The following is a 72089-nucleotide window of genomic DNA, read 5'->3' on the forward strand; positions in this document are numbered from 1 at the left end:
TCAAGCTAGAAGGCAACTCTTATTCATATGCAATATTACCAACCCTTATAAAAATCACATAAGGACCAACATACTGGGGAATGAGCTTTTCTTTATTTCTAAATTGCAAAACTCTCTTTATGGGAGATACCTTTAGGAATACCCTATCTTTAACCTCAAACTCCAAGTACCTATGACATACATCCATATAGGACTTTTGGTGACTTAGGGCAGCCTTAAGCCTATCACTAATCACCTTCACTTTCTCCATAGACTGATAAACCAAATTCAGAGCAAACATATCTATTTTACCAAGCTTGAACCACCTAATAGAAGATCTAAATCTCCTACCATACAATGTCTCAAAAGGGGTCATCCCAATACTAGAATGTTAACTATTATTGTAAGCAAACACTACAATAGGTAGATGCTCAACCCAACTATTACTATAGTCAATCACACATGCACGAAGCATATCTTTCGGTGTCTAAATATTCCTCTCTGCTTACCCATCTGTCTGCAGGTGAAAAGCAGTACTCAGACTAACCTTAGTCCCCAACCCCTTCTGAAACGACTGCCAAAAATGGGATGAGAACTGCGTACCACGACCAGAGATGACAGAAATAAGTACCTCATGCAGATTCACAATCTCTTGAAGGTACAACCTCACATAATCCTCAGCCAAAAATTTAGTCCCCACTGGCAAGAAGTAAGCTAACTTTGTAATCTTATCCATGAGAACCCAAACTGAATCAAATTGGTTCTGAGACTGAGGAAGATCGGTAATGAGATCTATATTAATTGCTTCCCATTTCTATTCGGGAAATTCAATTTCTTGATATAAGCCTCCAGGCTTCATGTGCTCAACTTTCACTTATTGGCACACCATATATTTGGCCACAAAATTAGCCATATCTCTCTTCATACCATTCCAATAATACATCTATTTGAGGTCAAGATACATTTTCGTCGAACCAAGATGAACAACATAGCATGATTTATGTGCCTCATCCATGATCCTTTCTCACAAACCATCGATGTCAGAAACACATAACCTTTTTTGGTACCGTAAAATACCATTACTACTAACCTCAAATACCATTACCATTTGCCCACCTATCTCATTCTTGATTTTTCATAAAGATAGGATCTAGCATGTGCTTCTTTTTAATCTCTGCACCAAGAGATGACCGTACCACTTTCTGAACTAACACACCACCATCCTCGAAGTCTAAGAGATGAACTCTAAGGTTAGGCAAATGTTGAATATCCTTCACCAACTTTCTCTACTTCTTTTCCACGTGAGCTAAACTCCCCATTGATAACTTGATAAGTGCATCAACAACCACGTTAGCTTTACCTGGGTGGTAGTGAAGACTTATATCATAATCCTTGAGAAGCTCAAGCCATCTCTTCTACCTTAGATTAAGCTCTTTTTGAGTAAACATATACTGCAGACTCTTATAATTCGAGAAAATATCCATGTGCACTCCATACAAATAGTGTTTCCAAATTTTCAACGCAAACACTATAGCTAATAGCTCTAAACGTAAGTAGGATAGTTCTTCTCATGTACTTTTAAATGCCTGGAAGCATAGGTTATCACCTTATTATGCTGCATCAAAACATAACTAAGTCCCACCCAGGATGCATCACAGTAAACCACAAACCCTTCAGTGCCTTCTGGCAAAGTTAAAATTGAAGTCGAAGTTAGCTTATCTTTTAGCTTCTCAAAACTCCCCTCACAAGCATCATATCACAAGCATCATACCATAAGAACGTTACCCTCTCCGAAGTCAACTTAGTCAACAGGGAAGCTATAGTAGAAAAGCTTTGCACAAACTTCCTATAGTAGCCAGCCAACCCAATAAGCTTTGAATATCAGTTGGAATCGTAGGTCTAGGCCACTTCTTCACCACTGCAACCTTTTACGGATCCACCATGATCCCCTCACTAGAAATATATGACCCAAAAATGATAATGTTCAACCAGAATTCATATTTCGAGAATTTGGCATACATTTGTTGTTTCTTCAAGGTCTAAAACACAATATGGAAGTGATTGGCATGATCTACCTCACTCTTAGAATACACCAGAATGTCATCTATGAACGCAAAGACAAAAAGATCCAGAAACTGATGAAAGACCCTATTCATCAAATCCATAAATGCTGCCAGAGCATTGGTCAACCCAAATGACATCACCAAGAACTCAAAGTGCCCATAAAAAGTACGTAAGGTAGTCTTAGAGATATCCACCTCCCTAATCTTAAGCAAATGATACCCAGACCAAAGGTCAATCTTACAAAAGAATTTGGCACCCTGCAACTAATCAAACAAATCAACTATCCTTGCAAGAGAATACTTGTTCTTAACCATCACCTTATTCAATTACTGATAGTCTATACACATCTAAAGGGAATCATTCTTCTTACGCATGAATAACACTGGGGCACCCCACGAGGACACACTAAAATGGATGAAACCCTTATACAATAGATCCATAAGTTACTTCTTGAGTTCCTTCAACTCAGCCAGAGCAATTCTATAAGGGGGAGTAAAAATTGGATAAGAGTCTGTAACAAGATCAATCCCAAACCCAATCTCCTTATCAGGAGGAACACCAGGAAGGTCATTAGGAAAGACCTCAGGGAATTCATTCACCATCAAAACTGAATGCAAGAAGGACCTTTCGAGTTAGAATCTTTAACTCGGACTTAATGATAGAGATATCCTTTGTAGATTAATCACCGAGCCTTAAGATATGATATAAATTTCCCCTTAGGATCTTGGGAACCACCCTCCTATTCGATATTGGCTCACCAAGAAACCTAAAAAGAACCTTACGGGTCTGATAATCTAAGGATGCGTAGCACGAGTGTAACCAGTCCATACCCAGAATAATATCAAAATCCACCATATCTAATTCATACAAATCCACCAAAGTCTCCTTACTACCAATAGATACCACATACCCCCTATAGACTTTTTTAGCAACCACAAAGTCATTTACCGGGGTAGAAACAGAAAAAGGACCTGAAATAACCTCGGGACCAAAACTAAAATACACGTCCATAAATAGGGTCACATAAGAGAGAAAAGACCCCAGATCAAGTAAATAATAAATATCTTGCGAAAAGAGTTTCAACATACCAGTCATGACATCAGGCGATACCTAAGACACCTGTCGAGTAGTGAGTGCATATAACCAATTTTGGCATGTACCGGTACCAAAAATAGAAACAAATACAGAAGAAGCACCCTTAGTGCAGGAGAAGATGAAGGTGCAATCGGAACCCTATTTGCTTCTGAAGAAACCTTGCCAATCGCACAGTTTCTAAGTTTATGGCCTGGCTGACCATATTTGAAGCACCTGTCCATATCCGCATAATAAAAACCTCCATGCAAGCGACCACAGAACCTACAAGGACGACATAATGGAGTTGACTAGGCCCCACTAGCCTAAGATTGGGCACCTTGTGCACTGAACTTGTTGCCACCCTACTGATGCCTGTTTCTCAACTGCTTAGAGTAGGGAGCACTATATGTAAAGAAAGAACCCTAACTCTCTCATTTCTTCTTTGGCTATTTACTACTATCCCTACCACTTTGCTATTGGCCACCACCCTGCTCAGAGAACCTAAACTTCTTACCTTGCCTTTTCCCTACCTCAACTAGCTTTTTCTTTTCCTTCTCCACCTATTACATATAGACAACCAGCCTAGAGATGTCCATGTCCTTGATTAGCAAGGCAGTTTTATATTCAAGGATTAAGTCATGAGATAATCCTGAGAAGAACTTTCTCATCCTGGCCCTCATATCCGACACAATCCCTATAGCATACCGAGACAACAAGTAATACTTTAAGGCATACTCCTTTCTCTACTTCAGATTAACAAATTCCTCTGCTTTTGCTTTCCTCAACTACTGAGGATAAAAGCAGTCTAGAAATGCAATGGAGAAAGTCTCCCACAAGGACAACTCCTCAACATCACTTCTTGCCCTATCACATTCCTCATACTATTGGTACGCCACATCCTTCAATTGGTAGGCAGCGAACTATACCCTTTCCACATTCGTGGCATGCATAATCCTGAAAATCTTTTCCATCTCATCTAGAAAACCTTGAGGATCCTCCTCTACCTTAACACCTTGAAAGTTAGATGACTCAATCTCATAAACTGGCCAATTATTATGGCCTCAGAATATAGAGTATTAGATGCACTACGCTCAGCCTGAGAAACTACAAACAGAGAAATTATATGAATCTACTGACAAAACTCAACATTCGTCAGTGAACCGGTAGAAATACAGAGAAATAAAGGTCTAGACCCCTAGACTGAGTATGGATACCATGAGAAGAGCGTGTCCAATCAATATCATCCCCAGTTCAGACAGAAGAGCTTTTGTGAACTTCAGATCATCAAGGTTGTAATGTCCCAAATTTGGTACTCGAAATGCTACATGGTGCTCATGACCCCGAAGGATCATAAGCAAACCCATGACTGATATCTGTACCTGTATACTGCATAAAATACTTTATAATGTGGAAACATAGACTAAAAGGCCATAAGGTTCAATACTGAACATGGTCTGAATGATATAACATCTGTGTGGGATAATAGAATACCTAAAACAAAACTGAACATACTGAAGTCTAAAACATGATAGTCTAGAAAGCCTTTAACTTATTGAATTTTCTGAGTAAGGAGCTCATGGGATATGTCCCCAACTAAATCAAACTAATAAACTAATTAATGAGATAATAGGGAATAATCATGCCCTTAAATGATGAGGACTCACTTTTAACTCTGGCTACTGAAACTAGAATCTACTGCTGATCTGGAGATCGTATCTCTGAACCTATGGTATAAGACATCATAGAGCAAATGCGTCAGTACGTTGAATGTACTGGTAAGCATGTGAGATAGGCTGAATACATGGGGTTCATATGCATGAACAATAATAATAACTGACTAACTATTATGAGTTTGAGAAAACATGCATGGGACATAATAACTAACACTAATACTGTGATAACATGAACACTGAATCTGAATGTAACTGATAACATTAGTGATTGTATCTGACAGTCTTGAATTTTGAAGAACTATCTGAGTTCTTTTACTGAGACTGGTACTGAGACTGTGGGAGGTATTCATCTAACCGACATGCCTCAAATGATGCATTATAGCTGAATTAGGGTCTAATCTATGACTTGATTAGAAGGGTGTCAACACAACGCCACTGGTAAGGACAATATATTAATAACCCTCATATAACAGGTAACTCTAGTGAGAATGGCGGGAACTCTCCTATAACAGGTTAAGACACCTTATCTACCCACATATATCAGGCTATGATGTCTTAGCCTATGCTGGCTACATAGTTCTAGAACGCAAGGATTTTTTCTAAGAATCACACCCTCATATAACAGGTAAGTTCCCATCCTTGGGTTCACTTGGTGCTAATTTCTACTCATATCTAAATAGACACTGAACATAATTTACTGAATTGAACATAGACTGGGTTACTGAATTCCGTTGACTGACAAAATATTAATGATATCTGACAACTGACTGAGTTCATGAAATCATGGAGATTTCCTGAGTTATAAGACTGTCTAAAGTCTAAGGATTCACAGCTTGACTGAGAGTATCGTGGAAATATGACATGGCTCTAGGCACACAGCTAATATTTCGGGTACAAGTACCCCTAGGACTCGATGGAAGGAAAACCAACAAAGCATAACTAACTTGAACACATAACTAACATCATAATCCATAATACATTTATAGAAGCATTTCACCAAAACATGTGATAGGCATAAATTGTACATACATGGGGATTTCATGAAATCATACTAGTTAGACATTGTTCCTTCATCTAGGCATTTAATCAAACACATGGCAGGCATAGCACATGTAGACAACATTATACAACAATTAATCATCATGATTCATCTTTAATTTCATCTTCTAGGGTTTATTCATAGGTTCACATGAATATACATCTATACAAATTAATTCCACATAAAATTGATCACCCAACATGGATTTGAATTCAATTGATCATTCTCAACATAAACAAAACAAACTCAACATGAAATTCATAAAGAAATTCATAAACTTAAACTTCGAAAAGAGATTCTTGGGCTTTATGGACGAAAAGAGTCCATGAATGAACACTACGCATACGTCAGTTTGTGATTTTGCGAAGATTAACGGAGAAACTTTCTTCGAATTAGATCTTCTATGGAAACCCTATCTTGTTCTTGAGAGGTTTTTGAGAGAAAAGAGTGTATTTTAGGTGAAAAGTGGCTAAATCACGTGTAAAGGGCTTAAATAGGGGCGGGAAGCTCACCCTTTTAACCTTGGATACATCATTTAATGTTAGTAAATTTTTCTCAAACTGAACCCCGGGCGCGATGCGGTGCTATCACGCCATGTCGCTGGAATTTGATAATTAGGAAACTGAGGGATGGAGCGATGCGGAGCCATCGCATTGCCCCTTCTTTTGCGACCAAAAACTTTAGTGCGACGCGGAGGAAATCGTGCTAACACACTGGAAAAGGACAATTCTGAATTTGGGCCCTGGCATAACGCGCCATAATCGTGGACCCCTACTGGAATTTTCCAAATGCCATTTCCTCTTGTGGAGCAGCACGCCACTGACTAATATGGCGTTGTTTTATGATGGGAACCTGAAATAGTCATAACTTTTGACTCGGTTATCGGATTTGGGCGAATCTTGTATCGATGGAAAGCTTATTGAATTTCCCATACGACAAAAAGGGAAAATATTGAGAATTCCTCATGAAATAACCATCATTTAATTTAGAATCTAATACTAGACATTCTTGAGATGAAATTAGCTAGGAAAAAGTATGGAAATTAGAGAAGATTCTAAGGCTTAGACTCCAAAGCTTGAAAACAGAACACAAGAAAGATAAATAGTTCCTAAATGCCTTGTAGTCTCTCCCTTATGAGTGTGGTGCACTACACACCCTTAAAATAGACTTTACTCGATACAGCTTTATTAAATCCCAATTAACCATGAACCTAAAGCTCTAATACTAACTTGACACGACCCGAAAGAGGTCTTGTCATGATGGGCATCCCAAGTCTAACCCAGACTAGAGACCACCCCCAATACCCAACCTAACCTCCAAATACATACCTTGAGTCAGATGAATTTCGAACATATAAAAAGATAGTGTTTTTGCAGATATACTAACTTTAGGATAAGTCTACTTCCTAAATCAACCCAACCAAGTCAATCCATCTAATAACCAATCAAACCAAGACAATAACCCAATATATTGGTGTATATATATATATATAGTCCAAAATAAAATGAAACAATCATAAGTAAAATATAGTCAACCGATGAAAGCCCCAATACCAATACCAATGCCAAGGTTGACACTAATATCGACACCGCTTATACCAACCCATAGCAGTCCCACAAAGCCTCTATCCAAAAGTAAAATAATATTCAGTTGGGAGATTCCCCCGACCATAGCCAAAACAAAAACCTATGAAATGTCTAGAGCATGTAAAGAGATCTATGACATGAAATAGAGCCTTCCAGAATATGGAAGATCACCACTTCAATCCAATATAAGACGACCAAAAATTCGATCACTGAGTAGGGGGAGTAGAATAGTTGGTTCCTGCATCGCGTGGGGATACAGCCGCCCAAAGATGGGTTAGCAGGTGAACTCTAGCAAGTACTCAAGATAATTATAAAATAATGGAAATCTTTAAAACCACATAAACAAATATGTACATTCACAACCATACATACACACACACATATATATAGTTTATGCTGAGAAAGGGAACCAGGTTTAGCATGCCTCTAAAACCATTAGCCAGGGTATGTGTAGCTTAAACATCCTAGAACCACCCATGGGCTATATGGGTCCAGTGTTACCCCCTGAATAGGCCCTGATGCGTATAACCGCACGAATCGTAGATACTATAGGAATAGGGGATTCTTGTGTACCCTTCACTCTCTATGATACATATATATTAGTGTAACTTAGGTATTCTCGTGTACCCTATAAGTATAGTATGTGGTTGCTTTGACCAATCTTTATATTGGCAAACATGAGTTTCCAGTGTCCATCTATTAGACTCGCACCTTCAAGGTTAGCTATCACACCCCGTCGTTATTGCTTAATTAAAACCATTATCATGCAACCAAACCACCAATTCCATTTTTTATTAACCAAGGCTATAAGAAGTTGTATTGTCATACCGACTATAGCTTGCAAACAATGTCCTTAGCCAACCTTTTTAAAGAATTAAGATTCCCCTGTAGCAAGAGATTTCATTATTATTAAGTTCACTTGGGGAATTCCCATGTACACCACAAGTAGTTCATTATTATGTTTTCTTGGGGGATTACCTTGTACCCTGCAAGGCTTTCAATTAAACCATAAAAATGACTACCAAGACCTTACCATTTAACCATTCAGAACCATCCAAACAAAGTTAGGGTTTCATTACCACTTTATACCATGCAAAGTTTTTAATAGAAGTTCAATAATGTAACAAAAGCATTATCATAGGCATTTTATTAAACACGTTGCTGGCATATAGTTACCAAGACAAACCAAGTACCAATTAACCATTTCTATACAACCATATGTTCAAACTACCATTAAAACATAAAATCCATAATTAAAGCATGGGAAAATTATAACCAACCATTTATAACCAAAACCCCAACATATAATTCAATATTCAAAACCATACCATAATTATGCTTTTAGTTGAATTAACAATGAGAGAAGAGTAACTTGCCTTAGATTATGAAGAAGACAGAGAGAAACCACCCTTGTAAGCCACAAATTGATCCTATTCATGAAACCCTAACATTTCTTGACCCAAGAGGGTTGAGAGAATTTTAGAGTGTTTAGCAGAGTTTGATTGATTGAAAATAGGTTAATGAAGCCCAAAAAGGGTGCTTTATGTCGTGGGGACTTAAGAGGTAAAGAGGAGAAATGTCCAGATTACCCCTAACTTAAACTGTATAAAATCCTCGTAGGAGGGTACGACCATACCCCCTCCAACTATACCCTACCATACGAGTGGTACCCATCATTAGTACCCTAGGCATCCTTTGAACCCCACTACTGTCCAACATACGACCACTAAGGCCACCGTACCCAAGCATACGACCAGTACCCCTAACCCGTACCCATAATAGAATCAAGAGAGGTTGGGCATTGCCCAACATACGAGTTAGATATACCACTCATACCCTATCCTCATGAATTATAGTAATCCACTCGTACTTAGATCCAAATTAAGTTACTAAGTTTTAGATTAAAATAAGCATAATCCACCCCAATGACCCATCACTAACCATACGACTCGTACCCACCTAGTTGTACCCATACCAAAAACTCAACCACCCCATACCACCCAATACTGGACAATATACGACTGGGTCACCTGACTCGTACCCCAATCGTAAAACTAGTATAGTGGGTCATATGATCTCTAAAAAGTCCAAAACCTAGGAAATTTCTAAGGACAGATGCTTGGCATTTTAGTATTCTAAGTATATAGCATTAGCATTAACTCAATCCTCCTATGTAGAAAGAAAGAGATAATCAAGTGGTTGGATGCTAGTGTAGTGTATCCTATTGCTATAGTAAGTGGGTCAGTCTGGTATAATATGTTTTAAAGAAAGGCGGTATTACTATTATGCATAATGAGAAGAATGAGTTAGTGCCAATGAGGCCAATCATAGGATGGAGAGTGTGCATGGACTACAAAAAATTAAACATATGGACTCACAAGGACCAATTTCCCATGCCCTTTATGGACCGAATATTGGATAAACTTACGGGCAGAGATGATACTATTTTCTAGATAGGTACTCGGGTTACAACCAAATCACTATTACTCCTGAAAACCCAGAGAAGACAACCTTCACTTGTCCTTATGGTACCTTTGCTTTAAGACGTATGCCATTCACATTTTGTAATGCTCCAGCTATATTTCAGAGATGTATGATGTCAATCTTATCAGACATGGTAGAAGACACCATCAAAGTATTTATAGATAATTTTTCAGTCGATGGCGATTCTTTTGATGACTCCTTAGTGCACTTGGCTAATGCTCTTAGAAGATGTAAGGAATGCAACTTGGTACTTAATTGGGAAAAGTGTTATTTTATGGTCAAAGAAATATAGTGCTTGGGCATAAAATTTCAAAAAAAGGTATTGAAGTAGATAGAGCAAAGATTAAAGTGATTGAGAAATTAACTTCACCAATTTTTGTGAAGGGTGTTCGTTCTTTTTTGGGTCATGTTGTGTTTTATAGGCGATTCATTAAGGATTTCTCCAAGATCTCCAACCCTCTTTGTAGGTTTCTTGAGAAAAAGGTAAAATTTAAGTTTACTGAAGCTTGCTTGAAGGCTTTAGAGAGTCTAAAAGAGAAGTTGATGACTGCTCCTACCATTGTGTCCCCAAATTGGTCCTTGGTATTTAAGGTTATGTGTGATGCAAGTGGTTTGGCCTTAGGGGTTGTACTAGGTCAACAAAAATAAAAGATCTTTCATCCTGTCTACTATGCTAGCAAGTCATTAAATCCTGCTTAAAAGAACTACACCGCGATGGAACAAGAGTTGTTGGCAGTGATTTTTGCCTTTAAAAAGTTTAGGTCTTATTTGATTAAGACAAAGGTGATTGTGCATACTAATCATGCAGCATTACAGTACTTAATGGCAAAAAAAGATGCAAAGCCTATATAGATTAGATGGGTGCTATTGCTGTAAGAATTTGATTTAGAGGTCAAGAACAGAAAAGGCACTGTGAATCAAGTTGCAAATCATTTATCTAGACTTGAGAAAGAAGCTATGCAGAATGTTGAAGATGGACTTAAGATTAATGAAAGTTTTCTAGATGAGCAGATATTAGCATCTTCCTAAGATTTAATTCCATGGTTTGAAGACTATCAAAATTATCTAGCAAGTGATTTGTCACTACCAGAGGTGTAACGACCCGAAATTACCTCCCGGGACATCACACGGTGCTTAAGGCTACAAGTAGCCCCAAGCTAACCCTTTGAGCCAGTTTCTACTAATAACACTTATTATAAAATGAACTAATTCAAACACTAGCATAGCCATATCATATAAAAGGAACTACGAAGAAAATGCTCGATCCAACGACCATAATACTGGAAACCTCAACACAACCACAATCTGATAACTAGTCTGACAAAGCCTCTACTAATCCATGAACCATAGAGCCGTTGGGACAGGTCCTCAACTGACTTAAAATGAACTGCAAATAATAACATAGTCTCTCAAAATATAGAGAAGTCCGAGTATAGGTCCTCAAACCATGAGGACTCACCACTGTAGGAATGTAGATAGAGGTACTCAGGAATTACTGATAAGGTTGGGACTGAGCACCTGAACCTACATTATAAGACAATGTAGCACATAGATGTATACGTGGATCAGCACTTGGGAATGTACTGAGTATGCGGGGGTGAATGCATTTATATAAAACAACATCAATACTCTTTATAAAATTATGCATGTAATAGGTAATGACTCAAATAGCTTGAATAAGTACAAAATGCGAAGCTCATAAATCATGTAAAATGGAACATGTAACACAATCTCGTGAGTCATTATACTTTCAGCTTTAAAATTTGTACTCTTCTCTTATTCTCATTACTCAAGGCTAAAGGAAACTTTAAGGAATACTTTCAACTCATGCGTATGTCTCATGGAGAGTAAAACTCCTTCAATGCTCAAGAACTCATAACTCTTTTGAACTCAAATACTTGGAATTCGAAATCATATAACTTTGGAACATACTTGAAAGCATTTCATTCATGTTAGGAAAATATCTTATTTCAAGCTTTAGTTTTAAGGGAAACTATTCTATCTCAATGGAAAAATACTTTAGTTTAGGGGGGTAACTGATCTCGAAGTTTAAATGTCAAGGGAGGTTCTCTTAACCGCCATAAACTATGCAAGCTACATGGAATCCAATATTTTGCCCTCCAAAGAAAGAGACCTCACGTTGGGAGAGGCATCATACTATTGCCAGAGAGTATAACTTAGGTCCAGTGATCACTAAAAAAACTCGGCCTCGGGCCCAATATCCACTCGGCCTTAGGCCCAATGATAATCATAAACTCGGCCTCAGGACAAACCTACGGTGGCACGTAATTTTGGGGTAAAAAACCATAGTAACTTACCCGCTCGGTGCTAAATACTACTTCCTTTAGATTATCTATGCTCATCTCGTAAAAATCCACTTTTACAAATAAACTCGTGTTTCACCACGAACCCAATAATCAAATCTGAAATCTTATGTAGTAGAGTGGATTTCAAAACTCAATGACCATTAGGTCAAAACATTTCTCAATAATCTTAGAATACTCAAATCATGGGTGCTTATAGCACAATAGTTCATAAAATCTCAAGTCTCAAGTAGGGCTTAATAACCCATAATTCAATCTCAAGTTAAAACTCATCAAAATCATAATAGATAACATATAGATTCATAACTCATGTAAAAAATTGAAATTTCAACAATTTATCTCAAAATCTCAACATACTCATATACTTCAATGTTTCAAACATTTCAACTATTAACTTCTCAAGGATTAAAATCATGGGGTGTAGACCCAACTGCAATTTCTCAAGAAAACATGTAAAAATCATGTCATTAGACTCTCAATTCAAGAGAAATATCAAAAGCTTGCAACCAATAACAATGGGTGAAAAACCCTAATTTAATTTCATGTAAAATCTCATAAATTGCAGAGAATTGTAGTTTAAATAAGCTTTTGGGCACAAGGGTGAAAGGATTACCCTTGTTCAAAACCCCACATACCTTGAATTAGAAGCTTTAGATGAACTCTTACTTTTGGAACTCTATTCGTATTATTGTATGAGGATTCTTGAAGCCCTTAACTTGGGAACCTTGAATCTTTACTCAATTTAGAAAATCTATGGTGGATTCTTGAGATTCCTGAAAGAGGTTTTGGATACTTAGGGTTTTTATTGAGAGAGAACTTGATAAAAACTTCATAGAATGCTTGTAAATGACCTTGATTTGGTGTTTCACGGTCTAAGAGGCTTGGAAAAAGTCCAAAATGCCCTTTCTAACTTCTGTACAAAGCTGGAAAAAAAAACTGGGAACCCGATTTTATGTGCCACCGCGACGTGTCATTATCGCAGTGGCTCATTGGAAATTGACAAATAGGAATCTGGTAGTCACGCGATGCGGAGCCATCATGTTGTCCCATTAATTGGGACCTGGCACGTCAGCGCGACGCGTCACAATTGCGCCAGGCCATTGGAAATTGACTATTGGGAAATTGGGGTCCTCCGCAATGTGCCACTATTATGGAGTTCCACTGAAATTTTACAATTGTCAAATAGACCCTCTCCACAACGCGCCAAGCACTAAAATGATGTTTTTTTATGACTAGGACTTAAATTATCCATAACTTCTTACTCGGGTATCGGATTTGGGTGAATCTTATATCGACGAAAAGCTTATCAAATTTCTCATGTGATAAAAAGTCAAAATTGGGGAAATTTCATATGGTTAACATGACACTCACTTAGTAAGTAACTTCTCAATCTTTTAGGGTCGAAATTATACTTCACTTGACACGCTCTAAGGCTCAAACTACGAGAGAACTTTGTAGGGTCTTACACGAGGCTACCCCCTAGTCGCGACAATGGTTTTTACGATCATGAGTGACCATAAGCTAACCCTTGTGCTGGTACCTGATGTGAGAAATGAACAAAATAGTAATAAAATAACATATGTGGAAGATATTATAATAAGAAACTGCAAATCTTGAATACTGAAATACATAATACTGAAATGTCCGAAGCAACTAATAAAATTGAAAGTAACTGACTGACTGTCTAACTGATTGTCTAATTTGTCTGAAAGCCTCTAAACTGTCTGAGGAGTTTATGGGACAAACCCCCAACTGAATCCGACTAACTGAACATGAAAAAGTACAGGAGTAACTAAAATAAATAAATCATGTCCTCGATGGATGAGGAATCACCACTACTGTTGCTGAATGTCGCTGAGTTGTCTAAGAATGAGCATCCAAACCAATGTTATAAGACAACATAGCACAAAGAAAAGTATTACCCAGTACTTTGAATGTACTGGTATATGAGATGAGGGCTAGCTGAAATACATGGGGATAATTGAGCATAAATGCATGATCATATAACATTTATGAATGCAAGACCAAGTATAAATATATTTTTGAAATAATTTGTAAATTGAATAAATAAAATCTGTATAATTGAATAACTGAGGCTTTATACACTTGGCCAAGCAAAAATGAACCTAAATACATTGAATACTATACGGAGACTACGGGGGTATCATCTAACCGACATGCCCTAATTGAGCTAATCAGGGTCCAATTTGTAAACCTAGCTAGAGGGTGTTAGTACCGTGCCACAGGTACTAATGGGTGGATCCACTAATCTAATATCCCGAAGGACTAGGAAGTCAGTCCTCAATCGGTGGGTAACCCCCAAGAGAGTGTCGGTCCTAAATTAGCGGGTGACATCTCATAATCCTACGCTAGCTACATAGTTCTGGAACATAAGGACTACTACTAAGGACCCAGTCCTAACTGGGGGGTGAATCCCCATGCCTAGGTCTGCTCGGTTCTAAATTCTACTCCCAACTAGACTAAATTCAACTAAACTTTATTTCTGATAGTACTCATCATGATCATAACAACTGACTGAATGATAATACTGATAGTTTAACTAAAATCATTTCTGAGATACTAAAATCATGCAAAACAACTAGGTATCGGGTGTTCATAAGCCTCCAATACTAAGTAATTATAAAATACAAAATCAATCTTGAAACACTATAGTATGAAATAACCATTCAAAGAACCAAAACATGGGCATTTCATCAAATATGTAATAATCATAAACTTTGACATGGGAATGCCTTAAACATGAGGAAAAACAACCTGATTACATGGCTAAATTCATAACTTGAGGGTTAATCCTGAAATCAATTGATCATGACTTAGGAATCACAACACTTGAAGCATGATATAACTCATTCTACTTGAAAACAATTGTAACCATAACTTGAAATTAAATAACAAGAGTTTTATGGATTTATTTCCTCAAGAACAGGTATAAACTCATAAACTAAACCAAAAGAGAATTTTGGGCTTCATGGGTGAAAGGGACCTATGGATGAACATCCCACATACCTTAATAAATAAATTCATAAAGGTTTCTTGGATTGAAATCTTGAACACCTTGATTTCTTGAGAATGAAGCTTGAATTGTTCTTGGGGAAGAAGAAGGGGTTTTTTAGAACAATTTGGAAAATAGGTAAATAATGCCCTTTTGAAAGCCCCAATTCGTGTTATGGATGAAATAGGGTGAGAGAAATGACTTATATTCCCCTTGGGCACTAAATCAAAATCACTATGTGGGACAAAGCCACACACTACGAAGCTGTAATACCTTAGGAAATTTTTTGTTGAAATTTTATGCGTAAACGTGTTGGGTTCTATCTTCTAGAATGAATTATAAATTTTTCATATGGAATGTCTTAGATTCTGACCCACCATTACGTAGAGTATCGAATAAGATTTCCAACAATATATGGATCATCCAAAACGAACACCTGAGCAACAATTTATGAATATTCCGATCGAACCGTGAAAAGTAATGAACAGTAAAACGTGCAGAAAAAAGTACTGAGGCCTGACATATTTTTGCTCCAACTTTAAACGATCATAACTCGTTGTACATAATGATATGGATGATCTACTACATATCAGCGGAAAGATCTGCGAGTCCTCTTTCCAATGAAATTAGTTTCATCAAATTTATTTATCAGAGCAAAAAGTTATGATCGATCTACTTCAGCCTATCAAAAGTGAATTTTTGGATCAACTTCAAATGATCATAACTTCTCGAACACAATGATCTGGGTGAGATACTATATATCAACAGAAAGATATAAAAGTTCTCTTTATAATAAAATTGGTTTCATCCAATTTGGATATCGAAGTAAAACGTTATGGTTGATCTACTTCAGACTATCAAAACAGTCCACCAAAGGACACATTCGAGAATTTTTTTTATTTTTAGGGGCATTTTGGTCATTCCTCCTCACCCAAAATTTATCCAAACCCTATATTAAAGCCTATTAAAAGCATTATATGTTATATTTCATCAAATTCCCTCAAAAAGAAAACCCTAAGCTCCTACATCTAACTTCAAAAACCTCTAAAGTTCATCATTAATTCTGCAAATTTATTCAAGATTCCAAGTTCTTAGTTCAAGAACTCCAAGAACCATCATTCAAAGGCACGATTTACATCTCCAAAATGAGTATCGATCTAGAGTTCATCATTCAAGGTAAGTGGAGTTTTTCAACAAGAACTTTCTTTCGTTCTTGTGCCCAAAAGTAATTTTCTTTACAAAGGCATAATTTTTATTTGATTTTTACGAATTTGAAGCATGAACCCATATCTTAGGATGATTATTATGAAATCTTGATGTTTATGATTTTGAAAGATGAATTTATATGTGTGGAGATTAAAGTATGAATCTTGAACGATATTTATCATGATTTTGATATTTGGGTCGTGAATCCCCATTGGAAATTGTGGTTTTTTAGAAAGTGCGTGTTATAAGCACGTTGATGTTGGATATTTAAGATATTTTGAATGATTTGACCTTTTGGTCTTTATGGAGTTATTTTGAACTCGAGTGTGAAAGAAATTCACAACGTGATTGATTTTGATAGATGGGAAGCATGATGGCTCCCGATGTATATTTATATACTACAGAAATTGTTTTATTGTAGATTGTCTTTGAAATAATCTGAGCTAAGTTCGGGAAAAATCTTTAGCACCGAGTGGGAGGTATAAAGCGACCTTACTTCCCTAGAACTACACGCCCCCATAGGAGTGAGCCTGAGGCTGATTTATATAGTGATCACTAGTTTGTGTGGATTTGATATCGATAGTCCTACTCCGATGGCAAGGATAGGATGGCTCTCCCCAACGTGGGTTGTACGTTGGACTCCATGTAGCTCACATGGTTTATGTCGGTTATAGGATCTCTCAGTGTGTGTGTGTTTCCTTGTGTCTATGATGAATGGTGAAGTGATTTGAAAATAGAATTATGCAAGTTATTCTTTTGAAAGATTTAAATGATATTTACACTATGAGAATTGATATTCTTGATGAACTGAAAGTGATTGACAAATCATATGATGACTCACATGTGTTATTGTACTTATTTCATCCTCTCATGATTATGATGATTTTCTTCAGACTATGTAAGTCTTTTATATATCCTACATATTTCTTATAAATATTTATGATGATGATGTTTATACAACTGCATATACCCCTATATACTTGGTTCCTTTCCATGGTACTGACCCACATCTTTGGATGTGGGCTATATTTTCTCAAAATGTAGGTTCAGGTGCTCAGTTCCAGGTTCGACAGTGATTCTTCAAGCACGCTGTTCAATATTCTCTGTTATGGTGAGTCCTCATATTCCGAGGATGTGATGTCTGATGTTGGTTTCACAGAATCATTTACATTTGATAACTGAGTATGAGTCAGTTGGGGCATGTCTCAATAGCTCGCTGGTTTTATTAATTTTCTTAGAGGCTTGTCAAACTAGTATAGATATTGGGAGTTAACTAATAAGTCGTATTTTGTTATCCTTCTGAAATTCTTTTATTCTTAGATGATGATTACTCTGTTAATATTTGAGGGTTATTTATGGAAACTCCATTGATTTGTGTTGAACTGAATGAAAATGGCTCAAAGGGTTAGCTTGAGGCTACTCGTAGCCTCAAGCATCGTGTAATGCTCCGAGACCCATTTTTCGGGATTTTACAAACTTAATATCAGAGCCTAAGGTTTTAAGGTGTCTTAGGGAGTCTGACAAGCCATGTTAAGTAGAGTCATGATCATCAGTGTGTAGCGCGCCACATCTATGAGCAAGAGGCTACAAGACATTTTAGGAAAAAGTGTGATTCTTTCTTTCAGAAGTCTATCATGCTTAAATGTCTCTCTCTGCTATTGATTCGTGCTCTTTTCTTTCAAAAATATGCCTCCACATTGAGCGAGAAGAAATAATGATGGTCAACAACCTCAACCCGCTGACCCATTAAATAAAAATGTGTCTCATGCTGAATTTCGAGCAGTCTTTCAGGCGCTAGCCCAAGCTATTACTCCATGAACTTGAGTTGGCTGCTGTTATGTTTGCTTTGAAAATTTGGAGACATTATTTGTATGGGGTCCATGTTGATGTTTTCACTGATCATAAGAGTCTGCAGTATGTGTTTACCCAGAGAGAATTGAATCTTAGGCAGAGAAGATGGTTAGAATTGTTAAAAGACTATGATATGAGTGTTTTGTACCATCCGGGCAAGGCCAATATTATGGCGGATGCCCTAAGTAGAGTGTCCATGGGTAGAGTTTTGCATGTGGTAGAAGGTAAGAAAAAGTTGGTCTCATGATGTACATCGTTTGGCTAGACTGGGGGTTAAGTTGTTTGACTCTGCTGAAGATAGTATAGGGGTTCAGAGTAGTTTTGAATCCTCCTTGGTTTCGGAAGTGAAGGAAAAACAATACTTAGATGCTAGTTTGGTCAGACTGAGACCAAAAAGTAGAGGTTTTCTCCTATAGGGGAGATGGTGTGTTGAGATTGCAGAGTAGATTGTGTGTCCCGAATATTGATGATCTGAGATAGAGAATTATGGCTGAAGTGCACGGGGCGCGTATTCAATTCATCCTGGTGCCACCAAGATGTACCGAGACTTGCGGGAAATCTATTAGTCAAGTGGCATGAAGAAAAATATAGCAGCGTTTATAGCTAAGTGTACAACATGCCAACAGGTTAAGGTTGAACACCAAAGACCTGGTGGTATGATGCAAGAGTTTAGTATTCCCACCTAGAAGTGGGAAGAGATAAATATGGACTTCGTGATTGGTTTACCTCCTTCCCGATGCCATCATGATTCCATTTGGGTTGTGGTTGATAGATTGAGTAAGTCTGCTTATTTCTTGCCTGTTCATACTTCATATACTGCTGAGGATTATGCAAGATTGTATATCCGAGAGCTAGTCAGACTGCATGGAGTTTCGTTGTCTATCATTTCGGATAGGGGTACTCAGTTCACTTAGCAATTTTGGAAAGCTTTTCAGAAGGGTCTTGGTACCCAAGTGCTTTTAAGTTCTGTTTTTCATCCGCAGACCGATGGTCAGGCTGAGCGGACCATCCAGACCTTAGAGGATATGTTGAGAGCTTATGCACTTGACTTTAAGGGAAGTTGGGATGATCACTTACCGTTGATACAATTTACTTATAATAACAACTTTTACTCTAGTATTAGCATGGCATTTGAAGCCTTGTATGAGAGGAAGTGTAGATCACCCATAGGTTGGTTCGAGGTGGGTGATGCGGCTGTGAGTGGTCCTAATTCGGTATTCGAGGCTATGGAAAAAGTTAAGTTGATTAGGGAAAGATTAAAAACTGTGCAGAGTCGTCAGAAGTCATATGCGGATGTTAGAAGGAGAGACCTTAAGTTTGAAGTTGGTGACCTAGTGTATCTGAAAATTTCACCCATGAGGGGGGTGAAGAGATTCGGAAAGAAGGGGAAGCTTAGCCCCTATTATATTGGTCCTTACAAAATTCTTAGCCGTGTTGGTAAGGTAGCTTATGAGGTCGAGTTGCCTTTTAAGTTGTCCTCTGTTCATCCAATATTCCATGTCTCCATGCTTAGAAAGCATATTGGCGATGTTGTGGTAGTGGATTCCTCTTTGAGTGCTGACATTTAAGAAAATCTTTCTTTTGATGAGATTCCTGTTGAGATTCTTGATTTCAGTGTTCGAAGACTAAGGGACAAAGAAGTTCCCTTGGTCAAGGTGTTGTGGCGAAACCAATCTGTTAAGGGTGCAACTTGAGAAGCTGAGGCAGATATGCGATCCAACTACCTGCACCTATTTTTTGCGAACTCCAATCAAGCCGAAGGTACCGTTCTTTCCTAAATCATGCATTTTTGATAAAAGTGGCAGCAGTTCAGCTATCATTTATTATGTGTTCAGCTGTAGTTTCTTGAATTTATGTATTCTATGTTGCATTCGGAGTGAGAAAGGATGTGGTGATGAGTCTAACGAATGGTTTAAGTTGAATGCTCTATTCCATATCTAATCTTTGCATGTCTAGTGTCATTCAAGAAAGAATATTTCTAAGGGGGGGATGATGTAATACCTAAGGAAATTTTTCGTTGAAATTTTGTGCGTAAACGTGTTGGGTTCTATCTTCTAGAATGAATTACAAATTTTCTGTGTGGAATGTCTTAGATTATGACCCATCATTGCGTAGTTTATTAAATAAGCTTTCCAAAAATATGTGCTTCATCCAAAACGGACACCCAAGCGACGAGTTATGAACATTCCGATAGAACCGTGAATAGTAGTGAACAGTAAAACGTGCAGGAAAAAGTACTGAGGCCTGACATATTTTTGCTCCAACTTTAAATGATCATAACTCCTTGTACATAATGATTTGTATGATCTACTATATATCAACGGAAAGCTCTGCGAGTCCTCTTTCTAATGAAATTGGTTTCATCCAATTTGTCTATCGGAGCAAAAAGTTATGGTCGATCTACTTCAGCCTATCAAAAGTGAATTTTTGGGTCAACTTCAAACGATCATAACTCCTCGTACACAATGATCTGGGTGAGATACTATATATCAACAAAAAGATATGAGAGTCCTATTTCTAATGAAATTGGTTTCATCCAATTTGGATATCAGAGTAAAACGTTATGGTTGATCTACTTCAGACTATCAAAACAGTCCACCAAAGGACAAATTCGAGAATTTTTTTGATTTTTAGGGGCGTTTTGGTCATTCCCCCTCACTCAAAATCCATCCAAACCCTATATTAAAGCTTATTAGAAGCATTATATGTTATATTTCATCAAATTCCCTCAAAAAAAAACCCTAAGCTCCTACATCCAACTTCAAGAACCTCCAAAGTTCACCATTAATTCTGCAAATTTATTCAAGATTCCAAGTTCCTAGTTCAAGAAATCCAAGAACCATCATTCAAAGGCACTATTAACATCTCAAAAATAAGTATCGATCTATAGTTCATCATTCAAGGTATGTGGGGTTTTTCAACAAAAACTCTCTTTCGTTCTTGTGCCCAAAAGTAATTTTCTTTACAAAGGCATAATTTTTATTTGATTTTTACGAATTTGAAGCATGAACCCATATCTTATGATGATTATTATGAAATCTTGATGTTTATGATTTTGAAAGATGAATTTACAAGTGTGGAGATATAAAGTATGAATCTTGAACGATATTTATCATGATTTTGATATTTGGGTCGTGAATCCCCATTGGAAATTATGTTTTTTTGAGAAAATGTGTGTTATAAGCACGTTGATGTTGGATATTTGAGATATTTTGAATGATTTGACCTTTTGGTCTTAATGGAGTTGTTTTGAACTCGAGCGTGAAAGAAATCCACAACATGGTTGATTTTGATAGATGGGAAGCATGATGGCTCTCGATGCATATTTATAGATTACTAACATTGTTTTGTTATGGATTGTCTTTGAAATGATCTGAGCTAAGTCTAGGAGAAATCTTTAGCACCGAGTGGGAGGTATAAAGCGACCTTACTTCCCTAAAACTACGAGCCCCCATAGGAGTGAGCCTGAGGCTGATTTATATAGTGATCACTAGTTTGTGTGGATTTGATATCGATATTCCTACTCCGATGGCAAGGATAGGACGGCTCTCCCCAACGTGGGTTTTATGTTGGACTCCATGTAGCTCACATGGTTTATATCGGTTATAGGATCTCTCAGTGTGTGTGTGCTTCCTTATGTCTCGGGTAAATGGTGAAGTGATTTGAAAGTGGAATTGTGAAAGTTATTCTTTCAGAAGATTTAAATGATATTTACATTATGAGAATTGATATTCTTGATGAACTGAAAGTGATTGACAAATTACATTATGACTCACATGTGTTATTGTACTTATTTCATCCTCTCATGATTATGATGATTTTTTTCGGGCTATGTGATTCGTCCATACATCCTTCATATTTCTTATAAATATTTATGATGATGATGTTTATACAACTGCATACATCCCCATATACTCAGTTTCTTTCCATGGTACTGACCCACATCTTCGGATGTGGGCTGCATTTTCTTAAAATGTAGGTTTAGGTGCTCAGTTCCAGGTTCAACAGTGATTCTTCGGGCACGCTGTTTTACATCCTCTGTTGTGGTGAGTCCTTATGTTCCGAGGACGTATTGTCTGATGTTGGTTTCACGGAATCGTTTACATTTGATAACTGAGTATAAGTCAGTTGGGGCATGCCTTAATGGCTCGCTGATTTTATTAATTTTCTTAGAGACTTGTCAGACTAGTATAGATGTTGGGAGTTGACTAATAAGTCGTACTTTGTTATCTTTCTAAAATTCTTTTATTCTTGGATGATGATTACTTTGTTGATATTTGAGGGTTATTTATGAAAACCCTGTTGATTTGTGTTGAACTGGATGAAAATGACTCAAAGGGTTAGCTTGGGGCAACTCATAGCCTCAAGCACCATGTGACGCTCCGGGACCCATTTTCTAGGGCGTTACAGAAGCTTACTCCACTAGAGAGAGCAATGCACTATGGAGCTTACACCACTGGAGAGCAATGCGTTGTGGAGCTTCTCACTGTGGGAGAGAGTAACGTGTCATGGCCCAAACGCATTGTTGCACTGTTTTGGCTATCCAAACATGCCCCAAAACTCATCTAAAAATCCCAAAACTCACTCGAGACATACTTTTAACCTCCCTAACCATGAATCAACTTAAAAACCAAATTTCGGGGTCGAAAAAATCAAAATAAAGATAATCAAAGTTTAGGGGTTTTGAAAATGACTAAGTCCTTAACACTTCGTGAAATTTTTAAGCCTTGGACCCCTTAAGCATGCAACTAAGAGCTGAATCGAGCTTAGTATCCTACGGGGTATTATAATATCACCCTCTTAGGAATATTCGTCCTCGAATGAGGCTAGTTTAGCTGAGAGTACTGGGGAAAACTAAGATCATATATTGAACATGTACGACTGGAAACATGATTATGTAACTGAGTCTAAAACATGATACATGAACTGAACTATTTTCATGAGACAACTGAGAATCTGATAATGGCATTAGAATCAGGGATAGAACAACTAGGATAACCAAATGCATAACCGGATAAGTAGCACCTAGCAGTGTAACCCTATGCGAGTGTGTGTGAGCTATTACTGAGTTTTTGGTGTATCGAAATCTAGAACTTTCCCGGTTTCTTTTATCTAGGACCAGGACAGTCTAGTAGGAAATAGTCATAGGCCATTTTTATTCTAAATCCACTCGAGCCTAAATGCTCAACTAAATAAAGTATGAATCCCTTTGATCCAAATATTTGAGCCTAATTGACCCATTTTTTGTACACTAATTTCACCTTTCCATTTCTACAATGAACCTCTTTTGGCCCTAGTCCTCCCTGGAAACTGTGCACCTTAATTCAGGCAAATCGCCTAAGTTGAGGGAGACTATTATAGGGGTGCATAGAAAAAAATGAGTGAAGAAAGAGGTGTAAAATAAAAATGATTGTAATAGGACAAATGCGGGTAAAATAAAAGAAAACAAAAAAAGAAAAAAAATATACAGCAAGAAAAGAAAAAAAAGTGATAAAAGAAAACCGCACTTGGACCATGAAATGGGCTTAAAATAAAAAGAGAGACATAAGTGGATCCCTAATAAAACGTAGTGTCAAGGAGGCATAGTCACTAAATAAATCCCAAAAAGATATCATACCATCCCCTAACCTACATTACAAGCCGAATAAAGTCCTATAGTGATCCTACCTCAACTATCCAAAAACTTAGAAAGAGAACATAAGAGCAAGTCTATGGTATTATGTATACACCGATGGTACTTCATTGTGAGTGAGAGCGTCCATTGATATATCCCTAAAAAATTGATTGATCCATGTTGAGTGAATGGGATTTCTTTGATTGTGAGCGCACATGGGTTATGTTGTTAGGTTGCTAGACTATTTGGTTAATGTGGTTTGTGTCTAAGCCTGGTTGTCTATTACTAATGTAATGCCATCATCGGATTCCCTTGTGTTTTTCCATGTACTGAATCGTTATACACAGTTTGAGTCTAGAAAAGTTAAAATTAGGAAGGGAATAACATAGTTAAAACTTGAATTGAAAAGTCACTGCCATTGATATATTAGGATCTTCCTGTTTAAGCATTGTTTCTGCATTTTGTGATAATGTTTGATTTCTATTTGCCTGAGGACACGCAAAAATCTAAGTTAAGGGTGTTGATGCACCGTAGAAACACGATACTTTCAATACTTAAAATCATGAATTTATGCCTGGACTTAGGTTGTTTTAGGAGATATGATGTGCTTTTGTGCCTACTGTAGGTGAAATAAGTTGATAATAGTGTTGGGCTGAAAAATGAAAAAAAAGACTTGTTTAGATGAAGTCTGAAGATGATACGAGTCATCATACGAGTCATCAACACATCATACGACTTGTAAGTTGACTCATAAGCACAATGGTGATAAAAGCCAAGCAGAAAAACTAAGTAATAAAAAGATACGACAGGAGTATACGAATCATAAGATCCCGATACAAGCCTGAAGAAGCTGTCATTAGGAGAACAGAAACTAAAGTCAAGATTCAGAGTTGAATTCTCAAAAGTGAATGAGTCGAAAGTCTGAGTACAATTCGTATGGACAAGCCATAAGCAAATCAGTGTCCAGAGCTGAAATACAGATGCCCAGGTGGATAAAAGTAAAGGATACGAGCCGTATGGTCATGGTACGACTCATGAGCAAGAGTTGTAAGAAGAACAAAAAAAGTTAAAGCCTGGAATATCAGACACTGGAATAGATACAAGAGGCCTGGTACGACCCATAAGGAGAGCATACGAGTGGATGAGCGAGTCGTACCATGTGCCAACATAACTTTTCCTTTTTTATTTTTATTAGGATTTCTGAGTATTTTTTAGATACTATAAATACCCTAGGGTTTATCTTTTATTAGGTTACATCTTTGACATCTTTTTACATTCTAATATACTCTACTACATACTTTTGCATTATAGTGTTCTTGAGATTTTGGGTTATTATTCAATAGAAGATATTGGATTTTATTCATCTCATTACTGTGCAATTAATTTCATGCTTTCTTTATTGATTATCATGGATTGTTGCATAAGCATGAGCGACTAACTTTCCTGACTAGGATTGTGGGAACCCTGGTGGATTAACCATGTAAGGGAAGTGGGAGATCCATCTATTCTTAAGTAGCTGCATGTATCTTAATCTTCTTCATAATATTTAACATCAGAGCTACTGCAGAAGCTTGGGACTGCTTATATTCGTAAACATCCTCACAAGGGAGTTTGTGATTGGGAAAAGAAGGTTAAGACAGTAATTTGAGATTCGCTTCCATATTATGATTTCGTCATCTCATCTAATTAACTCGAGACTTAAAAGGTGAGAGTTGAATTGGAGTTACAAGCTAGGAGCAATAAGGCGATGCCCTGAAACTCACAAGGTAATGGGTGACATTTATCAACACGTTCACCAGACTATTGATAATACATAGCTTGTTGACTTCACATGCAAAGCAGCAAATAGGTGGGTTGAACACGAGAAACTTACAGAGTTAAGAAAACGGGGGACAAGGTCCTAGTGTTCATCTTATATTGTTTACAACTTAAAGCATTCAAGTTCGGTTACTACTTACGATTGATTTCCAAAATTCCCCATTTACTTTTCCACACTGCTCGTGGATTCCATCAAGTTAAGCAACTGTTCAATGTTTTCCCTGTGGGTTCGACCCCAACCTAGTCGAGTTACTATATTTGGTGTCGACTGCAACATACTTCTTTGGAGGTTAGTTTTGTGTGACATCACCTGTTTATTTTGACTTTTCAACGTCTCTTAAGGTACAATGATTACAACAATAAAAACATATCCAGTGTTAGAGTAGAGTGTATGTAGACCTTCCTAATATCTTAGAGGTAGAGAGAATGTTTTTAGTAGACCCCCAACTCAAGAAAAAATAGTCAAAAGCATTATTAGGAAAGAAATAATGAAAATAGAGACAACCATGATAAAATATTATAGAAAACTTGGCAAATCATCCTTAAAAATAGTCATAAAAAGATAAAACGATAATCGAAGTATAAAAAAATTACGGATAATAACCAAACTCAAAAGACAAGAAACTACAAGAGTAATACTATGACTAGTACTATAATAGAATAAATGAAACAATACCCAACTATCTAACTAACCTCTTATCCCAATTCGTGTCCTTCGTAAACTCCTATCTAAGGTCATATTTATGATAAGTTGGAGTTGTGTGATACCCTATCTAATATTTTTCCCCTAGTACTTATTCAGGCTACCTCTATCTCTTTTGAAATCATTCATAACTAACTTCTCATGCCTCTGTACTATGGCATCCATGCATCTCCTTTACATGTGTCCGAACCATCTCAGGCTCATTTCTCACATCTTATACTTTATTGAGGGCATTCTTACCCTATCTTTGATATCTTTATTTCTAATCTTATCTTTCCTGCTATGCTTACACATCCATCTTAACATTCTAATTTTTATATATTTCATATTCTAAATTAAACATGAAGTTCTTAGCTGGCCAACAGTTTGCTCTATATAACATAACGGGTTTAACCACCGCTTTATAGAACTTGTCCTTAAGTTTTAGTGACACCCACTTGTCACATAGGACTCTGGATACGAGTCTCTATTACATCAATCTTGCACCTATACGATGAGTGACACTATCATTAATCTCTCAATTTCATTAGATAATAGACCCAATACTTGAAACTTTTTATTTCTGAATGACATATGTATTAGTCTTCACATCCACACTCGTCTTAGGCATACATCACTGAATTTACACTCTAATTGTTCTATCTTTGTTCTACTCAACCTAGATCGTTTAAACTTCAAGGTCTGCTTCAAGACTTTATCTTAACATTAACTTCGCCTTAAGTCTTGTCAATTAAAATTACATTATCTGCAAATAACATTCACCATGACACCTCTCCTTGGATATACCATGTCAATTCATTCATCACCAAGACAAATAAAAAGGGGCTAAGAGCTGATCCATGATGCAACATCTCCTCCCACTATCCTCACCCGTGATCTTCATAATATATGCCGCGTGTACACCTTTAGCCTCCAAGCATCTCTATAAAATCTTCTTAGGGACTTTGTCGTAAATCTTTTTTAAGTCGATGAACACCATGTCGTAAATCCTTCTTCCTCTCTCTGTACTGTTTCACAATCTTCTTCAAAGGTGAATGCCTTCTGTAATTGCGCGTCCTGGCATGAATTCAAACTGGTTTACGAAAATAGTCACATCTCTCCTCACCCTCGTCCACCACCCTCTCTCAAACATCCATAGTGTGACTTAACACCTTGATCCACTATAACTATTGCAATTCTGGATATCATCTTGTTTTTGTACAACGGAACATCGAAATTCACCTTCAGATTATCAAACAATGATTAATGAGAGTATTCTACCACAATATTCATATTAATTGGTGCATAGTCTTAGATCTTGAGAAATAATTTAAAGAAAAAGTAATTAATTTTGAAAGTATACAGAAAAAATAATTTTATTTTTTTCATATGTTAAAAATGACAAATAAAAAATTATTTTTGAAATAGTGAGACAACTAAAAGTGAAGCATCAAGTACTAACATCACATAGATAATTATAATTAAGTACTTGGTAATCATGAAACTTGTCAACTAAAACATAAAATGGATAAGTTATTTAAAATAAATAAATCATTTAGAAATGGTAGAAAGTAAAAAGTAAAACAAGAAAAAGCTTGCAAAAATTAAAGCACTAAGGTGAAGAGCATGGGAATGTGCATCACAGAGAAGTGACGGAAAGAGAATAGAGAATGTAACACTCTGTTTCGATGATAGAAATCATGTACAGTACTATATGGTATGATATTGTACTGTACAGTATAACACAATATCATATTTGAATATACTGTATCGTTCATTATTGTTTAATAATAGTTTTACTGTTTAGTTTGACAGTATAGTACTGTATCGTAAGTGATAAGTTTTCTAAAATATCCTTAATTGTTATAAATGTTAAATTTATCAATAATTGTTAGTAAAATAATTTTCTTCCTACTAATTTGTCATAAATTATGTCATGTAGATATATTAAGTTGTTAAATTCATGTAAATTCTAACAAAGTCAATAAAAAAGTAGATCAAAATAAATATAATCGGATTAATTTTTTATAATAAAAATTTCATCTATTTTTAGTGTTTTGAGACGTGACACCAAAGACAATTATAAAGTTTGAATGCATCTTTCGTGTATGCTACGGGTATGTTCGGTATTGAATTCAAAATTCTTTTTTCTAGGAAAGTAAATTGTTTCTTATTTATTTTCTTGTGTTCGTTACGCAAGTAGGAACATATTTTTTAAAATCATTTATATATATTTAACACAAAATATTAAAAATGAATATGACAAAGGAGATGGGGCAAGAGAATTTTTTTTCTTTTAATATTTGGGGTGGAGATAGTGGAGTAGGAGCTCGGCATAGGGACCCTGATAAGAATTTTTTTTTTTAATTTTTTGTAAGAAAAATATTTTTTTTGGTTTGAGGTGGGGGGTTATTATTATTTTTTTGTGGGTGGGGGCAAGAGGGAGCTGGTAGAGGTGGGTGGTGTAAGAATTTTTTTTTTTAAAAATTTTAAAAATAAAAAAGAAATTGGTGAGGGAGGGGGGCTAATGGGTAAATTGGGGCTGGGAGTGGGGGTAAGAAAAAGTTTTTAAATTTAAGAAAAAAATCAAATTTTTAAAAGAAATTAGGGTGAGGTCGGGACTGGTGGGGTGAAGGGCGATGTAAAAAGTGGAGTTAAATAATTTAAGATAAAGACTAATATAGAATTATATAATATTAGTAAGCACATAATTAAAAAAAAAAAAAGGCAAACCATGAGATACACCAAATTGGTGATTTCATTTTTATCATTATCAAATCATAAAACTACACCATAAACAATCAAAATAAACATAATTTTGTTAATAACCGTACCATGTCACACCAGGGAACCACCATCCAAACACACTGCAATGACAAGTACAAGGACAACCATGTACGACACCACTACATCATCATTAAGCTTTCTCTTTTTCCTTTTCCTTTTCCTTTTCCAGTAGTAGCCAATTTCTCCTCTAGATAACTATACTATATACTATTCATCTAATTTCCAAGAAAATTCTCAAGATAACTGTACATAATACATATATACAAATAATACAAAGTCCATTTACTAAATTTGAAGAATTGTACTTTGTTTTCTTCCCTTTGGGTTTATCACAACCGACTGAAGAAAAAAGGAAGATAATTCCTTGCTTTTCATCTTCACATCAAGATCCATTCATTCATTACGTAACACATACATCCATCCCCATAACCCATCTCTCGGTATATTTACATAGTACAATATAAACTTGTTTTGTATATGTACAAGGATATAGGGGAGGAAAAAGATTGAACTTTGGGAAGTGGGTGTTTTGTGTTTGTATGTTTTGATAATGGATCTAAGGAGAAAAGGGTGTTTGATATTGTTATTGGTTTCAGTTTTGGAGGTGGCAGTGAAGGGAAATAACAATGTAGTGTTTAATGTGAAGCATAGATATGGTGGGCGTGGAGGGTCAATCTTGAATGAACTCAGAGCCCATGATAGTCACCGCCATGGTAGAATGCTTGCTGCCGTTGACTTCCCATTGGGTGGCAATGGCCAACCCACTGATGCAGCGTTAGTTCCCCCCTTTCTCTCTCTTATTCTACTTGTTTCTAGTCATTCTTGTGTTGTCTTGGAATTATGTATTTCGGGGAATTATGTTTTTTTATGTACAAATGATGAACTTGGTTGACTTATATGCTGCTTAAATGTTTTTTTCAGAATGATTAAGTTTCCTTTTAGGAATGGTATTGTGTTTTAGTGATTAAAACTTGTTTTGGCTTATTTACCCTTTCGTCTTGAAGAGGCAAAACAAATAGAGTTGTTAGCTTTTCACTTGTTAGTGCTTAAGTGAGATGGAGGAATGTTATGTTCTTATAGAGAATTTTGTATTTAGGTGGGTTTCCTTTTTCTTATTTAGTTCTACAAACGAATGAGCTCGGTTGACTTATGCGGTCTGCTCTATATGCAACCTGAATTTTCCTTTTTGGAATGATATTCTGTTTTAGTGATTAAATTTTATGTTGGCTTATTACCCATTTCATTCGTGAGGAGGGAAAACAAAGAGTTATTAGCTTTTCACTTGTTAATATTTCTGCTCTGGGTATAAACTTAAGTGAGATGGAGGAATGTTCTTATGGAGAAACTTATCAGATTATGTTTGGTATGAACGAAAATGTTTTCTTGGAAAACAAGTTAGTTTCTTACTTATTTTCTAGTTTTGGTAAGTAAACGAAGAAACTGTTATCTCAAGAACATTTATATGTAATCTAGCAAAAATCTGTAGAGGTGGGAGGGGATGGGTTGTGTGGCCTTGGGGTGGGATCATCAATGAGTAGGTGTTGGGGGCATTGGGTGGGGAAGTGGATATGATAAAAACATAGAATATCACTTATAGGACTTGTTTTCTCTATTTTCATTAAGGAATTCATTTTCCTCATTTGGAAGAGGAGCCTTGGAGTAACTGGTGAAGTTGCTGCCATGTGACAAGGAGGTCATGGGTTCAAGCCTTGAAAACAGCCTCGGGCAAAAATACATGGTAAGACTGCATACAATACATCCTTGTGGTGGGGCCTTTTCCCGGACTCTGCGCATAGCGGGAGCTTTACTGCACCGGACTGCCATTTTTTTTGTTTTCCTAGAGAAAATGTTCTCCAAAAATTTTGTCCAACCAAACATTGGAAAATAAGAAAACATTTTCTGGAAAATGTCTTCTTCCATACCAAACACATCCTCTATTTTCTCGATTCTAATTTATATTTGGAGAAAGATGCGCTCTATCAAATTGTCTCGTCCAATAATTAAAAAAAAAAAGGTGTGCATATGCAAGAGGCAGTGGTGGCATTGCGTAATTCATGTATGCACATTCTTTCTTGTGAATTTGTGGTCATGTTTTCTTCAAAAATAAATCATGCAGGCTCTATTACACTAAACTTACAATTGGGACTCCTTCAAAGGACTATCATGTCCAGGTAGATACTGGAAGTGACATCTTATGGGTGAATTGTGCTGGTTGTGCGAGATGTCCTTCAAAAAGCAGTCTTGGGGTATGATCATTCTTCTAATTTACACATCTTTTTGCCATCTCTGTGTAAAGAAAATGGATTCCAGTTTGTTGACTTTCTGTTCTGGATCCGTGCTAGTAGTTTCTCATCTATGTTATTATACTACAGATAGACTTGATGCTGTACGACTTAAAAGCCTCTGCCACTGGGAAAACCGTTTCTTGCGACCAAGACTTCTGCACTGCTATGTTTAATGCTCCCTACTCAGAGTGCAGGGTGGGCTCAGCCTGTGAATATCAGGTTACTTACGGAGATGGAAGCTCAACTTCTGGATACTTTGTAAAGGATTACATTCATTTTGATCAAGTCTCTGGGGATCTTCAAACCACATCCATCAATGGGTCCATAGCATTTGGGTAATTTTATCCTCATGATTTAAATCTATTTATGCTAATTGTTGCCAAATGAATTGATGCTGAACTTGGATGACGACTACCATAGGGGAGTATATGTTTTGAAATAGCTTTTCTTTGGTTATCACTTTTTGACTTCAGCAAGTTCTAGTACCCTGTCTGAATGTCTTTGTTTTCCAAACAATGTTTTGAATCTGCTTGTGGTTAAAATAGTCTCTGTTGCAATTCATTAGGGCCCTGTTGTATGGGGCGGAATGTTGGCCAGTTAAGCACGTTCACATCCAAAAATTGGAAGTGGCGGAAATGAGAATGTTGCGTTGGATGTGTGGGCTTACTAAAGGGGACAGAGTTAGGAATGAGATTATTCGGGATAAGGTGGGAGTGACTTCGGTGGAGGACAAGATGCGGGAACGAAGGTTGAGATGGTTTGGGCATATGATGAGGAGGGGAGCGGATGCCCCGGTTCGGAGGTGTGAGAGGCTAGTGTTGGATGGCTTCAGGAGGAGAAGAGGTAGGCCGAAGAAATACTGGAGGGAGGTGATTAGACATGACATGGAGCGGCTTCTGCTTACTGAGGACATGACCCTAGATAGGAAGGAGTGGAGGTCGAGGATTAGGGTAGAAGGCTAGTGTTAGTGTGTGGGTTGTAGCTAGCAGTCAGGAGAGTTCTTGTGTAGCCGGATTTAGTAATCATAGGACAGTGTACATAGGTGTCTTTGGTATGTGAGTGTATGTCACTACTAGGTGGGTGTCCTATTTTCTATTGCTTAGTTCCTATTTTCTTATTCCGTGTTGCTCTTATTTCTCGTATTTCATATTTCTGTGATTTTATTCTATTATTTCCTATTCTTTATTTCGGTTATGTCATCCATCCCCTTGTTTATTATCCTTTATCTTGAGCCGGGGGTCTATCGGAAACAGCCTCTCTACTTCTTCGGAGGTAGCGGTATGGACTGCGTACATCTTACCCTCCCCAGACCCCACGCTGTGGGAATACACTGGGTTTGTTGTTGTTGTTGTTGTTGCAATTCATTGGGAAAAGAAACTAGTTTGTCTTTTTATTTTTAAAAAGAAATTTTCTGTAGTAGCAGCATCTGGTACCATGACTTCAAGTAAAAATGAAATCTGTGCTGTTTGCGTATTTGTTGATGTAGATATTTAAATTGCTAGATGAATTGGGGTTTTTAATTTCAATCTCTCTTGAGCTGGAGAGCAGGGGAAAGAATTGCTTGGAGTAGGAATTATTTAATGTCTCAGTCTTAACTATGTCATATTAAATAAGTTCCCTGCTGAGGAAACATGTGAAAAGTGGTTAAATGCACATTTGAGTAGGCAAGTCATTAAGCTGTCTAGAACAGAGATATTGACTGCAATGGTGTAGCAGTTTCTATAGTGGTGTATCATGAATTCTCTTTATTAGTTTACAGAATGAAAAGGCAAGGTCTAGGAGAACCCCAAAAAAAAAGGAAAACTGTTTTTTCCTCACACCGACTCTCGTGTATTGTTTCGCGATCCTATGTTAGCTCACTAAATGGGTTCATGGAACAATTTCAATTGCACAGTCTGATAATTCAATACATTGAACGTTCTGACGACTTGTTATATGTGTTTCTGCATAAAGTTTTTTATCCGGAATTGGTTGTTATAGTGTTCACTTTTAGCTTCTGTAGTAATTATTAAAAATGTTTAGCTTCTGTAATAGTTTCCTCCCGTCACTTCTTTAATGAGGAATTAGTACTGACAGTGGAACTACCTAATATATCCAATGCATTAACTTCTTCGTAACCGATAATTTTCAATGGTTTTGATCCTTTACTGTCTCCTCCTATAATTGCTAATTCTGGTAGTTTCTAAGATGTAAATTATGCCACTCAAGCCTGTGATGGAGTAATACTGTTTAGCAAGTAATTTATCTCCTGGTGACATGTAACTTACATGTTTTTGATCCAATATAGGTGCTCATCTAGTCAATCAGGAGAGCTAGGGTCATCTACTCAAGCGGTTGACGGAATAATTGGTTTTGGACAAGCAAACTCATCTCTTATTTCACAGCTAGCAGTATCTGGGAAGGTGAAAAAAGTTTTTTCACATTGTCTAGACGGTAGTAATGGTGGTGGCATATTTGCTATTGGACAAGTAGTTCAGCCAAAAGTAAAGTCAACACCACTAGTCCCAAATGAGTAAGTATATGTAGCGCCTGCTCTCTCTTCCCCTCTTCCCCCCTAACTACCCCTTCCTTCCTCAAGACAAAAAGAAAAAGAAAGATGAGACTGAAAAATAGGCCATTCACGCAAACATATGACATGATTCTGAACTAAGATTTGGCATCATATTACTTGGAAGTTGTATGTAATTTTTTCTATTCTGCTCCATATAAATAAGGAAAGCTGCAACCATTGGTGATTGGTCTGTAAATTTGTGTTCCATTTGCATCCTTTACACATTCTATTGGTAGGTTTAATTGACTCATATCCTACACAATCCATATGCATGCATCCAAGGATTTATGATGGAATATCCATAATTTGAGTCATGTGAAATATCTTAGAAATCAATGAAGATATGCTTTCTGTAGGAATATGACTCTAAAGGATAGGAAATTTTCATTTAGTCTTGCATAAGGGAGGTAACAAGGAGGAAACTTACGTGGACGTTGGGAAACAACAATTAGCCGATCTTTTATGTTCCAACGCTTTGGGACATCACCTATTGTTTTGAATTTTCCTCTAAAGTGACTCGACCTCAGATCAAGGGGAAGGAGCAGGCTCATTAATCACTACCTATACCTTTCTCTTAAGAGGAGTAGCTTGCTTCATCCAGATCTAGCTTGGACGGCAGTCTGAGTTCCGACACAATAAGTGGTAGGTGAATTTATAGCCTATAAATTATAGTAGCTGTTGACCAGATCGTGGATGCTGTATTAGCAGTTTAGCGCTCGGTTGAGCAATTTTAGTTTAAGTGAGTCTTTTTTTTTTATATGAAATTTTGATCCTGATCATCCAGCTTTGAAGTAAATAAAACACCGTTTAAAACTCAAAAGAAGATTACTTGAGTAGATAACTGATCTAACCCCTGAGCTAGAACTAGTGTAGATCTTGTGCTGAATAGGGTAGAAACTATTGCTTTAAATGGGTATAAGGGAAAACCACTTGGAGAAAAGTCAAATACAAAGACTGTTCTCAGTGATGGACAGAAGTGACAGTGGTGAGAAAATAAAAGGAGGAAAAAGTTGGAATTGCATAACAGTTCAAAGGAAGCAAATTTCTATTGAAAGCTATCCGTAGTTGAAGGTTCCTGTACAAAATTCCATTAACCGACTTGAGAACAAATTCAAATATGTGTGTACCTACTTCAAAGTTCAAATTATTTAGTTCTATGCAGTCTTCAACAACACATACCCAGTATAATTCAATGAAGTGGGGTCTCAAGAGGGTAGAGTGTATGTAGACCTTACCTCTACTTCAGAGGGAGGGACCGTTTCTGAAAGAAGCTCAGCTCAAGGAAAAAAATAGTCCAGAAAAAAGAAGTAACAGAAGTAGAAGAAATAGTAGATAGTAGCAAAAACATAAGATAGTAACAACAACAACAAACCCAGTGTATTCCCACCTAGTGGGGTCTGGGGGGGTAAGATGTACGCAGTCCATACCTCTACGTCTGATGAAGTAGAAAGGCTGTTTCTGATAGACCCCCGGCTCAAAATAATAAGATAGTAATAGGATAATAACTGCAACAAAATAATATGGTAGTCGAAGTACAAGAAACGACAAATAGTAACAGAAATCGAAGGAAAAGAAACTACATGAGCAATATGGATGAATAACAAGACAACTCACTGCTACATACTAACGTTCTACTCTAAGTTGTGTCCTCCACAACCTCCTATCTAAGGTCATGTCCTCAATGAGCTGAAAATGCACCAATGAGCTGAAAATGCGCCATGTCCTATCTAATTTCATCTCCTCAATACTTCTTAGGTTCACCTTTACCTCTCCTGAAACTATATGTAGCCAACCTCTCACACCTTTGGACTGGGGCATCCAGATAACTCCTCTTCACATGCCCGAGCCATCTCACCCTTGCTTCCCGCATCTTGTCCTCTCCGAAGCCACTCTCGCCTTGTCCCGAATATCCTCATTTTTAATTCTATCTCGCCTAGTATGCCCACACGTCCAGCTTAACATCCTCATTTTTGCAATTCTCAACTTCAGAATGTGAAAGTTTTTGATTGGCCAACACTCTGCCCGATGCATTATCTTAAAAGAAAAAAAATTGAGTGAGACTTTGGTTTTGCAGAATCTGTGAACAGATTGCTGGAATTCGGGAAATATAAGAAATTACCCAATACATGAAAATGTTCTATAAAAGCAGATTTCTGGATAAAATATTATTTTACGTTGAAGATATCAAGCTAGAATATACACAATGAAGTATATAAGACTCTAAAAGGGACTCCCAAAAGGGTATCAAAAGAATCCATTTTTCCTTACCAAAAAAGAAAGCAAGTCTCCAAATGGTACTTTTCTTTAAATTCTCTTTTATTTTCCTAGAGTATATTTAGACTACTTCATAAATGAGTTGAAAATAAAAGATTGTGGAAATATCACCAGTCCTGGCAAGCTCGTATTGCCTCTCTTATGTGATGTATGTATGTTTGGTGTTTAAAGTTCTTCCGTTATGAATACCACCGCAAATTGCTGTGGGTTTAAGATTTTTCATTTTTTATTGTTGTTTACTGGCATATGATCTTCTCGTTTGCACATCTGCTTCACTCTTTGCCCTCACTTGATTATGTGCTTATGCATTTTACAATCTAGTAGGACCAAGTTGTCAAGTTTTTGGTTACTCCAATCTCTCGTCTCCCCTGCCCAAAAATATCTATTTGTGTGTGTGGGGTGGGGTTGGGGTGTTGTGAGGGGGGGGGGGGGGTAAAAGCATGATTTCCCCAAATCACAACCTAAAGCTGGCAGCTACCGCAACCAGTGTCAAGTGATAAGTGCACACATGCAAAGTACAACGTGTGGTAGCACTTGGTTGAGACCTCAAGACGTGGTGATTTCCTTTGGTAAAGGAAGTAGTTCAAATGGGCCAGTCCTTCCTCTGAGATACAATAGTGTTGGACTTATGACATTTCTCAAAAGAGCTTGAAGCAATTTAAAACTCTGTAATTCTGGAGTTGGAATCTTGGTGACTATGTATTTTGTACATTCTTGATACTAAAAATGACATTAGTTACTCATCCAGAAATAGGAAAAAGAAAATTTGAATTTATTTTGACTATTGGTAGCTGGTGCATATTGTATATTGAGTACTTGCATTCATGTTTGATTAACAAGATTTGTCATTTTTGCATTGTTATCCTCGTCATTCGCTTCTCTTGCCTTTTCTTTTCTTTTTATTGTAAAATCATATTTTTGAATGTTAAATATCCGTATTTTGTCTTAACATCAAATTGGCTCCTTCCGTTCTCTATTTCTTGACATTAACTATATGCGTTTTCCACTTTAGGCCACATTATAATGTTGTCATGAAGGGAATTGAGGTTAATGGTGAACCTCTAAACATCCCTACCACTATCTTTGATGCGGGATCCAACAGAGGAACAATAATTGACAGCGGTACAACTTTAGCGTATCTTCCTAACAAGGTCTATAATGCTCTCATGAGCAAGGTGGGTTTAGACATTTGAAAACTGCATGTATGCATGGATACACATTCCCTCCTGCTTGATTTTTCATTCTCTCTGTTACTGTAGTTGATGGTTCGGCAGCCAGATCTGACGACTCATCTTGTTGACGAAAGCTTCCACTGCTTTTTCTTCAGTGGAAAGTAAGGTTCTTTTTACCCTCTCCAAATGTTTATCGTAATTCTCTCTGAGGATTTGGTTTGTGACATCTTTTCTCCCTCTTTGATCATGAACACTATAACATAGGAGGCAGCCAAGACTAGGTAATTTTTGGTGTCCATTTCAGCATCTGCTAATGACCTTCGGAAAATATATAGGACTGCAAAGCAAGTATTGTTTGTGAGAAAACGGAATTGTTCATTTGCAGGAGTCAGGAATGTTTGTCATGCTTTGTTGTAATAAAATCATTAGAGTTGTTGCTTAAAATTTTACACAATATATTTTTTTTATTGGGGGGGGGTGGTGTGTGGAAGATGGTCCACCTCCAGAAAACTCTGTTATAATTTTTTTCTTTTGATAAAATTTTTGTCCTTTTATTAATCAATGAAACAAGCAAAGTACAAGTAGGCGGACATAAACCTTTCCTTCATCCTAATGATGGTCCATGAGTTAGGTGCTCTGCCAAGGAGCACTAAACTCATTGCCATACTATGCTCACATGTTGGATCTAAGCCTAACTAAGACACTAGATAAAAGAGAAAAGAGCGAGACTCTCCCTGTACATACGTGGTAGAATCTAATAAAGCTAAGCCACTCTCAAAGACCTCAAGTAGCTGATAAAGCACTAAAAGAATGACCATGAAATTCTGCCTCTATCAGCATGACCAAACCAAGCCAAACCCCTTAAGGTGGTTGCCTGATCTGCTTCATTTTACTTCTCCTGAAACTTTCCAGACCTGCTTGATCCATTTTGAAATAACCTCTAGCATCCTTAGGCAACTGCTGGATATTATAAAACTGCTGCACATGATCCACAAGATGACTATATTTGGAAAGGACATCTGCTGGGAAATTGGTTTTCCTATAGATATGGTGACTTTGAAAACAGTCAAGGAGCAGTACCAAATCCTGAAGCTCAACCACATACTTGTGCATGCTCCAGGGAGGTTGTATTTCTGATCTGACACACTTCACTCATAATTCAGAATCGACCTCAAGAATTAATCTACTATAGCCATGCTGGATACACCAAGTGATACCAAAAATTGCAGCCTGCAACTCTGCCTGATTGTTTGTTCCAACGCTGAAAAGAGCAGCAAAAACATATAGGAGCTGACCTGTATGATATCTTAAAATACCCCCATCTCCAATATTCCCAGGATTAGTCAAAGCACTCCCATCAGTTTTAACCATAACCTGATGAACCAGGTCCTTCCAAATCACTGACCAAGTGATGCTCGGACAAGCAGTATGTAGCAACCTACTCATGTCTTTCATGATATCAAATTTGACTCTGGAAACACTTGATTTTTTCCCCCCATACTTGCATGCACTTCTATTCTTCCATAGGTTCCAGCACAAGAAAAAAATAGGAAGACTCTGCAACACTAGTTTATGCACTGCATTGTGTGTTCTTACACACCACCATTTCATAAGGAGTTTAGGCAAAGGGATAGACTCGTGTAAGCCCCCAACTGGTAGAGAAAATTTTTCAAATATAGCAGGCAAATTGCCATACACAAGGATGTGATCAATATTGTCCAAACCAGGCTTATAGCAACAAGAACAAGCAACTGCTTCCTTGCCAAAAGTGACAATCTTGTCATTTGTCGGCAATTTCCTTCTTGCTCTTCAAAGAAGAAATGACACCTTAAAAAGGTACATGCTTATGCCAAATCAAAGTGCTGGTCGTAGTGATATTCTTCTTGCTTCTCTCTGACTCACAGGCTGAAGAACAAGAAAACAGACCACTAGCATTTAATTTCCAAATAGGCTGATCTGGAATATTACCTTGGTATTTTAAGGAAGTGTTCAGGATTTTATGAACCAATGCAGCAGGAGCAATTTATCTAACCTTAACTTCATCCCATTGACCATTCAGAAGGAGCTGGTCAGTTGTGATATTGTTAGGTTTAGATGCAAAAGTTCTGTAATTAACAAGAGGTCCTATACCCAACCAATCATCCCACCAAAAACAGCTAGTACCAGAGTTTAATATCCACTGAATATGTTGTTCAGCAGCCAGCCAGTTCTTCAGCATGTATTTCCACATCAGAGAATTTCCATTTTGCCACTTCTTGACAATAGGATTAGCCCTTTGACAATACTTAGCCTTTAAGAAATCCCCCCATAGACTTTTTTGATATGAACAACTACCGCTGCTTGTATTGCATGGAGAGGCAAACATCTTCCAACTTTCTTACACCTATGTCCCCTTCTGCATAATGGAAACTAAGTGTTTCCCATGAAGCCTGTGAGAAATATAGGTGAAGAATATTATTGAATTGTTGTAATTACATTATTACATTTAGGCCTTATTTATAGACACTACATTCAAATCCTTTTCCTAATAGGACACTACATTACAATCCTTTTTCAAGTAGGATTCTATATGCTATTTCTGGTCCTACTCATATTCTAACACTCCCCCTCAAGCTGGTGCATACAAGACATATGTACCAAGCTTTTTATGGATGTACTTACTACGAGGATCGATCAGGGACTTGGTGAAGATATCCGCAAGAAAACTGATAAGGACTGCTTTGGATATTCCTATTCCTACTCATATTCTAACACTCCCCCTCGAGCTGGTGCATACAAGGCATATGTACCAAGCTTTTTATGGATGTAATTAATACGAGGATCGATTAGGGACTTGGTGAAGATATCCGCAAGAAAACTAATAAGGACTGCTCTGGACGTCTGGGAGACCCAATTGAAAAGGAAAATACAGAAAAAGTGATCCAAAAAGTAGTTAACATCGCTAGAAAGTCGATCTGTTGTTGAAAGATTGCCAGAAACTGGTATAAACTATATGGGTCATCTCGAATCAAGAGATGAGTAGATTTTGAACAAGAAAGTCACCGAAGAACTGGACGGAGCATGCTCACCCGCCGAATTATTAGATTTGATGGCTGAAAATTGGTTACATTTTGAGAAAAAAATTATATGGGTAGGGATGGAATGATGGCACGATCCTACTGAGAAAGAGAATTATATCGGTAGGATTAAAATGATGGCACGACCCTACTGCAACCTAGAAATTATTTGGGTAGGGTCGGAATGACAGCACGATCCTACTGGAAAATAAAAATTATATGGGTAGGGTAGGAATGACGACACGAACCTACTGAAAAAGAGAAATTATATACGTAGGGTCAGAATAACGGCACGACCTTACTGAAAAAGAGAAGTTATATAGGTAGGGTCGGATTGACGGCACAACCCTACCCTACTGAAAAAGAGAAATTATATGGGTAGGGTCGGAATGATGGCACGACCCTACGCAAATCAGATCTGAGGAGTCACCGTAAATACACATACACGTGGAACTACGCAAATCAGATATGAGGAATCACCAGAAAGACGCACGGTGCTCTGCAACTCAGATATGAGAAAGTAGTCCAAAAAGATGCACAAGACTACGTAAAATTAGATATGAGAAAGTATTCACCGGAAGATGCATGGTGCTATGCAAATCAGATATGAGAAAATGGTCACCGTGTAGTGCTCTGCAACTCAGGCATGAGAAAGTAGTCCAAAAAGATGCACGGTACCACGCAAATTAGATATGAAAAAGTAGTCACCGAAAGATGCATGGTGCTATGCAAATCAAATATGAGAAAATGGTCACCGAAAGTTTACACGGTGACCCAACTTTTGCTAACATAATCATTGGCTAGACGGGTGACATATATGGATTATAGCTGTCTGTCGGCAGCGAAAACTCTTTGATTCCTTACCAAGATCGTGGAAGCGCTGATACCATGTGAGAAATGTAGGTGAAGAATATTATTGAATTGTTGTAACTACATTATTACATTGACGCTCTATTTATACACACTACATTCCAATCCTTCTCCTAATAGGACACTTCATTACAATGCTTTTCGAAGTAGAATTCTATATGCTATTCCTATTCCTATTCATATTCTAACAAAGGCCAATAGTATTTCTTCCTATCACTGTTCCATTCCCATAAAAAATCAGCTGTGAGACATTTCATCTGCTTAAGAGTCGTCTTTGGAGGAGAAATAGCTGAAAGTTTATGAATAGGCAAAGATTGAAGTACAAACTTAATCAAAGTAACTTTACCACCAAAACTGAGCAACCTAGTCTGCCAGCCTCTGATTTTAGCTAAAACTTTGGATACCGTACCTGAAAAATAAACCACCTTTCTACCACCAATGAATAAAGGGCAATCAAGGTAAGTAATTGGACTTTCCTTTAAGATGAAACCTGTAAGACTTTTAACCCTTGTGACAGCATCAGGAGGTGATTTATCAGGAATCATGAAGTGACTCTTCTCCCTATTTATCAACTGACCGGAAAACACTTCATACATATGTAAAACTTTCATGATAAGTTGCAGGGAGTATTTTGAAGTAAAGGAAAAAATGATAACATCTTCAGTAAAGCTGATATGATTAATCTGAGGCCCTTTCTTTTGCATATAAAAACCTTGATAAAGATAGTATGTAAATTATTCAGCAGTCTGGACAAAACCTCAGCACCTATAATAACAAGGCTGGTGAGAGTGGGTCTCCTTGCTTGAGATCCCTGGTAGGGTGGAAAAAACCATGTGTTGAACCATTCACAATCACTGAATACCAGTTGTTGGGCATAATTCTCCAAACCATATCTAGAATCATCTCACCAAACCCCAATCTTCTCATCACCAAACAAGTATAGGACCATGACACCCTATCATAGGTTTTTTCCATGTCCAAGTTGATAGCTACATTGTCTCCTTCTTGAGGCTTTTTAACACCATGAATGATCTCTTGTGCCAACATGATATTTTCGGATATACTTCTGTCCTTACTAAATTCAGACTGATTATCTTATATCAGAGAAGGAAAAATAGGTGCCAATCTAAGACAAATCAACCTTGATGTGACTTTGTTTATGAAATTACTAAGGCCGATAGGCCTGTACTCAGACAACCTATTAGGATGAACCACCTTAGGCAACAACACGAAACATGCATGGGAGAATGTATAGGCATGACATTCCCACAGAAAAATAATGCACCACCTCCAACAAATCCTTGCTTATAATAAGTCCAATAAATTTGGAAAAACTTGCCATTCATTCCATCAGGACCTGCAGCAGAATTAGAATTCATAGAATGGACCACCAGCTCCAGTTCCTAAAGTGGGTATAGCTAGTGGACTAAGGTTTTGTTCCTCAGTAACAGTCTAGGAATACAGCTTAACACTGCTCTATCAATCAGCTTCTCTTCTCCAGTGAAAATTTTTTCAAAGTGAGAACAAGCTGCTCTAGCAATATTCTCATCCCCTTGAGTGCATTCACCCTGTTCATCATTAACTTTGTGAGAAATATAATAGAAGAACATTATCGAATTGTTGTTTTTGCATTATTACACTGAGACCCTATTTATAGGCACTGCATTATTTCTTTTCCAACTAGGAGACTACTGCACTATAATTCTTTTTCAACCAGGAAATTACAGTGCAATTCTTTTCCAAGTAGGATTCTATTTACTATTCCTACTCCTACTCCAATTCCAACACTCCCCTCAAGCTGGTGCATTCAGGTCAATATGTACCAAGCTTGTTACAAATGTAATTAATACAAGGATCAGTGAGGGCCTTGGTGAAGATATCTGCAAGAAAGCCGGTAAGGACTGTTGGGGACGTTTGGGCGATCACCGTTGCAATGGAACAAGTTGAAAAAGTAGTAAACGTTGCCGAAAAGTCGATCTGGCGCTAGAAAATTGGCAGAAGCTAGTATAAAATATATGGGTCATATCAAAATCAAGAAATGAGTAGATGTTGAACAAGAAAGTCACCGAAAAACTGGACAGCACATGATCACGCGCGGGGTAATTAGATTTGACAGCTAAAAAGTGGTCAAAATATGTGAAAAATTATATCGGTAGGGTCGGAATGATGACACGACCTTACTAGAAAAGAGAAATTATATGGATAGGGTCGGAATGATGGAACGACCCGACTAGAAAAGAGAAATTATGTGAGTAGGATCGGAATGATGGCGCGATCTTATTGAAAAAGAGAAATTATATGGGTAGGGTCGGAATGACGGTATGACCCTACTGGAAAATAGAAATTATATGGGTAGGATTGGAATGATGGCATGACCCTATTGAAAAAGAGATGGATAGGGTCATAATGACGGCACGACCCTACTAAAAAAAAATTATAAGGGTAGGGTTGGAATGATGGTACGATCCTATGCAAATTAGATTCGAGGAGTCATCATAAAGACACACGGAACTTCACAAATAAGACTTGAGGAGTTATCGGAAAGATGCATGATGCGATGCAACGCAGATCAGAGAAAGTAGTCCAGAAAGATGTACGGTATTAAGCAAATTAAATATGAGAAAATAGTCCGAAAAGATGCATGGCGCTACCCAAATTAGATATGAGAAAATAGTCATCGGAAAGATGCATGATGCTACACAAATTAGATATGAGAAAGTAGTCACCAAAAAAATGCAAGGTGCTACGCAATTAGATATGAAAAGCCTTCCGAAAGAAGCATGGTGCCCAACTTTTGCTAACATGATCATTGGCCAGACGGGCGACATATATGGGTAATAGCCGCCCGCTGGCAGTGGAAGCTCTTTGATTCTCTACCAAGATTGTAGAAGCTCTGATACTACGTGAGAAATATAATAGAAGAATATTATTGAATTGTTGTTTTTACATTATTACATTAAGACCCTATTTATAGACACTACATTAATCCTTTTCCAACTAGGAGACTACTACACTATAATCCTTCTTCAACTAGGACATTACGTTGCAATCCTTTTCCAAGTAAGATTCTATTTACTATTCCTAATCCAATTCTAACATGCTTGATGAATAAAGAGCCTCCTCCTCCTCCCTCTGATCAAGGCATGTAACTATTTGGAATTAGCATCTCCTTTCTTTGAAAGAAACCCCTGGAACTGAGTTTTCTGCCTTAGAATAGACTACTCCAACTTCAAAAATTTAATATACTCAGTTGTGACTCTATTCAGTTCAGTTCTATTCTCCTCAGAGTTGTGAATTATGATTTCCTCTTCAGCAAGCCTGACCTTCTCCTCATACTCTTTGACCTCAACATAAATTTCTCCATATTGACTCTTAGACCAGTTGCTTAGAGTACTGGAAAGTCTTCTTTAGTTTCTGATGGAACACTCACATTGGATCACCAGTAACAGGTCTATCCAGCAGGCTTTAACAGTGTCCAAAAAGGTAGTGTTCTCAATCCAACAACTAAGAAATTTAAAGTACTTAACAGGGATTACATTTCTAGAAGTCAATTCCATGAGCAATGGACTATGATCAGATCCCACTGAAGGTAAATGAGTGACAGTAGATAAGGGCATTGTATCAAGCCATGAATCATTGACCATAGCTCTGTTCAGTCTCTTCCATACTCTGGCCTCTGCTGCTCTATGGTTACACCATGTGAATTTCGATCCATGAAAACCAAGATCAGTTAACCCACATGCCTCAATCACCCAATAAAATTAAAACTCTTGTTCATATTGTAGGGTAAACCCCCCATCTTCTCCTCTACATCAGTGATAACATTGAAATCCCCACAGTGCACCAAGATTTAGGCATGGTAGAATGGCAGAAAACTAAAGCTATTTATTCCATAGAGGTCTTCCAAGGTGATCTTGGCATTTAGTATATACAAATGCCATGAGAAAAACTATTGGTCAGGCTTTATGTTGAAACTCACAGGTAACCTATTGCTCATCATTACCCAGGACTTTACACTCAATATCCTGATCCCAAAACAACCAAATCTTCCCATTGCCATTACAAACAGCCTATCCATGTGAGGTTGAGATTTATAAAACTGAATCTGAGAGTCATCAATAAAGGGTTCAAGAATAATAATCATGGATAGATTATGATAATTCTTGAGTTTTTGAAGTCTTTCCAGTGTTGCTCGAGTGTTAATACTTCTAGCATTCCAACAAACAAGCTTAATCATCAAAGTCCTTTAGCTTGAGATCTAGTTTCGGGTCTTTCGCAACAGCAGATGTGCTAGTTACACTAAACTTGGTTCCTTTAGTTCATTTGTTGTTGACCTCTAGGAGATAAACCTTGTTGCTCAGTAATCTGTTGAACCTCCTCTCGCAAAGCAGTCTCAAAGGTAGGACCAATGTCTTAGGGTAGCTGCACATTATACAGTTCTTCCTCCTCTAAGTGTGCACATCTTTATCAAATTCATCTTCAGAGTTGATAACTTTATATCCATCATTCAAATCTACAACACTTGAGGATGTCCTAGTAGGGAGACAAGGGTCTTTAGGATTCTCAATTTGCAACGGAGGAATTGAAATTCCTGCCTGCTCCTGGACCAAGATAACCTCTATTGATCATGCTGCATTTGAGAGACCTGTCTCTCTCTTTCTTGCGGAAGGAAAGTCTTGGAGTAACTGGTAAAGTTGTTGCCATGTGACCAGGTGGTCACGGGTTCATGCCTTGGAAACAACCTCTGACAGAAATGTAAGGTAAGACTGCGTACAAAATCACCCTTGTGGTGGGGCCCTTCCCCGGACCCTGTGCATAGTGAGAGCTTTAGTGCACTGGGTTTCCCTTTTTGTCACTCTTTTCTTTCCTCCTTTTGGCTTTTAATAGCATCCCTCTTTTTCTTACTCAGCCTCAAGGTGGACTTATTGTTAAGTACTTGAGAGGTCTCCCTAGAAAACTTTCTTGCTGCTACTTGAGTGATGAGAATTCTTTGATTGCTGCTGGGACATGCTTTGAGAACCGTGAGAATTAGTATCAACTGATTCTGCATTATGTCCACTACAAGTACCCACCTCGTATGCATACTGGTCAAGTAGAAACCAGAACTAGATGCATTCTGATCAGTCTCTACATCAATATGCTGCTGAATGGGACCATGTACTGGACTAAGGCTATGTGGAACTGAGTCATGCTTCTCATTTGACACTACCCCATCCTGCCAAATAGGTTGTACCTCCTCCATACTAACCTTCCCTCCAGCACTTCCAACAAAATTTCCAGCACATAATACAGGGATACCAGGGGGAGTGGGAGTGGGAGCTGAGTCGATACCGGTGGCCTTCTCCAGGTTCATTTGGTCAGCATTAGGACGAACCTCCTAAGTTATTGGTTGACTCTGGGTCCCAGAGTCCACTGGACTAGTACTGAGAGCTGTTGAACCAGTTTCACCTTCTGTAACCAAACCATGTTGTTCAACGCCCCCTTTAACTGGAGACTTTGGTCTATAGCTCTGCTGCTGGTTATTTGAATTGCCACCTTCCTCTTCTTTTTTTGAGTATGCCATTGTTCCTACCTTCAACAGTCTCTTAAACCTTAGGAAGATGCAGGCCTTTTGTTTCACCCTGATAGCTTTCAGGACCTTCTGAAGGAGGAATGGTGTGCCCCAAAGCTGGGTGCTCATGCTCTTTATTATACTTGCCAGCTTTTTCCATTTCTCTTCTCCTTTTATTTTCATCATCTCTTCTTTTTACTTTTTTACTGTGCATAACCTTATTGTCATGATCCGAACCCGGGCCTGGCTGTGACGGACAATCTCAAGCCCACCATGGGCCGGATACAACCCCCATAACCTTACCTCAAGAGCACATAAGTGTAAGAAATAGAAGCCAACCAAATAGTAATAAGAAGGATAGATAGTAAAATGAAATTTCTAAGATTCAAAACAATCAACCAACCCAATATTGTCCACAAAAGCCTCTAAACAAGAAATACCAACTAAGTCGGGACATGCCCCTATCTATGACCAAAAAAAATTCGAAACGAAATACTAAGACAATAATGAAAAAAATGAAATGCTCGGGCCTTCCGGAAGATGAAGGCTCACTATTTCACAGCAAACCAACAAACGTACCACACCACCTAACGCCGCACAGGGGTAGTAGAAAAGTCCTCCGAACCTACATTATGATACGATGCAGCATCTGGGGATGGTCAGTGGGGCAAGCACTGACATGTAACTCAGGGGAAAAGGATAAAATAATGCCATTGCCAAAAACCTGTCAAAACCACATGCACAACATTTATATATACATATGTAGGATGTCGGGATATGGATAAGGGTCATGAACATGAGATTTTAAATCATTAGCCTGAACTATGTAGCTCGCGCCGTCCTAAAGGCACCTACGGGCTATATGGGTTCGATTCCCACTGCCGGAAGAGCCCCAATACGTGTTAGTTGCACGTATCGAGGAAATCGAGGAAAGGCTAAAGACACCAAAGTGATAGCCATCTAAAATATAATGTATATCCAGACACATGGTTATATGGACCCATAGCGTCGGCAAACGTTGTTTCTAGTGTTGGTATCCCCGGGACCTACACCTTCATGATAAGCTACGCAATTTCCTTTAAGCCCAAATTAAAACAATTTGCACATAACCTAACTATTAACCCAAGAGTAATTTATTAAGGCATTTACCAACTTGGTATCATTATACCAATATACTTGAAAACTAATTCAATCATGCAAAACCAGTCCATACAACCATTATCCAAGTTTCATTTAAAATCCAAAACCATTGCCATCAAGGGCATTCCAAAATCATATTTATCCTTTTATCCTTTTATCCTTTAATGCAATGCAATGGGTTCAAAAGACAAGTTAATTTATGCAAATATCCATATTCAAAATCAAGTTTACAATGTGGGTTGAGGTTAATGCCATTACCAAGCCAAAAATCCATCAATTTGGGGAAACCCATATCACCCATTCCAATCAATATCATAATGCCCCAATTCAATCTCAAAAACCATCAATTAAGGCATGAATAATCCATTTAAAACATGGAAAAAACAAAAAACAATTCAAGTAATAACAATTAAAACTCCTCAACCCAATTTCAAACCCATCAATTAAAACACAAGAATATTGATTAAATAAGTACCAAAATGTAAAATTCAAGCTAAGGAATGAGAAACATGCATGAAATACCAAAGAATTTAAAGAGAAATCGAGGTTTGGAGCTTGAATGATGAATTCTTTGTAAAACCTTTGAGCTTTCTTGGGTTGGGAGTTAGAGAAGAAATTAATGAATTGATCCTTTAAAATTGAAGGGAATGTTTATAAGTCGTTTAAGGGGTAAAAGGACCAAAAGCCCCTTACCCCAAGTGAATAAAATAAAAATTGGACGAAAAATGCACACGCCGCTATCGCGGAGCTTAGCCTCCATGCCACATCCTTATTGCGGAAGCTAACTGGCGTGGCACACCACTATTGCGGAGGCCTATTGCCTTGGGGTCCCAAAATGGCCCAAAACCCTTTTCGAAAATTCTAAAACTTTCCCAAAACACCCTTTTAACATTTCTTAACATAATTCAAGTCAAAAATTGACATTACGCACGCGAGAGGGTCAAAAATAAATTTGTCTTACACCTATGTTGTGCCCTTGATGCTTACAATAATCAGAATAAGCTGGGACACTGTCATATTACACAACTTGCCACTTGCCTTCACCAGTTTCATCATCATCAAATCCCAACCAAACATGTTGGGCCCTAGGCTTAGTAAGATCCAACTAAATCTTAACTTTGGCTGCACTACCCCTTGCCTTCTTATAGGGTGCTAGATCTAAAAACTAGACCTTCCAAATAGGGGATAAAAGATGAGTCACCACTTCAGGACAGTAGCAATGCCAACACAATTCTTACACTAGGATAAGGAGTTTCTTCCTCTAGTTTAAATTTGGGTGTCCAGACTTGAAGTCTTATAAGTCTTCCTTCAATGAACATCTTGCCCTTAAACCATACAGTAGGATGATCATATTCTTTATCTAGGTCTATATAAAGATGCCTAGAGTTAAAGTGAGTCAATGTTACACTGCCTCTGAGCTCTGTTTGCAGCATAAACTCTCTTCTAATCACTTCCATCCTGTGTTCAGGAATGCGCTCGCATTGTTGCTTAATGTGATGATGCAAAGTGATGCGAGCCCCTTTTGCTGCGTGTGGCTGATGCAAGTACATCATGTTGATTTTATTTTTAGGGTCAATTTTAAATTAAAAAAAGAGTCACTTCGTGTTGATTTTATATTTAGGGTCAATTTTTTTTTTTTAAAAGACAGTGACTACCACTGCTGCAATTTTCTAAGGTTAACTTTGAAGTCCACTGCCGAGACTTCTTCTTCACTGTGTGACTACCACTACTGCGCTTTCTTCTTCACTGCTTCACTTTAATGATGCGCTCGCATCGCTTCCCGCTTCACGTAATGCGTCTCGTCGCTTTTTTCCGCATCACGCTTCCCTGAACACTGCCTCCATCTTTGGCATAGTATTGGTGAACTTGCCAATAAGAGTAAGTTTACAACTTCTAATTGCCAATGAGATTAAATTTATAGCTTTTAGCCGATTTGACCATATAGTTTCTTTCATAAACACCCCTCCCTGCAGGAAATCCTTGCTTAGTGGTAATTTTAGGATGTCTAATGACTATAGGAGTAATCTTCATAGTTGTTGGTTTTTAGCTTTGTAATTAAAGAAATAACAAAGAGACTTGGAGAGAAAAAATACTGCAATTGTATTGTCAAAAAAAATTATATTATTAATAACTCAAAGACATATTTATAGCTAAATTTCTAATTAGACTTCAAATCAAATTCAAATTTAAATAACAAAGAGATAACTAATTCCTAAGTCTAAGCTACATAGAACTCTAATAATTTAAAACTTTTAATAGTTATCTATTTCTACTTTATTTCTTAGACATATCTTCAACACTTCTTGAATCAAAAATTGTAGATTGCAGGCTCGACTGAATTTGACCTCTTGAATAAATTTGTCAATTCATCTTTGGTCTTGCAAGGTTTGTGTGCATCTTCTGTTGCATTAAATAAGAAACTTTTACCTCTCATTTCAACTTGTAAAATCTCATGATTAGAGAAATTAAAGATTCGACAATATTTATCTCCAAATAATAATTTAAATCCTTCTTCCATTAGCTGGTCAACACTTAAATTTTTTTATCAATATCGGGCACGTAAAGGACATTTGAAATTATTTTTGTACCTGAAATTGTTTTGATTGCAACATTCTCTTTTCCTTCTGCAGGAATATAGTCATCATTTTCAATTTTGATTTTCTTATTTTTCAAAGGCAGAAACTCTTTAAAAAGAGTTTTTTCATATGTTATGTGGTTTGTACAACCACTGTCAATCATCCAAAAATCAGATTTGTTAGTTGAAGAATATGTTGCCACAAATAAGTAATCTTCTTCAACCCTCAGGGGTTGGCCTGGTGGTAATTGACTTGAGCTTTGGGTGCTCCCTTTCAAGGTCTCAAGTTCGATACCCACTGGGTGCAAACAATTTCTGAGGGCTATCGGACTAGGTGAAACCTTGAATTACCCGTGGTGCACTTGCGGGAAACTCTTTGCTGAGGCCTGTGCACCCCCGGGATTAGTCGGGACTCGAAGAGTCTTGGACATCCGGTGCAAGTCAAAAAAGAAAAAGTAATCTTCTTCTTCTTTGATGACTTGGGCATCTGCTTCATATTTTTGAGATTTGCTTTTGCAAATCACAACTTTATGGCCAAGTTGATTGCAGATCTTACATTATGCATCTGGTCTCTTCCAACATTTAAATGGAGGATGATCTATTTTTCCACAATACTGGCATAGTGAGTATTTTTTTCTTGAATTATTACCCTTGCTTTGAGTCTTGTCGTTGACAGCCAAAGCTCTTACAACCATACCATCTTGTCTCATAAGCCTTCTTTGTTCTTATGCCTGCAATGTATTTAACAATTCTGCCAAGGTAATCTTGGACAAGTCTTTCTTGTTTTCCAAGGTAGTTATTGATATTTCGTATCTTTCAGGCACTGTAACAAGAATTTTTTCAACAATTCTTGAATCTTTAAACTTTGTGCCAAACAATCTTACCTTGTTAACAATGCCAAGAAGTCGGTCTGAGTACTCTTTGACGGTCTCAGATTCCTTCATCTTTTGCAATTTGAATTCCATTATTAGATTCAATACCTTCATGCCTCGTATTCTTTCATCTCTTGTGTATTCTTCTTTCAGATAATCTCAAGTTTCTTTTGCTAATTTAAGGGCCATAATTCTCATGAAAATTGTTGGAGACACACTAGCAAACAAAGTTGCTTTTGCCTTTGATTTTCTCATTTTTCTTTTCCTTTTTAACTTTTGATCTGGGCCAAAGCGGGATTATGGGGCAGCGGAAGAACATCATAATTCTCCTCCACGATCTCCCAAAGATCTAAAGCCTCAAGATAAGTCTCCATTCTTTCTGCCCAAAGTTGGTAATTCTTACCATCAAAGACAGGAGGAGCTATTTGGGAAAAGTTGTTTTCAGAATTTAATATTTGGGAAAAGTTGTTTTCAGAATGTAACTCAATCATAGATCCCTCAAGATCCTGGCTCTAGATACCAATTGTTGATTTTTAGCTTTGAAATTAAAGAAATAACAGAGAAAGACTCGGAGAAAAAAAATAATGCAATTGTATAAGGGAATTATATTATTAATAACTCAAACACATATATTTATAGATAAATTTCTAATTAGACTTCAAGTCAAATTCAAATTCAAATAACAAAGGGATAACTAATTCCTAAGTCTAAGCCACATAGAACTCTAATAATTTAAAACTACTACTCCCTCCGTCCCATTTTATGTGTCGCCATTTCCTTTTTGGTCTGTCCAAAAAAGAATGTCACCTTTCTTTATTTGGTAACTAGTTAATAACTTTATTCCCATTTTATCTTTAGTAATGTCACCTTTCCTTATTTGGTAACTATTTAATAACATCATTCCCATTTTATCTTTAGTGGGTCCCACTTATTAAGAAAAGACAACTAAAGTAAACATTAAAATAACTTTAAGAAGGACAATTTTGTAAACTTTACAAAGTTATCACTTATTTCTTAAACTCCGTGCCGGGTCAAATGGCGACACAAAATGGAATGGAGGTAGTAATAGTTATCTACTTCTACTTTATTTTGTGAGATATATCTTCAACAATAGCCTCTTCAGCCCCAAGTCTAGTCACCATGGTATGAGGAACAGTAGGTAATGGAGGATCTGGAAGAGTGGTATTTTTGAACTTGGTGTGGTTAGGATACTTGGGGATAACGTCAGTGTTAACAACTGATTCCTTATTTTCAGCAGCAGCATCAACTCTAGTCATACCAAAGTTGTTACCTTCAATGCATTTTCATTTGGTGTATAAGGCTTTTGGGGAAGTGGAGGGAATTCATTGGATTTGTTAGGTTTAGGCTGTTTAGGATTGGCATTATGGTCAAGAGGCAAAGTCTGTTTTTGAGCCTTATGTTGCACAGTTCTACCAGCATTAGTCTTGTGCTTATCAACTGTATGCAGGGAAGAGTTAGAATCACCGGCAGGAGCTTTTGGATTAGCAATATTGGCTTGCCTGGAATCGTGAAAAGTGTCATGTCCCTCAAGAACCCTAGTTTCCAGATTCAATTGGCTATGCTAATAATTTGATTGTGGGTTTTTGACCCTTCAAGCTTCCCCTGATCATGATGTTGCTGAGTGCATTGAGAATTTGGCAATTCGTCCATCAGAATGATCCCTCATTTGATTTGGTGGATTAGGGCTAGAAACTCGAGAATTCGTGTTCGTTTCAATAGTTTGCGAAGAAATTGGGGCTTTCACGAGAGGATCCTTAGGAATAACCAGCAGAATCAATTGGGACTGAATTTGCCCCAAAACTCCAGCATTAACAGTATCACCGGAGCATTGTCCGTTGTCCATGCAAACACCTTCAACACCCGTGAAATGATTCTCCTGCAAATTGTGGTGCATCGCAGTTGCTTGATCGTTGCCCATTTGAGAAGTCAATTGGAAGTATAGAATCATCTCTATGGCTTTGAATTATAGGAATTCGTCTGGAATTTACTTGAGAAATAAAGTTGTGAACCCATCTCCGCTGTTCCATTGAAATCACCCTAGGTATGTGTGACGATTGTACAGAGAGAGAGGGCAAAACCTTGCCTGATTCCAAAGGGGGTAGGTGCACACCACCAGTAGTGGTGTGGTGTGGCAATTCCGGTGGCCAGCGTAGGGTTGCTGGTGGTGCAAAGGCCATTCCGGCAGTAGTTATGGCGGTTACTCCTAACGAGAAATTTGTTTGGTGGTTACTCCTAGAGAGAGGAATTTCTTCACAACTTTCTTTTAAGACTCTAGTTGCTTGTTTTGGAGGATGAGAATTTAACTTTGGTACGTGGAGATTAATAAAATGTTTTTTTTTTCATCAAAAGAAAAACCTTAACTCAAAAAAATAAATAAATCACAGTGCTTATATAGGAAAAATTTCATCCATTCTCATCTTGAACTAAACCATAACTCCTCTAGACCTAGTAGGGCCGGCTCAATACACTGTCTGTTATAATTCAGAATTGCAAACATGAGTTGAGTGGGTTTGGAGGTGCTTATTAACTTCTTTAAGGAACTGGTATCTAATGGCTCTATACTGCAAGATGCATATACAAATGTACTTTACAGATATGATTGATTCATTAAGCATGTCTCATCATTCTCCCAATTCTGTAACTTTGAATCTTAATGCTGCGTAAAGTGAGAATAATGACAGTAGAATCATTATTCTGCAGGTTTTTTATTTGTTTGATAAGGGTATTCTGCAGGTTCTTTTAATAGATGCCATGTATCTCATTTTGGCCTTATTTTAGATTTTCTGGCTTCTTGTGATTAGCCACTTCGTTAGCTTCCTCGTACTCCAGACTCCATTTTTATTATGGACGCGTGGATGTAATAATGTCTTTAATTCAGTGGTGATTAGGTCATTAATTAATAATGATAGGCCTTCTTTTAGATTTCTGGCTTCTTGTAGCCACTTCTCTATTAGCTTCCTCATATTCCAGACTCCATTTTTATTATGGATGCGTGGATTTATTAATGTAATTAATTCAGTGGTGATTAGATCATTAATTAATAATGATAATGCTTTGTAAACCCATTCTTATTTTTATCCAGTTTTCCAGATATTAATCGGTGTAATTCAGATAGTTGCTATTAATAACTTTTAATTTTCATCTCTTTCAACTACTTGCTTCCTCTGGTGGTGCAGGATTGATGATGGTTTCCCAGTCGTAACCTTTCAGTTTGCTGATTCTCTGTCTTTGAAAGTTTATCCGCACGATTATCTTTTCCAAGTTAGCGTAAGTAATCTGACTTTGCTGAATTTCTCCAACTCATTCTTTATTTAGTCAGATTAGATTTCTAGTTTACCCAAACCCCTTTCTTTCCCCTGTTACCATGTATTGTATTGTTTGACTGCCATGGCAATTACTTGGTTTCTCAAGTCATTATCTGCCATAGCCTGTTGTTGTCTTCACGAATTTCTGCAATAAGTGATCGATCTTCGATGTTTTCTTATCTTAGGTTTGTTGATGAACTGTTTCTCTGTCATTTCTATTTTCTCTCATTTGCCTTGGTGATTTTTGTACAATGTTGTTGGCATTGGAAATGCTGGCGTGAATTTGTCCAACTTCAATGATTTTTTACCATCATATTCGTTCAGTTGTCATAAATTATGCGTAGTCCAGTCCAATGCAAACAACAGGGTACTAAAAGATGGGTCGATTTGATATGCATGGCAGAGGGGAGGGGAAAGCAACTGGATGCACTTTCTTTGTAGTTTGGTTTATATGACTTACAAACCCCTTTGTTTTGAATATCTTCACTGGGTTCAATTCTGCAGGACAACGAGTGGTGTATTGGTTGGCAGGACAGCGGAATGCAGACAAAGGATGGAAAGGAAATAACTTTGTTAGGAGGTAATTTTTTGACCAGTAACCACGTATAAAAGTAAATCAGCTTACTCTCCAAATAAAAGAAGAATTAATCAGTTTGATGGTGAACTGCATTTCAGAATTATAACTAATTTAGGTCAACTAGTGTCAATTTTTCATTCAATGTTATATTCGGAAGTGTGAGTACCAAGACAGTTTTGTGGCATTTGATCTTAAGCTAGCTGCCATCCTAAGAAACTACAGATGGCATAAATGGACGCAGAAGCTTCAGACAGCTGACTCTGCTACTTCATGATTGAGATAGAGGTGATTGATTAGTTTGTTGATATTTTGATGCAGATCTTGTTTTATCCAATAAGCTCGTTCTTTATGATCTTGAAAACCAGAGTATTGGCTGGACTGACTATAACTGTGAGTATAGCCTTACCATTTAATGTAAGGATTTAATAGTTAATCTATTTCTGCAGTCAGTTGAGTAGAACTTGTTCTCCATATTGAAATAGTACCAATTGTTCTCTTCTTCAGACTTGGGATAATCACGTCTATGCATGTGATGACTTTTATGTTTTTGACCTTTGAATTAGCTCTGGGTTCTTTATGAAGCCTTGTTAGGGGAACTTTTTGAGTGACACATTAAGTTGATGGAATCAAATGAAGTGAGCCTCCAGAAATAATTGAACCTAAGATAGTCAGCCGTTGTCTTGGAGAAAATTGAAGATATGGATCAATTCAACTATTAAATGCCGTTTTGTCAAAGGAAAAACTTGAAGTATAAATTCTTAGCAACACTTCCAAAAAACTCCTCTTAGCCTTTTTATGTCGTGATCTTTTAGACTCATGTTACCTTGGCTTACACTTGTGTACTGTGAATATCAGTAGTTAGAAAGCCAAAAAAGAGGGAACTTAATTATGTTATTAGGCGGAACTCTTTTACGTAATTTTATGGAACTGACCACATCATTTCCCTTAAGAACATGACATTGATAATCGTTTCCCTAGAGGCTGTGGTATTTCCAAAGATAACATTTTGATTTAAAACAAATGTGGTGATTGATGAATCGAATGCCATTCTGATTTGAACAAAATAATTGTTTTCTGCTTATTCATATGCTATTTCAACTTTGGTCTATCTTTTGTTGGACCATGCACCTTTTCCTTTTAAAATGTTTGATCCTGCACATAAACCTTCACTCTTAGTTAATATGTTTATCCAATAGCCAAGACATTTTGATTTTAACAGAGTGCATTTTTTTTTTTAAATTATAGATAATCTTTATTGAATTTTCTTGAGTCGTTACTCGTTATGAAGTAAAATTTAGAGAGAGGAGAGGAACAGATGAGCATAATTCTTCAAACAGAGATCAGGCTTGGAGAGGAGGAAGGGGCATGCCGGAGCGGAAGTGTTGTTTGGGTGATGAGGGTTAAAGGGACGGTAGAGTAGGAGTAAGGGGAGACATGATTTCTGTCTTTTCAATTTGGTGAACTCTACAAGGCGCATTTTGAAAATATAGTAAGTAGGAAAAAGTAGAACATCAATTACAATAATGATGGGAAGAGATTAAAATCAGTAACATATTTAACATATGCAGCCCTCAATCTTGTTTAAGGTGGTTTATTTTGTCTGATATGGACATTTAGTGCGATAGAAGTGGTTCAAAGGTGTGATTTACATTTTTGAAGAGAATTAAAACTTTTTCTTGAAAGTGTTTTTTTTCCTTAAAATTTCAGGCTCTTCGAGCATCAAAGTCAGAGATGGAACTTCTGGAAAAGTGTATACTGTGGGTTCTCACAATATTTCATCAGCTTCTACGTTGAATTCAAGAATGTTTTTTACGTTCTTCGTATTAGTAATCTCCATCCTATGCAATTTGTTGAAGTGAGATACCAGAAAAAAATAAACTGTACAGGGAGTCCTTGTTGTACCATAACATTCCGCGATTTGATGATTCTTTGGAATTACAAGCCCTCTTCTTCTTATTCCTTCAACATGATTCTTGACATTTACACGGATACAAACAACACTGGTTTGGTGAAACTGAAGTTCTGCAGTTTCTCTCCTGTTCTAGCACACATACGGACCGTCCGTCCTCATAGATGCTGTTGGTCTAAGTATTTCTTTTCTTATTCTGTTTCATTTTATTTCCCTGCCTGTTCTCTTCGGCCATGAGATAGAAGATGCTGATAGTGAAGGGATGCAAGCAAATGCTTGGTAGAATAGTTATTTTTTCTTTCTTGATGTTATTCATGAGTTTATTTCAGTATTAATGTAGATTAATTCCCCCTTTGTTTTGGTGAGAATGCCATGTTGTATTTTTAATTTATGAGTGATAAGAACTGTTTGTTTCAGCTCAGGCTGCATTTCCTAATTTATGAATGATACACCGGATTTGTTTGTATGTGTTATATATCCCTCTGTTTCATTTTGTGTCTTAGTTTGACAGGGAGTTTAGGAATGTAAAAGGTTGCATGTGTTCTTAAACATAGCCTGCTTTCTTACGGGTACATGTGTTCTTTATACATAGTCCTGTAAGAATGTGAATACCTATTTCTTAATCAGACTAAAAAGAATTGTAAAAACACAAATCAAAGGGAGTAATAATTGTTGCCTCCTTCAGAGTTGAGAGTTGACTCCATTTATAGCATACTACTGTAATTTGGCCCGAGCTTACATTAAAATTTATATTTTTCATTTTTCTGTTTTTTGCAGCTGCCTTTTTTGTTTGATTATTTTTGTAACATTATATATATTGTTTGAAGTTTGTTTCATAATTTCTCAATATTTCTAAAATATTAAATTATATGTCTTTTTCAATTTTTTTAGTTGGTTTAAAAAAGAAACTTTTTATTTTTATTTTTGGAAACTCTTTAATTTTTACTTTCGACGTATTTAAGACCCCAAGATTAAGGATATTTTGATTTTTTCTACATATTTTTAGTTTAAGATCATAAAATTTAAAATTTTTTGTTACTCTTAAAACTTTGTGCTGATTGAAAATTGGACAAGTAAATTGAAACAGATGGAGTAAAAGTGTTTGTAGGTTAGCAAGCAACATTTTTCTAAAAGTATAAACGGTTTTTTAATTTCGAACAAATGTATGCACTAAATTTTCTTTTTATTTTACTGAAAGTTTTAGATTAAAGTTTATAAAGATCTAAATTGATGTTTGTCTTTTGTTAACTTCATTATTTTTTTCTCTATTAAACTAATACTGGCTAACTTTTTTAAAAAGTATAGTATTTAAGTAATATGAAAAATATTTGGTGCTTCAATTATTGTATAATCATGGCAATAAAGTTATTTTATAACTAAGGATAGCATTTAAATTAAATAATTAAAAATTTGATTCAACAAAATATTTTGTGGCCATTCCTTCAATGAGTGTAATCTTACAAGGCTATCAAAGCTTCAGCTAAGGGTAAAAGAACTAGGTGTTTCGCTTGTTATTGTTTTCACATAAAAGTTAGACATTAAAATTTTGAATTAATTTTTAACATGGTTGAATAAATAAATCTTTAATGGGTCACTATAATTTTTTTATGACTCGTCACTTTTTGTATAGTATAGCATTTAAGAAGCCCATATTTTTTTTAGGGTAACTTACATAAATCCCTGATACTTTAAGTAATATTACATAAAATCCTATTTATTTTGCTAATTATATCTTATCCCGGAATTTTGAAATGGTGATACATATATTAAGCAGTGATACATATTAAAAAGTGATACATATGAAATAGATCTGTTAGATATTTAAGGAAGCAATGAATTTTCTTTGATTTTAATAACGCAAATCACGTCAAAACTGTTACAAGCGTTAAAAACGCAATTCCATTCAACAACAGTTCAACATTGAAGCAAAACAGATTAGAACCTCATAGTTTTTCAATTTTGAATAAAAAAAAATCGATCTTTCATCTCAAATTTCTGAAATTCTTCAATAGAACTTGTGACTGTGTTGTTGCATCATTCTGGGGAATGAGTTTTTGAAACAAGGTACAATAACTATCGGGTCGACGGTATTGTAATTCATGAAAACACGTTGTATTGCAATTTAATGGATGCCATATCAATTCAATTGAAAATTGACGTATCTTTGAAAAGAATTTATGCCAAATACGTTGTTCGAGGCAGTTCATCAGCGTTGGAGATTCATAATGATATATCTATGAAACTTTTTCTTCAGATTTTGAAAGCTGAAACTATATTCGGGGAGTATCCACTGTGTATTACAACGAGTGATATTGTAATTGGCAGTGATGATTTTGACGCAAACGATATGACAATTGAGTGTTATGATTTTGTTGAGCCGTTTGAACTTGCAGTAGCTGTAGTTGGTAACATTGAATCTCTGCCAGTTTTTAATATGGGTGGTGAAGAACTGGTAAGTGATTACTATAACAGTGTTGTAAAGGTGAACCAAAAGTATAAAAACAAAACTACACTTGTCTCAGTAATGCGTAACTGTGCAATCAAGCATAGGTTCAATTTCAAAGCTGACAGATCTGACAAGTAGAGGTTTGATTTAAATTTTTCAACGATAATTTTTGATTTAATTCGTAATTTGATACATCCGAAAACTGTAGTGATACATTTACATAATAGTTAATTGGTGATTCATATAGTTGGTGATTCATATAACTAGTTTTTTATGTTGGTGATTAATGTAACTGATGATTCATATAATTAGTGGTTCATATAATTGGTGATTCATATAAATGGTGATTCATATTGGTGATTTATGTAATTGGTGATGCATATAACTAGTGATTCATATAAGTGATACAAATAATTGGTTATTCTTGTAAGTGGAAATTCATATAATTGGTGATTCATATAACTGGTTATTCATGTAATTGGATATTCATATAAATGGTGATTCAAATAAATAAATTGAAAAAATTGGTTATTCATATGTCTGGAGATGCATATAACTGGTAATTCATATAATAAAAAAGAATAACAGATTAAGTTCAAATTCGTGATATATATTAACTGTTTATTCATTTGTTAATTGGCTCATTTTTTGATTGAAGCAGTGATTTATATGATATATGGTGATTCATATATAAACAAATTAATGTAACTTTATATTGGCGATATATTTTTTTGACGTATATTTTAGTTATGTCTTGCTGTGTAAATCGCTGGAATGTAGTTGGGTGGCACTGATACATTTATAATATGTACCTTCAATGATGAACACACCTGTTCAACAATGGACAGAGTGTTTCAGTAGCAGCATGCAACCATTTCCTTTGTAGTTAGAATAACAGCTCCAAAGTTGGTGAACCACAAAAGAATAATCACCCTAAGTGACATTATTGAAGATATAAAAAGGGAACTTGACTTGGACATAGATTACATGAAGGCTTGGCATACTAAAGAACGTGCTTTAAAGATATTGAGAGGGCGACCAACTAACGGATATAAGAAAATGCCTACCTACATATACATGTTGAATTCTGTTTATCCCAATTCACATATAAGGGTGCATAAGTCTCCGGATAATCAGTCCATGTATCTATTCGTAGCACTATAACCTTTTATTAGGGAGTTTGGGTATTGTACGCCTGTTGTGGTAGTAGACAGTTGTCACATGAGTGGACCATATATGGGAACATTCGTTTCAGCTAGTACACTTGATGGAGCAGGTATTGCACGTAGTGATTTATATTTTGCAAAAGCCTAGTACTGGAAAAGCCAATCAATCTCTAGGATGCTTTTCAACTAAGTTGACATGGAAGAACATTAAGACTACTATGAATGAAAGGTAAGGAAGTCCTTTTCTTGACTTAGCCTGCGTGCATTATACCTAACCCTTTCCTTACAAATGATGGTAATTGTAATATAATTTAGACATAATAATTGTTTGATATTATGTATCAGGACATATATTGCGGCTTGCGTATGGGGTTGTAGATTCTGAGAATGATTCATCCTGGACGTGGTTTTTTCAGCAAATTACGTGTGCTTTCAGAGAGCGCGATAATATGTACGTTGTCTCTGATAGACATAAAAGCATAATCAAGGTGGTTAGTATGGTTTATCCATGTATACCACATTTGTATATATTTGACAACTTTGGAATAATGTCTGCATGAATTATAGAAAGAGCAAGGACAAGCTGACCGGCGAATTTTTTGCCATGGCTAAAGCGTACAAGTTGAATGATTTTGATAAGCTTATGTGTAAAGTGGGAAAGATTGACAATAGAGTTAAGTATATCTGGAAAATGTTAGATTTGAAAAGTGGTCACGAGTTCATGCCTCAATAAATAGGGGGAGTATGATGACTTCCAACATTTCAGAATGTATTAACTCTCGTCTTATTAAGGCTCGTGAACTACAATTTTAGATTTTCTTAAAAAGGTCAGAATCTTATTTGGTGTGTGAAACAGCAAAAATAGAGACCGATCTAACTTTCTTGCTAAAAACTCACTGGGAGGTAGGTTTCAACAAATTCTTCAATTGAATGAGGCAAAGTCATCGCGTATGATGGTAAGTTAAAATAATATTCATTATACTTTAACTAAGTTGATTTGGAGACTTTTTTTAACATTCTGATAACAGATGTATCAAAGTGATACATCTGAGAGTCATATGTATCATTTTGATACATCTGTTGAAATATGATTCCAGTTGAATTTTTGTTCTTTATATTTAATTAATCTGGGTCTTTTATGCTTCATATATTATGTTGAATTACATAAAACTTTATGAAATAATATTTTCAGATTAGGGAATCAATTAACTACATACACGGTGAGTATGAAGAAGGAAGAAAATATATTATTCGGTTGGATAATAAAACATGCAACTATGGTAGATTTCAGCTTGATGAGATACCATACACGCACACTATTGGTGTTTTGAAAAGCAAACGTGTAAAGAAAATGAAGCCATACTGTTCAGATTACTATAATAAGGAGGCACTGGTGAAGACTTACAAAATGTCGCTGTGTCCAATGCCCGATAAACGAGACTGGCATGTACCACCGGAGGTGTTAGAAGATGTGGTTTTACCTCCAAAATATAAACGCCCATCGAGAAGACCCAAGAAAGGTAGACAAAAGAAAAGTAGTGAAAAGTTTTCATCACCATCAAATCGTTGCGGCAAGTGTGGGTATGAAGTCCATAACAGATCCACTTGCAACTACTTTCCATTAGAGATGTGACATTTTTCTTTAAAGTTTAATCAGACATGTTTACTTAGTTCAAAGTTTTGAATTCAATAATTTTAGTTAATTACTCAAAAATTCATTTCTTGATATATTCTGTTTACAATTTAAAGAGAAATATTTTTTTAAGAGGATTGTTTATAATTCATTAGTACTATTCTCTTATGCAGATATGTTAGAGTTCATGAGGAATGTCAGTGATACATTTCCTATATGAAATTATAAAGTGATACATATTACCATTTAATCTCAATAGGTTAATTGGTGATACATTTTAAACATATTATTTTTAATTGATACATATTAAAAAAATATTGTTATATGATTCATATAAACCATTCGTGAAAAATTATTTGATTCATATTAGTAATTAAACTCAACATGTTAGTTAGTGATACATTTTCAACATATTGGTTACAGTTTATTCAGTTTTAATTATTTTTAACTGGTGATTCATTTTAATCATTTGAAAAATGGTGATTCATATAGTTTGTGATTCATTTAACTGGTTATTCATGTAACTGGAGATTCATATGAAAATAGATTAACAGATTAAGTGGTATTTGGTGATTCATATAAAAACTGGTTAATAATATAAATGGTGATTCATATGGTATTTGGTGATTCATATAAAAACAGATTAACGTAACTTCATATTGGTGATACATATTAGATCACTTGTGATTGTTAACAAAATAATGATGCTACATATCAATAGATAAAACTGAAAATTAGTGATACATTATGTAAGTTAAACTGCCCACAAAAGTTCTAATACCAGATCTGCTTCTAAGATAAAATGTCATGACATTAAAAATAAAAAAACACGTTGTCATGATATATTCAAAAATCTCCTAACACAAGAAAAATAAAAAAACCAGAAATCCACAAACATAAGAAACCAATATCCTTTTGTCACACAATAAATACTAGACAACTACGGTTCAACATCAATCATCTCTGTATCCTCAGATGGAATGAAGGTGCGTTTAGGCCTAGGCGGATCCTGGTTATCACTAATATATCCAGTGCATGCCTTGTTCACACCATAGTCCCATAACAGGGATGCGTATCTTGTACGATGTTTTTTTGGATCAAACTCTGAAGATGGTATTTGATGCCGGCCACTTAAAAATTCAGTATATGTTGCAACAAATAAGCTACAATCCCTGAAAAATAGAAAAGTAGATATTTTATGTGTTGTCGTGAGCTCTTATTTAAAATAATATATTTAAAAGAATAAATGATACTTACAACGAGCCGCTTGATTGTTGCACAATTCCATCAACAATGTGAACATCGAATGCATGCTGGTCCATCTTTTTATTGTATGCGTCTAGAAGTGACTAGTCTATACGCTCTTTTTTCTCAAAAAAATCAGATATTGTCAAATAAGTTGACAACATCTCAGCAAGCTCCTTTATTTCATCAGCATGACCTTTATGACCTTTCAACGAGTCATACATACAAATACATCTTTCCCTGAGTACTATGACTGCCAACACCTAGTGAAACGACCCCTTACCATTTATTGGCACATTCACCTCGTCAATCAAATGCCATGGAATACCGGCCGGAATGCATAGTCCTTGCACAATCTCACAAATTGATCTCTCCATGGAAGCCACTTTCATTGAGCGAACATTTTCGTCATGCAAGGACTATCACAATGATACATATGGATCATTATGTATCACTGTGATACATCTGAAAAACTTATATAACATATAACCAAATTTTGGTACTTGAAACTTTAATCATCTATAAATAACATTAAAACATTGTTACTGAAAAATTGTTATGCCACAGAAAAACTTAAAATAAGGTTGTGACCATTATAATGAACAACTTTAAATTACAAAATAAAATTCGTTATAAGTAAATCGATATTACCTTTATGCGTTCTTTCCTTATGCCTTAATCTACTTCAGCATTTGTATTATGCCTATCATCTTCTTGTAGCTTGTCTGTGTACGAACTCTCAACTTCCTATTTAATTTATTCAAATTTAACTTTGTATTGTGATCTAATTTCTGAATTGAATTGAATTAATTAATTGTGTGTATCAAAATTGAAACAGTTTGATACAAATATATCAAAGTGATACATTTTGAAAACTTAAGGAACACATATTAAAAAAATTAATATTGTCAAATGATTCATATTAATCGTTGGAGAAAAATTATTTGATTCATATTAGTAATTAAACTTAACATGTTAATATGAATCAATTGAAAACATAACAAATGTTCCTTATTGGAAGTTTGTTCAGATGTATCACAGTGATACATATGAGTAACTTAATAAATATATACACACCATTATATTAACAATTTCAGCAATTCAAAAAATAACATCTAAACTATTAGAGGGTAATATTTTGAGCAAGTTGTAACAAAATGATAATATAATTAAGTCAATTTAATTACCTTCAAGGATTCCTCAACTGCTCCTTCATTGCCACTTAATTTAAATGATTGACCAGCATCATCTATACTATTATCACTTTTAGCATCCGTTTTGTGCTCATTAAGAGATTGAGGAGGATCCCCTTCTATATCCGGATCTCCTTTTTCACTTTCATGCACTGGATATTGAGCAACCTATAAGATAAGAAATTAGAATAATACAGTAACATAGTGATATTAATGATAAACTATGAATACTTGCCATATAAAGCAAAACCTTCTTTCACAACTCTCAAAATTCCTGTATAATGGTCGACCATTAACTTTTGAAGATTGTTGAATTTCATGTCAACCAACATTGTGAATAAAATTTTGGATTTCATGTTAACCTATAATATGTTTTAACATTAACAGAACGAAAAAAAACAAAATGTTATACTTACATAAGTCTTAACATAAGACTTTATCTCATCCAAATCAGACTTGGATAATGATAGCTTTTCTTCTGTAGCGCAGATGCTTTATCGGCATCCCTCATCTCAACATTAGGCACAACTTTGTCTTTATCCAAGGAAACTCGAGGCTCTGAATGATCTATTGATGAACCTGCCAAATGTTTATCTTCAGATAACTTCTCTGACTATCTTTTTGACTTTGCTACTCGTGAGCTAACCTTTTCGGTCTCCTCAACTATTTTTTGTTTCTTCACAAGAGGATGTGAAGATTAACCAACATCAAGCCTCATCTTTTTGAGAAGGTTTACACTAGGAGGTGTACTAAAATCATCAAATTTATCTCCAAATTCAGTTAGAGCATTCCTTTCAGATTGTTGCTGTACAACTACTACTTGTGCTACATTTGCATCATCATCTGTTGGACCAAATATCAAAGGGTTGGGCAAATCAAGATGGTTCAATTCCTGTGGTGACGGGGTTAGATTTCTGTATACAAGCTGTAAAAAAAGTAACACAAGAGACCAAAATTAAAAGTACCTTAAAAATTAAAAATAGACATACAAAAGTATCATGGTGAAAAAAAATACTACCTTACTAAACATATCGTCCATCAGATCCTCGTATCTAGGCTTGGATTTTACCACTTTTCAATTCACCACTCTTGGAATTAAATTGTGAACACGAATGGCAAGTGATTTATCAACTTTGGCACAACATTCGTACCACCAAATCTAAAGCGCATATGGCAGGCCACTCGGACGGTAAAACTTTTGGACCTCATTCATCGACCGGCTAATAGAAGCCATCAATTTTTCAAAAGCCACTTTTCTCCATCGAAAATGACTATACTTCCATCATCCACCATGTGGAAGTCTCGGGCAGGGATATTAGTTTTATCTAATTGGGAGAACACAAATGTGTGTATAAAGTACAATTTCCCAATTTTTACCACATCTTTCATATTTCCCCCCCAATTTTTAGTCAAAAAAGATCGACCAATTCACCCCTTTTCACATATGCTGTCGAATTCGAAAAATATTTTTTTTGAAGTCGACATGGTGGAAGGTCTGAATAATTAAAATCATCAACGCTGCCTATGCATTTTAACCCGATAACGATAGGAAACTCGTACAGTGAAAATCGAAGAATTTTATTGTTGACCAACACCCTTAGTTGATCTTGACATGAGTGTTGGACCTCTAAGGTCATCAAGCACCTTGCTATCAATCCTTAAAAGTTACATTTAGGTAGGTCCAGAAATGACCCAAAACAAGTGCTTCTAAAAATCTTAATTCCTTTATCATTTAGAACTTCTTTAAGCTTATCTACTATATTTTTGTTGTGTGCACTACCAATTCTTACATTATGGGAAGGTCATTTTTTCACAAGCAAACTAATATTTTGCAAACAACACAAATCAGAAAATGATTCATAAGACAAATGAATGACATATTTATAAATTACAACAACAAAAAATGAGTACATAAAGTGTTATCACATTTGTATAAACAAAAGAAATGATCCACAGAGAACAAAAGGCATATGAATCACCGTAACACAATATATGTATCACCAATTAACATATCATTTTAGTGTAACACCCATATGAATCACCAAAAAAATATGAATCACCAATTAAACAGTTAATTTGTTAATTTGCAATTAAATGAATCACCCATATAAATCACCTGTTAAAAGAACCAGTTATATGAATCACCATTTATGAATCACCAGCACTATGTATGTATCGCCAATTAAAATATCATTTTAGTGTTTCACTTATATGAATCTCCCGTATGAATCACCAATTAACCAGTTAATATGTTAATCTGCAATTATATGAATCACTCATATGAATCACCAGTTAAAAGAATCAGTTATATGAATCACTATCTATGAATCACCAGCACCATATATGTATCACCAATTAAAATATCATTTTAGTGTTTCAGCCATATAAATCACCCGTATGAATCATCAAGAAAATATGAATCACCACTTAACCAGTTAATCTATTAATCTGCAATTATATGAATCACCCATATGAATCACCAATTAAAAAAACAGTTATCTGAATCGCTATCTATGAATCACCAGCACAATATATGTATCACCAATTAAAATATTATTTTAGTGTTTCACCCGTATGAATCATCAAAAAAATATGAATCACCACTTAACAGTTAATCTATTAATCTGCAATTATATGAATCACCCATATGAATCACCAATTAAAAAAATTAGTTATATGAATCGCTATCTATGAATCACCAGCACAACATATGTATCACCAATTAAAATATTATTTTAGTGTTTCACCCGTATGAATCACCAAAAAAATATGAATCATCAATTAAAAGAACTAGTTATATGAATCACCATTTATGAATTAGTTGCGATAATAATACCTGCTCCGATGGAGATTTAGGGATATGTTCAATTTCATCTTGATCTTCTATTTGCATGTCGAAAACTTGTTTTTTAGCAGCAAAAGCTTCTCTTAAAATCTTTAATTTTTCAGGATCGTTCCACTGCTTTGATCGATTTTCACTAAAATCGAATTTCGTGTAATCAAATTTGCCCAGAGTAAAACCCAGGACTTGATTACTATCATGAACACCTTTTTGTGTTTCAATTTGTGAAATCCTCAAGATGAATGAGGGTGAATCTTCATTAGCCATTGAAGATAAAACAAATTAATACAAAAGGATTTTAAAACATAAACCAAAAGCTAACTTCTTTGAAGAAGTTGTCAATTTTTGAAATTAAAGGATGAACGATTACAGTTGAAATTAGTTGAAGTATTGGAGAATGGAGTTGACTCAAAATCTACTAAAATTGGAGAGATTTTAGGGGAGTCATTTGTGGGAAAAAAAGGATGATGCGTAAAAGGATGAGAAAGATGACGTGAAAAGAGGAAAAAAAATAGGGTTTGCAAGTTATAACACCAGTAAATATGCAAATAGAGATTTTATGTAATTTTTAAAATAGTAAGGGATATTATGTAATATGGTATCTTAAATATGTGATTTATGTAATTTATCCTTTTTAACCAAAAAAAGCCCACAAAAAGGGTCATTTATTTAAAAACAGAGCAAAATTTGATAATTACAAAGATCTAGGCCCAAAAGTGGCCCATACTAGAATAAAGAAAAATCTGAAAAGTCCAAACAAGAAATAAATATCCAAAATAGCAAGTCACCATTTCAGACCAAACTTGACCTTTCATTTTCTGCACAACTGACCTTTCATCTTCTTCCATGGAAGGCTAAAGAAAAGAGTTATCACATACTTAAACTAGTAGCTAAGAACAATAAGAAACATCAAAGTTTGGAGTGAATTAATTTTTCGTCAAAAATTCTCACTGATGCTATGCTTTGAACCTCTAAAGAACTCTTCAACTTGGAATATGTGGATCTGAGCTTCTTGTAATGCTTGCGATAATGAATCTCCCTTCAATACACATAGAGAAATGTTTTTGAAATTGCTTTCTATCCAAAAAAATCTGAAAAACCCAAACCAAAGCATCTTCCAAAATGATTCCGTACCAAAAGCTAAAGTTACTACCCATCTTTCATTTCCTAGTATGTTTACTTAAAATCTCATCTCGTAATTTATTTTCTTAGCAGATTGAACTCCCAAGGAGTTGATCTTACCACTCCTAAAATTTTTTTTTCAAGGTTTTTATTTAAAGTCCCTTGCGCAGGTAATCTAGCGGCTTGAAGTTTTTTCTCAACTTATAACGTCTTATATTAGTTTATATTTCCTGTAATTTGTAGTTTCTATTTTATATTCTTGATATCCACAAATATGGTGTATTTGCTCTTTTTAGTTGAACAATTGTTCTAGCTTTTGGTGGAATCTGCTGAATGTTGTTAAACATTTATCTTTTATACCCGTCCCTGCAAAATTAACAAAGATTTTTTTTCTCTGAATGTGTGCACCACCTCCACATTATTAATTGGCATATGGTCTTTGATGTATTTAAAATTCAAAGAAATCAATTATGTACTTTAAACACATAATTTTAACAAAATAACAATGAGGGGAGAGTAACATGCCTTAAGCACCAAGAAATTTAGAGAGAAATCGACCATTGAGCCCTTAGAGGACCAACTTGATTAAACCCTAGCATAACTTAGTTGAGGGAATTTAGAGAGAATTTTGGAGTTAATTTATTTTTGAGTGCTAAGGACACCCTAAAGCAGTTATAAGACATGGGCTTCAGTTTGGGTAAGAGAGAAAATGTCCAGAATGCCCTTAAATTAAAAGTTAAAAAAAGTGTTTCCCATGACTAAGAGTAAATTAGTAATGTGTAAACACTCCTTAAGACCCGTCACCATGAGTTGTAACCAAGACAGTTTCCAGGGCTCCCCACACACTATTGACCCTACAACTCACTAGTACTATTCGTAATGGGACCTTACGACTCGTAGGATCCAGTTATAGTCAACATAGAACCCAATTGGGTAAACATTGGACATCCTACGATTTGCACCCAATGACTCGTAACAAGTCCTTATAACTCATAATTATCCACTAGTACTTAGCCACTAAATTTCTAATTTGGTTACGATTTACTGCCAATGACTCGTTATAAGTCTTTACAACTCATATACCTAAGTAGTACCCGAGACAACTAGTAAAGTACCATTTAGTGGATACCTTATGACTAGTGTCACTGGACTCATCAAGAAACATTATGACTCATCAGATGAGTCATTGCCAGGCAGAAAGCTTAGGACTCAAAAAAATTTGGGGACAAAAACCCAGGGAGGTATAGATACACTCCTAAATAAGGTATAAGATATTTGAGATATATACTAAAGATTTACCTAAAGTGTATAAAAGAAATAAAATAATATATAAAGATTTTCTAAATTTGGACCAAAATCAACATGTTGAGGAAACTGAAACCAAGGCCTGTCTATGCTTTATACTTCAATAGACTAATATACAATGAGATGAAATAGGTGAATCAACTTGGTTCAATGAACAGATACATCAATATTCCAATCCCTTCCGAGTCAATCAGTTCTTTTTGTTAGAACAGAGTTCCTAGGGCATGCTATGATTATGGGATTGTTGGCCATTATTCTTGAGAGTGTCTCTAATAGGAGGTAGTTACATCGCAGCACAGAGTACTCAGATGACTAGTAGCTAGAGGTGGTATACAAGGTCACAAGAATGGTCCCTAAGATTCTTAAGAATGACCTCAGTCAGGTAGGATAAGTAGTTGGACAAACATCCAAGCAGGTGAAAGGCATTTGTATGATGTACCCGGTAGGCCAAAGGAAGATTCTTCAGATACTATTATTATAGCTACAATTTCAGTATGTTGTTATCCAAAAATTATTTTTTTAATTTTGGATCCACTTATTCATGTGTATTCTTATTATACATTGCTGTTAGAATTTCCTTGGGACTCTTTATCTATGATATTGCATGTATCTACTCCTGCGGGTGATTCTTTATGGGTAGATTGGTCCTATAGATCATATGTTATATCTATTTGAGAGTTTAAAAGTCAATCTAATCCTATTGTGTTAGATATGATGGACTTTGATGTGATTTTGGGCATAAACTGGTTATCCCTTAATTATGTGGTCATGGATTATTTTATCAAGATCATTACCTTAACCATGCCTAGCATACCTCTATTTTTGTAGCTGGGTTCTATTAGCCAAGGATCGATGGGGATTATTTGTTATGTTTGGGCTAGGATATTAATATTAAGGGGTTGAAAGTTTTGTCTTGTTAATATTAATGATATTAGTGTAAATACTCCTTCCCTTTATTCCATTCATATAGTCTGTGATTTTTTATAATTTTTTCCTATTAATCTACCTAAAGTTCCTCTTGAGTGTGATATTGAGTTTGTTATTAATTTTGAGTGGAGAAATAGACATATATCTTTTATACCTTATGACATGAATTTTAGAATTTTCACACCCCTAAACCCATATGACCCGTGACTTATAACCTTCTTTGGCCCTACATTCTTAACATATACAAGTTTAAACACATTCTAAAACACTCCTAAATCCTCTCTCAACTTCTCTGACAAGATTGGAGGATAGGGTTTCAAGAATGTTCATCTAAAGGCTAAGCGAGCAATAATCTCTCCATGAATCATCTTGTATAAGGCATGCGACTCTTTTATTATTATTATTTCTCAAATATCATGTTATTTAAACATTTTTTTATAAATCTTTAATGGTGTATTTTGAAACAAATGTTAAGGGTTTTGAAGTATAGTGATGGGTAATGTTTACTCTTCCTTAAACTTGTGTCTATACATGTTTTTGGTGATGATTTTCCTATATGTGTGCTTATTGATTATTTTTTAACAATTAGGTCATTAGTAGACCTAATATAAATGGTTTTCACTTGGGTTTTTGTCATGTTGAAGGTATGCCATCAAGATGTTCATGGTAATATCTACTAAAAATAACAAGTCATATGTTGATAGTGATTTGAATTAAGGTAATGGCTTACTGAGTAAGAAAATTGTTAAATGGCCTTGTAAAGGCCTTGTTGTCCCTTTAATGAGTTAATTGGTGACCTTGGCGGTTGCTTTAGTTTAAAAGGGGTTTGAGTCCCTATGTATGAAATTGAATTTTGTT

At 36.1% G+C, this 72089-nt stretch overlaps 1 protein-coding gene across 3 annotated transcripts; it reads left to right on the forward strand.

Moving 5' to 3' along the window:
* Nucleotides 1–29163: 29163 nt before the first annotated feature.
* On the forward strand, nt 29164–57818 carry LOC107856698 (aspartic proteinase 36). Of its 3 annotated transcripts, XM_016701676.2 has the most exons (10): nt 29164–29968; nt 31311–31440; nt 31567–31814; nt 33767–33991; nt 37317–37479; nt 37564–37637; nt 54738–54828; nt 55371–55446; nt 55762–55833; nt 57151–57818. In XM_016701676.2, the coding sequence occupies exons 1-10, from the start codon at nt 29745–29747 to the stop codon at nt 57300–57302; spliced, it is 1455 nt and encodes a 484-aa protein (XP_016557162.1). In that variant the 5' UTR covers nt 29164–29744; the 3' UTR covers nt 57303–57818. The 3 variants fall into 3 exon arrangements, with proteins under 3 accessions (XP_016557162.1, XP_016557164.1, XP_047256346.1); XM_047400390.1 differs by lacking the exon at nt 55762–55833 and having other exon boundaries at nt 29252–29968; XM_016701678.2 differs by lacking the exons at nt 37317–37479; nt 37564–37637 and having other exon boundaries at nt 29250–29968.
* The last annotated feature ends 14271 nt before the right edge of the window (nt 57819–72089 follow it).

Source organism: Capsicum annuum, chromosome 12 (assembly GCF_002878395.1).
Source record: "Capsicum annuum cultivar UCD-10X-F1 chromosome 12, UCD10Xv1.1, whole genome shotgun sequence".
Classification (NCBI taxonomy): domain Eukaryota; kingdom Viridiplantae; phylum Streptophyta; class Magnoliopsida; order Solanales; family Solanaceae; genus Capsicum; species Capsicum annuum.

What these genes read in the sequence shown, in the direction of transcription:
- LOC107856698 (XM_016701676.2), top strand. Translation starts at nt 29,745, where the DNA reads ATGGATCTAAGGAGAAAAGGGTGTTTGATATTGTTATTGGTTTCAGTT. An exon ending in AATGGGTCCATAGCATTTGG is followed by an intron (nt 31,815 to 33,766) that starts GTAATTTTATCC and finishes GATCCAATATAG; the next exon opens with GTGCTCATCTAGTCAATCAG. An exon ending in TGGCTGGACTGACTATAACT is followed by an intron (nt 55,834 to 57,150) that starts GTGAGTATAGCC and finishes TTAAAATTTCAG; the next exon opens with GCTCTTCGAGCATCAAAGTC.